Genomic DNA, 72,089 nt, shown 5'->3' with positions numbered 1-72,089 from the left:
GATGCATTATCATTATCAGAATGGAAACTTGCAAAGGTTTCTTGATCACTATATTAATATTAGTTAAAACTACACACATCTCTAAGGGGCTTGGATAAATTGCTTCTGCACGTACTGTACTGAACTTAAATCAGAACACTACTGACCCTCTGCTAGTATAAGTGGACGTAAGTGCAAGATATCTGGTTCTAGACCAAGTCGAGAAGTAGAGCCCAAAGCAAAAAGTCACCCTCCTTAGTAATAATAATGTAATATATATATATATATATTAGGGGTGTGCACCGGCCACTTTTCGTGTTTTGTGTTTTGGTTTTGGATCTGGATCTTTCTTCGTGTTTTGGATCTGGATTGGTTTTGCCAAAACCACCCTTCCGTGTTTTGGGTTCTGGGTTTTGTGTTTTGGATCTGTATTTTTTTTTAAAAAAGCATAAAAACAGCTAAAATCACAGAATTTGTAGGTTTTTCTGCTCCTATGCTATTATTAACCTCAATAACCTTAATTTCCACTCATTTCCAGTCTATTCTGAACACCTCACACCTCACAATAGTGTTTTTATGTCCAAAACGTTGCACCGAGGTAGCTGGATGACTATGCTAAGCGACACGAGTGGGCGGCACAAACACGTGACCCATCTAGGCGTGAAACTGCAGTGGCAGACAGGATGGCAGTTTGAAAAACTAGGCCCCAAACTGTACATAATGCAAAGAAAAAAAAGAGGTGCAAGATGGAATTGTCCTTGGGCCCTCCCACCCACCCTTATGTTGTATAAACAGGACATGCACACTTTAACAAACCAATCATTTCAGCGCCAGGGTCTGCCACACAACTGTGGCTGAAATGATTGGTTCGTTTGGGCCCCCACAAAACAAGCTGGCAATTAATGTGTCCCTGCACAAACTGGCTCTATGGAGGCAAGATGTCATCCTCATCCTCCTCATCCACCGATTCCTCACCCTCTTCAGTGTGTACATCCTCATCCTCACAAAGTATTAACTCGTCCCCACTTGAATCCACCACCACAGGTCCCTCTGTACCTTCTGGAGGCTGGTCTCCCTGGAAGAGCTGATAATTCATTTTGATGAACATCATCTTCTCCACATTCTGTGGAAGCAACCTCCTACGCCTTTCGCTGACAAGGTTCCCGGCTGCACTAAACACTCTTTCGGAGTACACACTGGAGGGGGGGCAACTCAGGTAAAATAGAGCCAGTTTGTACAGGGGCCTCCAAATTGCCTCTTTTTCCTGCCAGTACAGGTATGGACTGTCTGCCATGCCTACTTGGATGCTGTCACCGATGTAATCCTCCACCATTCTGTCAATGGTGACAGTATCATATGCAGTGACAGTAGACATGTCAGAAATTGTTGCCAGGTCCTTCAGTCCGGACCAGATGTCCAAACTTGGTCCTGCCTGTCCTGCATCACCGCCAGCGGGTTGCTTAGGATACCTAAGTTTTTTCCTGGCAGCCCCAGTTGCAGGAGAAAATGAAGAAGGAGCTGTTGACGTGTCACGTTCCGCTTCAGCTGACAGTGTGTTCACCAGCAGGTCTTTGCACCTCTGCAGGCTTGTGTCGGCCGGAAAGAGAGACACCACATAGGCTTTAAACCTAGGATCGAGCACGGTGGCCAAAATGTAGTGGTCTGATTTCAACAGATTGACCACCCTGGAATCCTGGCAAAGCGAATGAAGGGCTTCATCCACAAGTCCCACATGCCGAGCGGAATCGCTCCGTCTTAGCTCCTCCTTCACTTTCTCCAGCTGCTTCTGCAAAAGCCTGATGAGGGGAATGACCTGACTCAAGCTGGCAGTGTCTGAACTGACTTCACGTGTGGCAAGTTCGAAGGGCTGGAGAACCTTGCACAACACGGAAATCATTCTCCACTGCGCTTGAGTCAGGTGCATACCCCCTCCTTTGCCTATGTCATAGGTGGATGTATAGGCTTGTATGGCCTTTTGCTGCTCCTCCATCCTCTGAAGCATATAGAGGGTTGAGTTCCACCGTGTCACAACCTCTTGCTTCAGGTGATGGCGGGGCAGGTTCAAGAGTGTTTGCTGGCGCTCCAGTCTTCGGCACGCAGTCGCTGAATGGCGAAAGTGGCCAGAAATTTTTCGGGCCACCCAAAGCGTCTCCTGCACGCCCCTGTCGCTTTTCAGAAAATTCTGCACCACCAAGTTTATTGTGTGAGCAAAACATGGGACGTGCTGGAATTTGCCCAGATGTAATGCCCGCACAATATTGGTGGCGTTGTCAGATATCACAAATCCCCAGGAGAGTCTAAGTGGGGTAAGCCACTGGGCGATGATTTCCCTCAGTTTCTCTAAGAGGTTGTCGGCGGTGTGCCTCTTACTGAAACCGGTGATACACAGCGTAGCCTGCCTTGTAACGAGCTGGCGTTTCTGAGATGCTGCTACTGGTGACGCTGCTGCTGTTGCTGCGTAAGGTGATACATCTACCCAGTGGGCTGTCACAGTCATATAGTCCTTAGTCTGCCCTGTTCCACTTGTCCACATGTCCGTGGTTAAGTGGACATTGTGTACAACGGCATTTTTCAGGACACTGAGGACACTTTTTCTGACGTTTCTGTACAGTCTCGGTATCGCCTGCCTAGTGAAGTGGAATCTAGACGGTATTTGGAACCGGGGACACACTACCTCCATCAATTGTCTAAATCCCACTGCACTAATGGCGGATACCGGACGCACGTCTAACACCAACATAGCAGTCAAGGCCTCAGTTATACGTTTTGCTTCAGGATGACTGCTGTCGTACTTCATCCTCCTCGCTAAGGACTGTTGGAGGGTCAATTGTTTAGTAAAAGTAGTGGTGTTCCTACTTCCTCTCTGGGATGATGAACGACTCCCAGCAGCAGCAACAGCAGCAGCGGCAGCAGTAGGCGTAGCAATGCAGGATCCTCCAGAGGAATCCCGGATAGGAGAGTCAGTCATGCCAGTGACATGGCCTGCAGGACTACTTCCGATCCTGACTAAGGAGGAAATTGACGAGGAGGGAGTTGACGGTGTGGTTTGCAGGCGCTTGGATACAACAGGACAACGGGATTTAGGTGTCCCTGGACTGCTTACGGTCTTAGCCAAAGTTTCTGAACTTGACAGTAACTTTTTATGAACGCGCTGCAGGTGCCGTATAAGGGAGGATGTTCCTAGGTGGTTGACGTCCCTACCCCTACTTATTTCACCTTTACATATGGTACATATGGCAAGACAGTTGTTGTCCGGATTTGGATAGAAATATTGCCAGACCAAAGAGGTGGAATGTTTGGTCTTCTGCCCAGGCATGACCGTGATGGGCTTTTTCATCCCACGGACAACAACTGTCTCCCCCGGAGCCTGATTTAAACAAACCACATCACCATCAGAATCCTCCTCGCCAACTTCCTCCTCAGCGCCAGCTACACCAGTATCCTCATCCTGTTGTACTTCAACAGTGACATCTTCAATTTGCATATCAGCAAGTGGACTGTGGGTGCTCCTTTCAGCACTTGCAGGGGGCATGCAAATGGTGGAAAGAGCCACCTCTTCCCGTCCAGTGCTGGGAAGGTCAGGCATCGCAACCACCACCACACTTGGACTCTCCTTGGGGATTTGTGATATCTTCTTAGAAAGCACAGTTCTTCGCTGTGCTTTTGCCAGCTTAACTCTTTTGATTTTTTTAGTGGGAGGAGGGCTTCCATCGTCATGTGAAGCTGAACCACTAGTCATGAACATACTAGGGATCGACCTTAGCCGTTCCTTGCCACTCCGTGTCGTAAATGGCATATTGGCAAGTTTACGTTTCTCTTCAGCTGATTTAAATGTCTTTTTCAAGGTCATTTTCCTGAACTTTGCCATTTGGGATTGTATGTGCCCTCTACTATGACATTGGGCATCGGCCTTGGCAGACGACGTTGATGGCATGTTATCGTCTATGTCATGACTAGTGGCAGCAGCTTCAGCACTAGGAGGAAGTGGTTCTTGATCTTTCTCTATTTTATTTTTATCGGAGAAAGTTTGGTCCTCCATTTATGTTATATCGATTTGATATATACGTGCGGCTAAACACAGAAAATAATTTTTTTCTTGGTTTGGACTGGAGTGTACTTTGTGGGTTACAGCACCCTTTAACGGTCAAGCCAGCCGGCCCTTTACTTATGACACAGGCGCACTCTTGGCACTACTTTGTTGATGCACGTGCGGCTACTGCGCACACAATTCACAAACACAGAAAATAATTTTTTTTTGGTTTGGCCTGGAGTGTACTTTCGGGGGTTACAGCACCCTTTAACGGTCAAGCCAGCCGGCCCTTTACTTATGACACAGGCGCACGCTTGGCACTACTTTGTTGATGCACGTGCGGCTACTGCGCACACAATTCACAAACACAGAAAATAATTTTTTTTTTGGTTTGGACTGGAGTGTACTTGGGGGTTACAGCACCCTTTAACGGTCAAGCCAGCCGGCCCTTTACTTATGACACAGGCGCACGCTTGGCACTACTTTGTTGATGCACGTGCGACTACTGCGCACACAATTCACAAACACAGAAAATAATATTTTTTTTGGTTTGGACTGGAGTGTACTTTCGGGGGTTACAGCACCCTTAACGGTCAAGCCAGCCGGCCCTTTACTTATGACACAGGCGCACGCTTGGCACTACTTTGTTGATGCACGTGCGGCTACTGCGCACACAATTCACAAACACAGAAAATAATTTTTTTTTGGTTTGGACTGGAGTGTACTTTCGGGGGTTACAGCACCCTTAACGGTCAAGCCAGCCGGCCCTTTACTTATGACACAGGCGCACGCTTGGCACTACTTTGTTGATGCACGTGCGGCTACTGCGCACACAATTCACAAACACAGAAAATAATTTTTTTTTTGGTTTGGACTGGAGTGTACTTTCGGGGGTTACAGCACCCTTAACGGTCAAGCCAGCCGGCCCTTTACTTATGACACAGGCGCACTCTTGGCACTACTTTGTTGATGCACGTGCGGCTACTGCGCACACAATTCACAAACACAGAAAATAATTTTTTTTTGGTTAGGACTGGAGTGTACTTTCGGGGGTTACAGCACCCTTTAACGGTCAAGCCAGCCGGCCCTTTACTTATGACACAGGCGCACGCTTGGCACTACTTTGTTGATGCACGTGCGGCTACTGCGCACACAATTCACAAACACAGAAAATAATTTTTTTTTTGGTTTGGACTGGAGTGTACTTTCGGGGGTTACAGCACCCTTAACGGTCAAGCCAGCCGGCCCTTTACTTATGACACAGGCGCACGCTTGGCACTACTTTGTTGATGCACGTGCGGCTACTGCGCACACAATTCACAAACACAGAAAATAATTTTTTTTTTGGTTTGGACTGGAGTGTACTTGGGGGTTACAGCACCCTTTAACGGTCAAGCCAGCCGGCCCTTTACTTATGACACAGGCGCACGCTTGGCACTACTTTGTTGATGCACGTGCGACTACTGCGCACACAATTCACAAACACAGAAAATAATATTTTTTTTGGTTTGGACTGGAGTGTACTTTCGGGGGTTACAGCACCCTTAACGGTCAAGCCAGCCGGCCCTTTACTTATGACACAGGCGCACGCTTGGCACTACTTTGTTGATGCACGTGCGGCTACTGCGCACACAATTCACAAACACAGAAAATAATTTTTTTTTGGTTTGGACTGGAGTGTACTTTCGGGGGTTACAGCACCCTTAACGGTCAAGCCAGCCGGCCCTTTACTTATGACACAGGCGCACGCTTGGCACTACTTTGTTGATGCACGTGCGGCTACTGCGCACACAATTCACAAACACAGAAAATAATTTTTTTTTTGGTTTGGACTGGAGTGTACTTTCGGGGGTTACAGCACCCTTAACGGTCAAGCCAGCCGGCCCTTTACTTATGACACAGGCGCACTCTTGGCACTACTTTGTTGATGCACGTGCGGCTACTGCGCACACAATTCACAAACACAGAAAATAATTTTTTTTTGGTTAGGACTGGAGTGTACTTTCGGGGGTTACAGCACCCTTTAACGGTCAAGCCAGCCGGCCCTTTACTTATGACACAGGCGCACGCTTGGCACTACTTTGTTGATGCACGTGCGGCTACTGCGCACACAATTCACAAACACAGAAAATAATTTTTTTTTTGGTTTGGACTGGAGTGTACTTTCGGGGGTTACAGCACCCTTAACGGTCAAGCCAGCCGGCCCTTTACTTATGACACAGGCGCACGCTTGGCACTACTTTGTTGATGCACGTGCGGCTACTGCGTACACAATTCACAAACACAGAAAATAATTTTTTTTTTGGTTTGGACTGGAGTGTACTTGGGGGTTACAGCACCCTTTAACGGTCAAGCCAGCCGGCCCTTTACTTATGACACAGGCGCACGCTTGGCACTACTTTGTTGATGCACGTGCGACTACTGCGCACACAATTCACAAACACAGAAAATAATATTTTTTTTGGTTTGGACTGGAGTGTACTTTCGGGGGTTACAGCACCCTTAACGGTCAAGCCAGCCGGCCCTTTACTTATGACACAGGCGCACGCTTGGCACTACTTTGTTGATGCACGTGCGGCTACTGCGCACACAATTCACAAACACAGAAAATAATTTTTTTTTTGGTTTGGACTGGAGTGTACTTTCGGGGGTTACAGCACCCTTAACGGTCAAGCCAGCCGGCCCTTTACTTATGACACAGGCGCACGCTTGGCACTACTTTGTTGATGCACGTGCGACTACTGCGCACACAATTCACAAACACAGAAAATAATATTTTTTTTGGTTTGGACTGGAGTGTACTTTCGGGGGTTACAGCTCCCTTAACGGTCAAGCCAGCCGGCCCTTTACTTATGACACAGGCGCACGCTTGGCACTACTTTGTTGATGCACGTGCGGCTACTGCGCACACAATTCACAAACACAGAAAATAATTTTTTTTTTGGTTTGGACTGGAGTGTACTTTCGGGGGTTACAGCACCCTTAACGGTCAAGCCAGCCGGCCCTTTACTTATGACACAGGTGCACGCTTGGCACTACTTTGTTGATGCACGTGCGGCTACTGCGCACACAATTCACAAACACAGAAAATAATTTTTTTTTTGGTTTGGACTGGAGTGTACTTTCGGGGGTTACAGCACCCTTAACGGTCAAGCCAGCCGGCCCTTTACTTATGACACAGGCGCACGCTTGGCACTACTTTGTTGATGCACGTGCGGCTACTGCGCACACAATTCACAAACACAGAAAATATATTATTTTTTTAGCACTTGGGGGGAGCACCCCTGATGGACAGAGCACCCCCTGGACAACACTACAGCACTCCTTTAGGACTGGGACACTGCACAGGACTTTGGAGTGGACACAGCCCCTATGGAGAACTGACTGCACAACACAGTCCAGCCAGCCCCTATGGACTTTGAAGTAGTGGACACAGCCCCTATTAACAACAGCAGCACAGCACAACACAGCCAGCCCCTATGGACTTTGAAGTAGTGGACAACAGCAGCACTACACTACACTACACTACACAGCCCTAACTCCCACCCTCCCTCTTCACTGTCCACAGCCGAGTGAGAAAATGGCGCCGACGTGTGTACCTTATATAGGATCCAAAACCCGCGAGACTCGGAAGGCGGGAAGATGACGTTTTGCCTCGATTTCAGATCCGAGTCAGGCGGGAAAAGTCGAGCCTGACTCGGATCGGACTCGGATCGGGGGGGCTCGGGGGGGTTCGGATTTCAGAAATCCGAACCCGCTCACCCCTAATATATATATATATATATATTATATATAATTATAAGGGCACAGTCAAGGCTGAATCAATAAAAACTGAATTCCCATAGAGAATTCCTGAGGGGGTCATGGTGTTTAAGGGGCTACACCTCAAAAGCTATTGGAGGTACTGAGCTGAATTTTGGCATGGACGGGTAGACCTGTTGATCGGTGCTGCATGCCAAATTTCAGGGGAAAAAATTAATAATGAGGATTGGGGAGTTCCAACTGTCAGTTTTTTCTGCCAATCTCAATTAGGGCTGCTTTTCTGCTATAGTCTATGGGGGATATTTGGGAAGGTAGCTCTTGTTCCAGAGTAGGTGCTTTTGGGGTTCAGGTATTTGAGAAAGTTACCGTTTTTAAACTATTACCTCACAAATGCCCCATTATACAGATTGGGAGCTTCAACTTGTTGCGCAACCTCAGTAGGTGCCTCCAGCAGTGGGGTGTACTCACTGTGGCTTCACTTGGGTGCACAAAGATGGCTGTCCAATGTGGGTGGTAGTGGGACTCGAAGGAAGGAAGCGGGCATTAGCGATGGCTGGGACCAGCATAAGTAGCGGGAGTTAGCAGTGGCAGGGACTCGTGGGAGGTAGCGGGTGTTAGCTTTGGCTGGGACCCGGGGGAGGTAGCGGGTGTAAGCTGCAGCTGCAGGACCCAGCGGCGATGCGGGCGTCAGTGCTGTGTTGGCGGCAGGCCTGGATTCGAGAGGATCCAGACACTGCCAACCATTCTGCACAGTTTAGCAGCGGTGCCCGTTTAAAACATGGTGCCTCAGCGCCTTTTTTGAAATTCACACAAGAACTATCATGCACGATCTAATGATTTACATATTCATAGATCATGGGCGTTAGCAGACAGATGCAGGCTCGGATCAGGGAGATCCATGATGCCTGCCTCTGTTTGTAAATAAATAAACACAGATGCATGGACGGGATCAGTGAGATCTGTCTGTGCTTCTGTGTTTAAAAAAAAAGAAAACCTATGTAACAATAGCAAAAAAAAGGCCATCCAAAAGAACAACCAGTCCAGGGCTTTGGAGACCCAGTACTGGCTGTGCTAAATACAAGGGACAAATGACGTAGGGGTCCCCTGTATTAAGCACAACCAGCACCAAGCTATTCAGAGCCAGTCTTCGTTGCCAAAATACAGGGGACAAATGATGTAGTTAACGCAACAAACACTGGGCTCTGAGCTGGTCCTGGCTCTTGAAATACAGGGGAAAAATTAGTAGGGTTCCCCTATATTTACCAGAACCAGCACTGGACCATTTCTAGCAGGGGTGTAATGCCATAGCCAGGGGAGCCCTTTCACTGTGTCCCTCAGCCAAAACATTACCCCTGACTGCTAGTCAGCCCATGCTGGGGATCCCTGGGGACCCCCCCAATAAAGGGGTCCCCCTCTCCAGGGCACCCCAGGCCTAGGCTGATAGCCCGGGGCTATCCCCGGCACCCCCGGCCAGTGGAAGCCAGGTTGATAGTGTAGTGTGGTGCATTTAAAAGAGTTAAAAATATTGTCTTTTGCTGTGGAACTACAGGTCCCAGCAAGCCTCCCCCACATGCTGGTACTTGGAGAACACAAGTACCAGGAAGCGGGGAATTACCGTCCCACTGGTACTTTTAGTTCCACAGCAACAGAAATGTTAAAATAAAAGACACACTGTTGAAAATAAAACTTTATTAAAACATACATGCATACACACTATCTCACATACTCACCTATGTATCCCTGAAGCCCATCGTGTCCAATTCTCCAAGTAGAATCCATAGGGTACCTGTAAAAAAAAAATCAATTCTCACCTCCTCCTATGCGTGGATCATGTACTCTTCGTTCCATTCAGGTATCCAGGGTCTTGGCAAAACAAAAAAAACATAAACACGCGGACCACCGAACTTAGGGCCCAATTGACACCCGCTTGCTAGGAAGCGTTCGCACGCAGCCAGATGATTTTTGCATTCTGCGCATGCGTACACATCGCAGTGCGCCATACCTGCCGACATTCAGCTCCCTCCTTCCGGGAGGGAGCTGAATGCCTGCATCGTGTGGGGGGCGTGTCCGGGCTATGATGCCGTTTTGGGGGCGGGCCCGGGGCGTGACCGCACGATCGCATCATCGTGGCCCCGCCCCCTCTTCACAATGCTGGAAAAAAGGCATTGTGAAGCAGGGGGCGGAGCCACGATGACGCGATTCAGCGCGAATCGCGTAATCGGGCCCCCCGGCAGCGGGGGTTTTTGCTAGTAGTCTGGGGGGGTAGGCAGCAGCCGGGAGGCTTGCCTGCCTTTCGGGGGGGTCGGGAGCGGCACCTGATATTCGGGAGGCTCCCGACCAAATCGGGAGGGTAGGCAAGCCTGCAGTGCACGTGCATAATCGGGAAGTGTATGCTTGCTGTGCATAGACTAGCCTGCATAATGAGTGACAGGAGAAGCCATTTGTGGGTGGTAACAGGGGCTGGCCATTAAAAACGGGGGAGTGGAGGTGCAAACGCAGGCGTGCCTGAGCATCTTAACTGTGTTTCAGAGATGTGTATAATTATTACGGAGCGTCATAATACACGTCACTTGGTTGAATTTTACACTGAAGTGCTCGCAGTGCTTGTGGTAGGGTATGGTCAACCACAAGTGCTGCATATACATCCAATGGTACTCAATGGTATCGATGGTTCTATACACTTCCTGGAGATGACATGCAAAGTGGGCGTCTTTAGACTGGCTGGTGGGCATCTGCATACACAAAGCGATCGCATGCCTAGACATAGTGGGTGGGCTAATGCCTTGCCATGCGATTGCCTGCCTTTCTGAATTTGCATACGCATCAAGCGAGCAAATGCATCAAGTGAGCGGGTCTGAATCAGGTCCTTAGTACTGTCCTCTAAGGAGGCAGGATTTCAGAGGCGGGATTTCACTATAGAAAGTTCTCATTGGTTGAGAAAGGCAAGCCTTCCACCTCTCAGTCAATGAACAGGTCCCACCATTGACTTCAAATATGGCTGCTGCAAGCCAATTATGGCTCGCAATGTAATCACCTCGCCCCCCTCAGCTGGCTTATATAAGCCAGTGTGAGGCAGTGGCATGGCAGTCCGTCAGGCAGGAGGGAGCATGCAAGAGCTCCTGAAGAAAGATGCCTCGAAGTCCTAGTGGGTGGAGGCCATGTAAAAGAGCACTAAGTGGAGAGGACAGCCTAAGCCCTTGGGTGGTGACAGCCATGCAAAAGAGCTAATTGGCTGCCACCCCCCAGGTGAAGACACCAGAAGCCCTGGTGGGTTGGCCCCTTCGAGGTGAAGATGACAGTCCTGGGGTGGTGGCGGACTGTAAAAGAGCTTAAAGACCGCCGCCCCCCAGGTGAAGGTACAGCCAAATAATTATTTTAAAAAATCAGTGTAGTGTGTTTATGTTAATATTTATTTGGCAGGTGCACTACAGGTACTAGCGGGTCCTTGATGCCCGCTTGCTGGTACTTGTAGTTCTCCCAAGTAGCAGCATGCAGGGGAGGCTTGCTGAGACCTATAGTTTACCTGCAAAAGACAATGGACCTCATTCAGGCCCGCTCGATAGTGCAGTGCACTCGCAAGCGGCCTGATGGGTTGCAAATGCGCACGCTTTGTTCTGCGCGTGCGCGAACTACTCTGTGCAATTGCAGCCTGCTCGCTCAGCAAGACAGCCCAGTGAAATGAGTGGCAGGAGAGGCCGTTTGTGGGTGGTAACAGGGGCAGGACACTAATAACAGGGGTGTGGAGGTGTGAAAGCAGGCATGCCTCAGTGTTTCAACACTGTTTTTAAGGCATGTATAATTAACAGACAGTGTCATAGTACACGTCACATGCCTGTTTTTTACACTGAATTGTTGCAGGGTAAGGCAACCACAAGCGCTGCGATCACTACCGATGGTGCTCAATGTACCAATGTTTTAATACACTTCCTGGAGATGACGTGCGCTAGTGGGCGTCTCAACATACGCTAATGGGTGTCTGCATACACATAGCGATTGCTCGCACAGCCAAAGTGGGTATGCTTATGCCTTGGTGAGTGATCGCTTCCCATGCCATCACTTTGACAAATTTGCATACGCTGAATGCAAGTGATCGCATCTAGCGAGCAGGTCTGAATGAGGTCCAATATTTCAACTGTTTGTAGTACACAATCAACTTGGCACCCACCATCCAGGGGGGCCGGTGGATAGCCCCAGGCTATCAGTCTAGGCCTGGGGTGCCCTGGAGAGGGGGACCTCTTTATTGGCCTCACTAGCAGTCAAGGGTAATGCTCTGGCTGGAGGACCCAGTGAAAGGGCTCCCCTGGCTGTGGCATTACCCCCCTGCTAGAAAGGGTCCGGTGCTGGTTCTGATAAATGCAGGGGAACCATACTAATTATTTTCCCCTGTGTTTCCAGGGGTATATTGATTATTATCTAATAACCTATCTTAAGGATACAGGGCATTTCTTGAATGATCTGAGGTTGTTTTGCATTGTACCACCAGATTGCCTATTGGGCACTCTCAATGATTCTTCCTTTTATACTGTGAATCCCCATGAGGGGGATTCAGGCAGTAAGAGAGGCACTTTCAACTGGCCCCTATCATGGACCCCCAATTGAGTCCTGATAACACTACTGCATGCAGTATTGGAATTAAATTATTTCATGTATCAAGGTGATTGGTTCATCCAATTGGCAGGGACCGCTATGGGTTCAAACCTGGTGACATCTTATTCCAAAATATTAATGCACCAGTATGAACAGAGAGCCTGATTCAGAGCCGGACACTCTGACAGAGCGCTCGCTCTGAATCAGTGCCGGCCTTCTGTTTCTTTAGTGCGGCCTCCTGGCCGCTCGCATAGCTGTGGGTGACCACCCACAGCTATAGCGAGTGGCCAGGAAGATGGTCGCGATGGTCAAGATCATCACGACCATCGGGCTTGGCGATGAGACCCTTGTGGTAGGGTCTCATTGCCACAAGCCCTAGAGTGCTTTCGGCTCAAACAGAGCCGAAAACACTCCCACTGACGTCACTTGAGAGGTCAGTGGGGCCGGCCCCAGATGGTAGGCGTTCCCATGTATATATGGATATATCTTTTTAATTGAGAGCATATGTCACTTTATTCTATATCTATGACATGCACTTGGGTGTTGAGAGGCATTCCCTATATACACTAATTGACTGCTGTGTCCCCGTTGTCATAACAAAGAGGGCTGGCTTGCATCCCAGAGAGGATCTAAATGGAATGCAAGATGATGTAACTGCTGGCACTAGAGGGCTTGTTGAAGCTCTAGTGCCGGGAGTATGTGAGAATCGGGATGATGCTGCAATGTGGGGCGGAGCCACGGCTGGGTGTTCCACGTTGCATCAGCGTGAGTTCCGGGATGTGTGGCAGCCACAACTGTCCGGTGGGGCTGGATGCTCAGGGAACCTGAAGGTGCACACATTGTCAGGTAAGATGTTCATAAACATGGTTAGAATGGTGGGACCGGTTGCTCACGATTTTGCATTCCACAGTGGTAGAACTCACGCCAGTGGATGGAAAATGTAACTATATGATCTGAACATCTGGGCATGTCCTGTATGTTATTATAAACTAAGGCTTTCATTATTAGCATATATCTAGGTGGCTCATAATAAGAAATATGTATCTATAGGCCTGATTCAACACACTATTGTACATTTGCTCTATTTCCTGGGATGCCTCTGATATTTATAGGCCCTGTTGGGCAGGTGGTGGGGCTGGTTTCTTCCACGTTCTGGTCTCTGGTGTTTGGGTCTTGACAAAAGGCTGGGTATGGGCCGAAACGTTGACACCTACATTTTTTTATTGTGATGTGAGCAAATAAAAATACTCATTTGCCTGCATTAAGAAGACTGGTGAGTCCTCTCTCATTGTTCTGAATATATTATGGCTGACTATGGATGCCTGAGACTACGCATCCCAGAAATTGTGATAAACAAAGTTTGTGAGTGCCACTTGAATTCTTGATTTATATTTATTTGTGTGTGTGTATGTATATATATATATATATATATATATATATAAAAACAAGACAATCAGTGCACTTCAATAAAATGAATACCAAGTGCCCTTGAGACAAGAGAAATGTTCTGTTTCAAACAAATGATTGCATAATAGTCACTTAGAATTCCTCCTATATAGTGGAATAAAGCAAAGATCCCAAAGATGATATGGATCGGCGTCTTCCCCAAAAAGCCCGAATCCTGCCGGGTGTAAACACTAAAAGTAAAACAGAGACAGTTCCCAATAACCTATTAATCGTACCAGAAAGGGCGGAGGCTCCTGATGAAGTCCGATTGACAAAACTGGTAGGGGCGTGGTTTGGCATTTGAGATTATGGTCGGAAGCAAGCTCCTGGAGAGCCGCTTGGAGACGTCCAGGTCAGCGGCCGGTGATTGTCTTGTTCCTTCGTTAAATTCTGTATAGACTTGCGGTGGTGTAAGACCTCCCTTTCTGGTACGCTTAATTGGATATTGGGAAGATTGCAATAAAAACGGTTATACTTTTAAAGCACTATGTGGCGCCCCCTGTCTCTGTTTTACTTTTAATATATATATATATATATATATATATATATATATTGTTACAAGTCGCCGTCACAACTTGCTACCTTTCAGCACTTCGATGATTATTCCTTCTACATCACGTGTTACTGGAACACAGAATGATCTTCCGTTACCTTGATTGGTTCTTCAACTGTTAAATATCCGGCGGCATCTTCATGGCCTTGCCAGCTATAGCATCTCAGTACATGCTCTTCCTGTTCCTGTTTCTGGACTCTGTTCTTGCATCTCTCTAAGCAGAACCTCGATCATCAGGCTGCACCATTTAGTCTGGCTCGCATAGCCGTCCCACGGCTAACCAAGTTGCACCTCGATCATCAGGCTGCACCATTTCCTCCGGCTTTCATAGCCAAACCATGGCTAACCAAGCCACACCTCAGTCATCAGGCCACACAATTTCCTCCGCCTCCCATAGCCGCACCACGGATAACCAAGCCACACCTCAGTAATCAGGCCGCACCATTTGCTCTGGCAAGCATAGCCGCACCGTGGCTAACCAAGCCGCACTTCGGTCATCAGGCCGCACCATTTCCTCCGGCTCTCATAGCTGCACCATGGCTAACCAAACCACACCTCGGTCATCAGGCCACACCAATTCCTCCGGATCTCATAGTCGCACCTCAGGCTATACCAGCCACATTAATTCTACCAGCTAATTGCTGCATCAATTCAACAGGCTATACCAGCCACATCAATTCTACCAGCTACTTGCTGTATCAATTCAACAGGCCTTACCAGCCATTTCAATTCTTCCAGCTATAATCTGCATCAATTCCACAGACTATACCAGCTGCATTTTTTCTCCTGCGGCAATTGCCACATCTGTACCGCATGTGTACCACCAGTGCCACATTAGCCGCATCTTTACCACCAGTGCTTCATTAGCTGCATCTGTACTACCAGTGTTTCATTAGCCGCATCTATACCACCAGTGCTACATTTACCGCATCTATACCACCAGTGCTGCAGTAGCCGGATCTCAGCTATCTGCTTTTGGGTCCCCTTTTTTTATCATCTTCTATTCTGGGTGGTCTGTGTAAACCCCAACTACTCCGAGTTTAAATCCAGGCAGCCGCCTAAGTATCAGGGCATGTTCCTAGTTCTAAGGGATCAACGGGTGGCTGTTAGTGGCAGAAGATCTCGTATTTTGATTTTTGGGGTCTTACGCATGGTATCCTGGGAAATCCATAACATTATGGCCGGCCAATACAGCAGTGACATGAATAGAGCCTTACAAAATCCAGCTCAGGTTCTGGCAGGCCAGATTCAAATACTTACTCAGAAGGTGCAGGAACTGTCACGAGTACTAAGCGGAATCAACACTGAGTTGCAATAGAGCCAAGGATTATGCAAAGATGGTGGTTTGGGTACCACTTGCGGAAAGATAACTGATGCAGCCTCTGGGCTGTGTGGCAGTCTTGAGGACTGGTGGCAGATGCAGCCTCTGGGCTGTGTAGCAGCCTTGAGGGCTGGTGGAAGATGCAGCCATTGGGCTGTTTAGCAGCCTTTAGGGTTGTTAGCAGATGCAGCCTCTGGGCTGTGTAGCAGCTTTGAGGGCTGGTAGAGGATGCAGCCAATGGACTGTGTGGCAGCCTTGAGGGCTGGAAACAGATACAGTCTCTTGGCAGTATAGCAGCCTTGGAGGCTGGTGGAAGATGCAGCCACTGGGCTGTGTAGCAGCCTTGAGGGCTCGTGGAAGATGCAACCATTGGGCTGTTTAGCAGCCTTTAGGGTTGTTAGCAGATGCAGACTCTGGGCTGTGTAGCAGCCTTGAGGGCTGGTAGAGGATGCAGCCAATGGACTGTGTGGCAACCTTGAGGGCTGGAAACAGATACAGTCTCTGGGCAGTATAGCAGCCTTGGAGGCTGGTGGAAGATGCAGCCACTGGGCTGTGTAGCAGCCTTGAGGGCTGGAAGCAGATACAGTCTCTGGGTAATATAGCAGCCTTGAAGGCTGGTGGAAGATGCGGCCACTGGGCTATGTTGCAGCCTCGAGTGCTGGAAGCAGATACATTCTGTGGGTTTATAGCAGCCTTGAAGGCTGGTGGAAGATGCAGCCACTAGGGTGTGTAGCAGATGATGCAGAATTGCATTGGCAAAGATGCAGGGGTGCGACTTGTGCTGCCGGGATGACACAAGCGGCATGAGACACTTAGATGAGGCCTGTGCTGCCGAGTTGACACAAGCGGCAGGAGACACTTAGATGTGGCCTGTGCCGCTGAGTAGACACAAACGGTGGATGTTGCTGGGGTGCGACTTGTGCCTCTGAGATGATTCAAGCAACGGATGACGCTGGAGTGTGACTTGTGCCACCAAGATGACACAAGCGGCAGGGATACTGGAGACATGTATAGTGAGGTTCAGGACACTCGACCAACATGATGTAAACACCAGAACCAGAAACACATGGAACGCTATCACCGGCATCTGATCAATGCATCAGCAGGGCAGAAAAAGGTGGAAGCACAAATCTCGTTCCAGCAGGGATGATGTACCGCCTAAAGGGAGGACTTCATGAGCTGACAGCATGGTGTCTCTGTCTCCCAGAAACCAGCCTGAGAGAACCGCCATCCAACAGGATTGGTCTGCTGCTTGTGACAGGAGGGTGGAAGATGTTCATTCCACTTCAGCCCAAAGAAGTGTCAAGAAACCTAAAATGCATCTCCCAGACCAATTCTCAGGTGATAGCAGGGAATTTCCCAATTTTGTAAGCTCTATTTTAAAGTACGTCCCATTTCCTCTGAAACCAGGCACAACGTGTTGGCCTAGTCATTTCGCTCCTTCAAGGAGATCCACAGACCTGGGCTTTTTGACTACCCTCCACTCATAGTGCTCTTCTTTCCGTGGTGGCTTTTTTCAAGGCATTAGGTCTCCTGTATGATGACTTTGATAAGACCACAATGGCAGAGGCTAAACTATGTTCTCTTAAACAAGGACTGAGGGCAGCAAAAGATTACTGCATAGAGTTTTGTAGGTGGGCAGTGGATGGAATGACCCTGCTCTTCATAGCCAGTTCCGCTAAGGTCTATCTGAGCTTATTAAATACATTTTGGTTGAATACCCTGTTTCAGAGTCTCTGGATGACTTTATGGTGCATTAGTCATCCGCATCAACCATTGTCTTCGTGAACGCAGATGTGAGAGGAATCTGCCAACTAGAACTCCTAGGGGTCCTTCCTGGGGTCCTCCTCCTGATTCAGAAGAACCGATGCAGATAGAAGCCTTTCATCTGCCTCCTGAGGAAAAGTGCAGGAGGTGCTGCTTAGGTCTTTGCTTGTACTGCGGTGACAAAAGTCATTCAGTAAACATTACTGCCCAAACAAACCAGTAAAAGGGAAGGTCTAAATGTTCAGGGGAAATTACCTTTAGGCCTCGCACCGGTTTCCCCCAAAAATTCTGTTTTGGTTCCTGCTATTCTTCTGATATCCGGGAAAAATGTATTACAACTGCATTCCTCGACAGCGGTGCAGCTGGTAGTTTCATGGACCATTCCTTTTTTGAGACTCTGGGTATCCCTGCTGAGCATTTGGATCACTCTATTTCCATTTGTGGTTTAGATGGCCAAACTTTCCTTGATGGTGTTGTAGCTTTCCGGACACCATCCATCTGTCTATCCATGGGATTGTTATATTCCAAAGAAATTCCCTTTCTTCTTATACAATGTCCTCTGGCACCCATCGTCCTGGGTTTTCCCTGGCTCAGAGACCACAATCCTGTTATTGATTGGAAAACCGGTGAAATTACCAAGTAGAGTTCCAGATGTTATTCCCACTGTCTCGCAGTACCTGTTCAGCTGTTGCAACCTTCTGTGTCTAATCTTTCCTCTGAGATTCCTCTTCAGTACCATGATTTTTCTGACGTGCTCTCCAAACTAAAGGCCCACATCTTCCTCCTCATCGACCGTATGATTGTACTTTCAACTTAGTCCCTGGTGCTAAGTTGCCAAAAGGACACTTATATACCTTGTTGGTTCCAAAGAATAAGGCTATGGAGGACTACATCAAAGACGCACTGACACTGACCAAAGGATTCATCCGCCCATCCAAGTCTCCTGCTGGAGCAGGATTCCTTTTTGATGGGGAAAGGTGAAACGCCAAAGCCTCAGATTTTGATCTGTTAACCTTATACCCAGAGTATGTACCATATAGAGCCACTTCGGCCCCCAAATTAGGCAGTGATGTCAAGGGAGAGGAGAGGGTCAAAAGTACATCATCTGCAAACAGAGACAATTTATATTCCATGTTGAGGACAGAGATACCCTTGATATCAGGATTATTCTGTATCTTATTTCCCAGGGGTTCAATGCATAATGCATAAAGTAAAGGGGAAAGGGGACAGCCCTGCCTTTTACCATTACATATCTTAAGTGTTGGTGACAAAAGTCCATTGGTCAACACAATTGCAGTCGGGTTAAAATATAACAATTGGACTGTCTGTAAAAAAATCCCCACAAAAGCCATATGCCTGTAAAGTCTGAAACATAAAGGGCCAGGACAGCCGATCGAAGGCCTTCTCTGTGTCTAGTGATAACAGGAATGAAGGTGTTCTGAATCTATTAATATGGGAGATCAAATTAACCTTACGCCGTGTATTATCCAAGGGCTATCTAGAGGGCACAAAGCCTACCTGATCTGTATTGACGAGCTGTTGGATGGTACAGATTTAGGCCCTGATTCAGAGGTGCTCGCTATTTGTGAGCGCTCGCTCTGAATCAGGGCAGGCCGGGTTTTTTTTTCACTAGCCTCCAGGCCACTCGCTAAGCTGTGGGTGACCACCCACAGCTTTAACAGGTGGCCTGGCAATGGTCGCAATTATCGTGACCATCAGGCTTGCGACAAGACCCTTGTGGTAGGGTCTCGTCCACCTCAAGCCCCAGTGAACTTCCTGCTCTAATAGAGCAGGAGCAATCGGTATGAAATACCGCCAGCCTCATGGCCGGCGGTTCGATTCCCGGCAGCGGCAGCCTGACAGATGAACAGATCCTGGCAGCGGCAGCCCGACAGCGCTGGAAATCCCGATCGTCCTCAGGTAAGTAATAACTAACCTAACCTAACCCCCCTAACCCTAACTCTCCTTAGGGTTGCCTAACCCTAACCTTCCCCCCAAGTGCCTATCCCTAATTCCCCCTGTAAGTGCCTAACCCCCCTTCCCTGCTGCCTAAACCTAAGTCCCCCACTGGGGTGCCTAACCCTAAGTCCCCCCGGGGGTGCATAACCCTAACCCTCCCTCCCCCTAGCCTAACCCTATCCCCCCTGGGTGCGCTAAACCTAACCCTCCCCCCCACGCGGCTGTCCGCTCGCAGCACCCGCCATCCCTTCGATCGGGATGGTGGACACCTGTCTCCCGTCGTCGGGAAAATGACAGGCATCTGGATATAGACGCCTGTCATTTAACCCACGCCGGGATAAAGCAGTTGGGAAGCCGGCTGTCGGGATCACGTCAGCCGGTTTCCCGATTGCATCCTGAGCAGGAAGTTCACTTCTGACATCACTGGTGATGTCAGTAGGGCCGCCAACAAATGGCAGGCATTCCTTCAGGAACGCCTCTGTTTGTCCAGCCACCCCCCTGCATGCCTACAAAATGGGGAGAGCTGTCAATCACAATCGACAGCCGCCTCGTCTTGTAGTTTGTCCCGCAGCGAGTGAAAATTCACTAGCTACGGGGCTCGTGCATGCGCACTGCCCTGCCATCGACCCGCTTGCGAGCGCTATGCACTCGCGAGCAGGTCTGAATCAGGCCCCTAGTCTATTGGCCATTATCTTTGCAAATAATTTAGGATCCACATTTATCACTGAAATCGTCCGATCATTAGCACAAGTGGTGTCCTTTTGCAGTTTGTGGATTACAATAACAACCGATTTAAGAGTGTCAATATGAAAATGTCGCCCCTGTAAAACCTCATTAAAAAGGGCAACCAAATGAGGTGATAAAACACCTGAGAAAGATTTATAATAAGAAGCAGGGAGGCCATCTGGGCCCGGGGCCTTAGATGGCTTCTGGGACTTTAAAGCAGCATCAAGTTCCTCAACTGTGATCGGGGAGTTAAGTGCAGATATAGAGGAACTGTTCAGTTTGGGGAGATTACAAGAATCTAAGTAGGTCTGAATGTCAAGTGAATGTGGTGCAGAAATAGAACCATTTTCTTGGAGATTATTCAGAGATTTGTAAATGGAATAAAAAGACTTATTAATAACCATTGGGTCGTAGCTGAGAGTACCCTTTTTATTCCTAAGAGATGTAATGGTTTGGGATGCCTGTTTGGCTCTCAGATGAGTAGCTACCAAAGTGTCAGATTTATTCCCTTTTTTGTAAAATCTCAGATTTTTCTGTTCGTTCTGCTAAGAAGGACTGGAGTTCCCCTCTAACACCCTGGACATGTGAGTATAAGGAAGAGGAGTGAGGTGATTTATGAACACGCTCGAGCTGCTCTAATTTAGCAGTAAGTTCGACAATCTTTTCAGAGTTTTTAATCACTGCACCCCTAACTACTGCCTTATGTGCCTCCCAAACTGTGGGTAGTCAAACATCTGGTGTAATATTCAATTTAAAATAGTCCTCAATCTGATCCCGAAGATATTCCTTAAATTTAGGAATACGGAGGAGTGCTTCATTTAGTCTCCATGAGGGACGGCCACTAGGCTGATGTAAGGGGTCAAACTGTATCAACACAATAGTGATCTGACCATACATTAGAGATGAGATCTACTTCAGTCAGGACCTTCAATACCCCGCTACATGCGGGAATATGACCCATGAGGAAGTGAATAGAATGTGTAATCCCATGATGATGGATTGTGTGTCCGCCTGGTATCAAATAGACCAGCCTCGGCCATATGTTTACGTAAGGCTCTAGATGGGTGACGCTGAGAAAAATGTGACTTGGGCCTGACCTGTCTAAGTCAGAAGATATAATAGTATTAAAGTCACCCCCGAGAACCACTATATCTCGATGCAGCTTTTGCAAATCATAAAAAAGTGAACGAAAAAATCTGTCCTGACCTGTGTTAGGGGCATATAAATTAACTAAAGTCACAATTTGATGGCCAATTTGACCTACAAGGATGATATATCGCCCTTCAGTATCACTTTTAATAAAGAGAGTCTGAAAGGGAACCAAGGAGCGAATCAGTATATCTACCCTATGTTTTTTACTAAAGTGGGAAGAATACTCAGCGATAGGGAACCTACGAGAGGTCAATGAAGGGTGAGAACCTTTCTTAAAATGAGTCTCCTGCAAAAAAATGAAGTCCCCTTGGAGAGTTCCGATCGTTTTAAATAAAAGTAATCACTTGTTTGGGGTGTTAAGGCCCTTTACATTGAGCGAAAGTGCAGTTAGAGGCATAATGAAACAATTTACCAAAGGTCAGTATGAAAATGCAAGTAATACAATTAAAACACTGCTGCCTGGTATCAGTGAAGGGAAACGGGGGAAAAGAAAAGGGGGAGAGGAAAAATAGGGATTTCAAGGAACACAGGGCCTGATTCAGAGCCGGACGCTATTTGCAGACGGTCGTTCTGAAAAAGGGGCCGGATATTTAAATTAAACGCTCGCTCTTTGCAGCCTGTTGACACCTCTATGTCTGAACGAGAGAACGAAACATGCGCTCGCTATTTTGAAAAAAACGCCCCCTGGCCGCTCGCATCATACGTCATCTCCGCTATTTATTAGATTAATTGAGTACATCGAACGGCGTATGAACTGCTCGCTATTCTTGTGGTAGCATTTTCCTACCGCAATCATGTGAGCAGTTCAGACTAAAAGACAACCAAGTGACGTGGTCGATGACACTGCTTTGTTAATTATGCACACCCTTAAAACACCCGTTTTGACCGTTTGGCACGCCTGCGTTCGGATCTCCACTCCCCATTTTCAAGCACCTTCCCCTGTTACCACCCACAAACGCCTCATCCTGTCACTCATATTAGCAGGCATTCGCTATTTTGCGAGCACACGATTTCCGACTGCAATGACTGGTTCGCGCATGCGTATTGCAAGCCATACGCATGCGCAGATGTGTGAACATCGCTCGGAGCGAACGAGCGCCCGCTTACGAGCGGCTCTGAATCAGGCCCTCAATTATTGAGCCCGTAGAGAGAAATAGAAAAGGTAAACATCTGTCTCAAGGAGAGAAATAGATCTGGTGGGCTCAAAAATTGGGGAGAGCAACCAACAAAACTTCAATGGTAAAAATTTAAGTGAAAGTAGAGGATTACAGTCTCTCACTGGTTCCAACGAGTAAAGGGGTACATAGAAAAGGACGGTCTATGTACTGACCACCCGGAAATAGTAAAACAATTATAACCAATATAACAAATTACTGTACCTGCTCTAAATAACATGCATATACAGTACAAAATAAAGACAAATATGGAAAATAATAAAAAGATATACATACAGAACAAAAAGGACTGTGGAGTCCAAATCAACACCATCAACCCAAGCCTTCAAAAAATATAAAAGAAGCCAAATGTAGGCTTCAAAGATACCTATATAATATTATAATGACCGGGCCATGGCAAAGGTCCCGGAGGACACAACTCAATAATAAAAAGGAGGGCAACAATGACACCGAAATAACAGTAGGATACAGTATGCATACCTGCCCAAAGTTCAGGTAGGAGAAGCGTTCCGGTTTCGGGAGTGATGATGTACATCAGCAACAGAAAGCTTCAATCTATGTAGCAGTCCTCTACCCTCCTCAGTGTCCCCCACTGACACAGAACGATCTCCAACTTCCACGATCAGATGGAAGGGGAAGCCCCACTTATATTTATAACCATTATCACGTAGAGTCTTGGTGACCTCCCGAAGGTCACGGTGCTTAAGAATACTAGAAGGTGCCATGTCCTGACAGATCTGCAGGTGACTATTTAAAAAAAAAATACAAGTAGAATTTCTGCTAGCATTAACAATCAAATCTTCAGTTGTAAAGGATAAAAATTTCAAGACAACATCCCTGGGCGGGTCACCATATTTAGGTTTGGGGCGTAGGGTTCTGTGGGCCCATTCAATGAGCAGGGATTGTTCTCTAAGGGTGGGGACCAGCATCATAAAAAGTCTCTGCAAATAAGGTAACAATTGGTGGAGAGAAACAGATTCTGGGACATTACAGATCCTTAGGCTATTCCTCCGCTCTCTATTCTCCAATTCTTCATTCTTGTCACGAAGGAAAGCAAGTTCTTTATACAGAAATTCAGTGTCTTGATACACCTCCCGAAGGCCTCTTGTATTGGATTCTAATGTAGTCTCCACTTCGGTAATGCGACAATTAAGTGTAGCAATCTCATGTTTAAGCTCAGCAGATGTTGGAAGGTTGCAGTAAGAGATTTATTAAGGTCAGTAATCATAGCATGAATGTCACTTTTAGTAGCAAAAGCATGGCTAGGAGAAAGTTCAGGACAATGCAAACCTGCCGGGGAGGTTGGAGGTGATTCTGATGACTGGTGGGAATCTGGGCGAGAAAGATGTTGCTGATGCCCTGTTGGGTACTTTTTCTGGCTCCTCTAGCTGAGGATTTATGCATCATAGAAAAGTAAACGTAACCTACTACAGTGTAGGTATAGTGAGATATATTCTGGGTGGGCAGGAGACTAAGAAAAAATTAAAACATTGGCCCTGATTCAGAGCCGGACGCAAGTGGCCATTCACACGTTCGGCGTACGTGCCGAAAAATGTAAATTCAAGCGCTCGCTCGTAATTTCGTCTGCAGCTAATCTTCCGCCCCATAGTCTCCCAACCCCTCCTCTAGCTAACGAGCGAGCCAAATTGCGACCATACATCTCCAATTTTGCATGCAGGGAACGCTCGCACAAGTACAAACCGGAAGTGGGCCTGTCAGATTTCGATTACCTGCTCGTTCATTCTGCATACCTACTTCAATCGTATCATGCCAATCAATATATCAATTAGCTTAATTGCTCTTCACATGTTTGCAATTCGTTTTTTTTTCATTTTCAATAAACTTTACTCTTGTCCGTGTTTGTTTTTTCACGCAGAATACGTACGGTTTAAACAATGGTTTCCTTTATCCAAAATACATGTTTTTGGCAATTTTCCTATTGTTTTCCGTGTTTTGTCTGACGCATATTTTACTTGTTTCTTTTTTTTATTTAAATTAGCTAACGCATGTCACTGCATTAAGCCTATCATAACTCACATTAGATTTTTTAGCCTGTCGAACACATGACTCATACACTAACCAATAGAATTGTTCCTGTTAATTTTCCAAATACATTAGCCAATCAAAATTATTATCTGGTCTTTATTAAAACTGTTTTTTCAAAAATCCACTATTGCCATCATGGGAGCCTCTGCGTTCACCAGGCGGGAGCTTCTTGTACTTACGGAGGTTATGGACCGGCGGATAACCAGCCAGCCTCCCCCCATCAGCAATAGAGAGAAGCGTTCCGCCTATGCGGAGGTTCGCCGCCGCCTGCGCTCCTTCGGCTCACGCCGACAGATCGGCCAGCTGGAGCGCAGGTGGTCGGATCTGCAACGCCGCACGCCACGCTTGCTGGCATGTTTTAGACAGCGTATAGCTGAAAGTAAGTCTATTTTTTTTTGGTTTCCTTTTTTTTTGCGGCCCTATCTGCGTGTGCATGTTTTCATTCTTGGCCTGTTTGTTTATTTACTACATATCTGCGTGTGCATGTTTTCATTCTTGCCCTGTTTGTTTTTTTTAGTCCATATCTGCGTGTGCATGTTTTCATTCTTGGCCTGTTTGTTTATTTAGTACATATCTGCGTGTGCATGTTTTCATTCTTGCCCTGTTTGTTTTTTTAGTCCATATCTGCGTGTGCATGTTTTCCGTTTTTTTTTGTTTTTATTTTTAATAATATTTTTGGATGTTTTCAAGGTAAAAAATTAAACAAAACTTAAATTGTTATCCATAATTTAGGGGCAGAGCGCAGACTACGCCGTCATCGCCAGCGACAACATCGGCCTCGTCCCCTATCCCCAACTCCCAGCCAATCCTCCTCTCCCCAACCTACCCCTAATTCACCCTCCAACCCAGCCTGGCCAGACCCGGACGCCCCTCCCTCTAGGATAATTTCCATCCCTCAAAATTCCCCCTCCCCACAACCCCCCTCTCTCTTTTCTTCACCCTCCCCTCCAACCACCCCTCTCTTTTACACCCCCTCACCACCTTCAGAAATAACCCCTCCTACATCAGACCTGCATTGGCCTAACTCCGATGAGGACGATGGTGGGGCTACAGGTCCAGGCGTTATTGTCAACGGTATGTTTCCCTTTTAAACTTTTTTTTTTTTTTAAGGTTTTTTGGTGGATGTTATCCTTTGCCTGTGCATTTTTCAAATTTTAGTTATTTATAATGTTTGTTATCTATATCTTGGTTTAAAAATGTCTATGATGTTTTCCCCTTACACATATCACACATGTCCAAACACTCATACTTGTATCTCTTGTTTACGGTACCAACAAATGTAATTTTTGTGCGTACTTCTCCATTTTTACATTTTTTAGTTTTATGAGTCTTTTTTGGAAATTTACTTTGGCCAAGAATTTAGGATTTGAATTGTAATGTTTGTCCAAATTGTCACTTTTTTGTAAAGTCGAATTTCCTTTTGAAGTTGTTTGTCAAACAAAATTAAGGTTTCATTTTATTAAGCACCTCAATTTTTTAACCCACAGAGGACCAGAGGCGGCTGACCGAGGCAGCAGCTTGTGTGCAGAGGCTGAGGGGCCATGTTATAGGCATGCTGGTGGTCCTTGATCAGATGGCGGGGATCCTGCGCCACTAATTTTTTGCTTGGCCCAAAACTTTGACATGTTTAAAAAAAATAAAAAAAAAAGTTTTGTTTAAAGTCTCATTCCTTTTCTGTAAATATTGTATTGTTTAACCTTACATAAGTCGACTATTGCAGCAAGTTTTTTAAAGTAATGTAACTTAGATTGTAGAAATTATGAATTATGTAAGCTGGCACATTCACCACCTAACAATACCAATAGGTTTGTAGAATTAGCAGCATTTGTTTTTTTTTTTTGGGGGGGGTAAGGTAAATATTAAATGAAACCTGCTTAGGCCGAGATTAGAAAACATACTGATTCACCATAATACCTTTGGGTGTTTGTATTTAGCCACTAAGCATGGTAAAATACTGGAAATTTGTAATCATTACAGGATTAGCCCTTAAGCAAGTTTTCCTTTTTTGAACCAGGTTACACTTGCAAGTAATTTAGAAAGGAAATGTTTGTTTAAACGTAACAAAACATTTTTTAATCACAAATAAGAAACACAAAGTGATTTTTCACAATCAATACACACAGTGAAAACACACTCAAAAAATCAGCCTACACCCAAAAATAAAAATAAAAAAACAATCAAGAACTGTTTGACGAAGTAGCATGCCAACATGATTCCACAAATGAGTCGACGACAAATTTGGTCCAGAAGTTAAATCCAATGTGTCCACATGAAGTAAATTTTTAGGATCAGGTAGTAGTCATCGTTTTTCCAAAAAATATTATGGAATAAAACACAAAAAGATAAAAAAAAATGTTAAAATTTTTAATTACATTATTACATGTCTACATTGTGTCATCTAACTTCATTTGGGACAATAATTACCTAAAAAATCTGGCCACCACATCATCGCGTATGGCCCCCCCACATACTGACCTCCGACCAACCTCGGGGGGGCCATCCTCAGGCAAGGCATCCTCTGGCTGCATTGGGACGCCACTCCTTATGGTGATGTTGTGAAATATCCCACATAGGACCACAATTTTCGAAACCATATCCGGCAAATACATGAGCTCGCCACCAGAGCAGTGGAGGCATCTGAATCAGCCTTTTAAAAGGCCGATACAGCGCTCCACCACTTGCCTGGTGGCTGTAAGTGTGGATTTATACTCACTTTGTGGGCCTGGTGTGGGAGCCAAATAAGGAGTGAGCAGCCAGGGCGTGCAAGGGTAGCCACTGTCTCCTGTGAAAAAGAAGTTACAAAATCAGGATCACTGTGTATCAAGCTTTGCATTGGTATCTAAAAAAGGTCTCCACTTACCCAGAAGCCACGCATCACCAGCTTGTAGGTTGTTTAATTTATGCCAAATCCCTGATTGCTGGATGACGAATGAGTCATGTGCACTCCCGGGTAATTTTGCATTCAGGGACAGGATCTGGAGGGAGGCATCACATACCACCATTACATTCAGTGAGTGATAGTGTTTTCGGTTTTCGGTGAGTACCATCCACAACCCCTATGATGTGTGGGAAGCCAGCTATTTGGTAAAAATTGGTCTTTGCCACACTAAGGGAAGCCATATCCAAAGGCATTTTAATAAAATGATGGAGGTGCTTGAAAAGGGCCTCCATCACTGCCCTCAGGATCCTTGAAAAGGAGGATTGGGAGATTCCCGCAACTATTCCCACCGTGGTTTGAAAGGATCCTGAGGCACAGAAATGTAACACCGCCATTAATTGCGTAAGTGGTGGTATTGCTGTAGGACTGTCAATTTGCCACTCAAGATCACTCTCTATTAATGAGAGAGTGTCTATGATGATTTGGGGCGGAAGACGGTAGCGCCTTAACACCTCATCATCTGGCATTCCAAAAAGGGTGACACGTGTTCTATATATCTGGGGCCTTGCACGCCTACGATGCCTACGCCTGGGACGAGATTGAAGTTGGTCGGCTTCCGGCAGCATGGCCAAAATAATACGACCAACATCAACCTGAAATGGTAGGTAATGTAGTTAAGGTATGTTACCAAAAAAATTGAAAAAAAAATACTTATCTTTTCGTTAAAATCCAAAGATGCTTATATGCCGGGGTATTGTCATGATTTCAAAAATCTACATTTCAAAATCAAAAAATTAGTTTAGAATTTGGGGTGCTCAATTTGTAATTTGATTTTAGAAAATGGGCTAAAATATAGGGGGGAGCACACATTTCAAACAATTGAAAACCTACATTGAGAGGACTTCCACAATTTGAGCAAACCCCCCCCCCCCCCAAAATTTGAACGCTAAATGGTTCGCATTTTTACAAGGGGGAAGATGCCAACAAAAGTGCGCTAAATGGTTCGCATTTTTTCAAGGGGGAAGAAGCCAACAAAAGTGCGCTAAATGGTTCGCATTTTTACAAGGGGGAAGAAGCCAACAAAAGTGAGCTAAATGGTTCACTTTTTTACAAGGGGGAAGAAGCCAACAAAAGTGCGCTAAATGGTTTGCATTTTTACAAGGGGGAAGAAGCCAACAAAAGTGCGCTAAATGGTTCGCATTTTTACAAGGGGGAAGAAGCCAACAAAAGGGCGCTAAATGGTTCGCATTTTTACAAGGGGGAAGAAGCCAACAAAAGTGCGCTAAATGGTTCGCATTTTTACAAGGGGGAAGAAGCCAACAAAAGTGCGCTAAATGGTTCGCATTTTTAACATCCCCAAAAACCCCCCAAAAACCTTACTGAGTCCTAAATATGCAAAGAACAATACATGAACATTTTAAAAACAAGTTAAAAACAAAACTTACCAATATACGATAAATAAGTCACAGTCCAAAAACGTCGTTGGGACCCAGCCAAAAAAAACCTACAACAAAAAAAAAAATATTATTTTTTGAAAAAAAACATCTATTTTGTAGATCCATAATTTAAACAAGGATGACGGGAAAAAACTTACACCAAAAATAAACCACAAATAAAATAACCACACCAAAAAATGCAAACGGAAAGTTTGTAAAAAAATAAGCCTCGAACACACTCCAAAAATCCGCCTCCAAACACTACTCCCTCCAACAATACACTCCGAACCACGCAACCTCCAACAAACAACACCCGCCACCTCGACTCGAGTCGCCAAAAGCCAATAGTGTTTCGTTTCCCGGTCAAATTAAGGACGGATCATAGGAACGCACAATCAATGATGCGTTCGAATAATAAGGACGCATGTATAAATACATCACGGAAAAACACAAACGGTCTGGTGTAGTTCAAGTTTTAACAAGCAAAATGGCTACAGACCAGTCAAACAATGTCCAAGAGGCGGCCGGTAAGTATTTCTCTCATTTCTATTCATGGATTATTTAGAACCAGAATAGAGTGAAAAATTGACATCTAAATTGCCAAACATTTAATGTAAATAGGTGTTGAGGATGACATGGAAGAGGCTGCTGGGCCCAGTATTCCGGCCAAAGCTGGCAAAAAGAAAAGGCAGCCACAATTCACAAGAAAGGAGATGGAGGTTTTGATTCAGAAGTGTGTGGACATCCTGCCACAGGCAGACAGGAATATGGGTGTAAGCCAGAAGTGGAGAATGTGGGAGGAGATAGCCAGTGCTGTCAATAGGGTGGGTGATTTTGTCCGTCTAGCCCGGGATGTCAAACGCAGGTAAGTTAAACCCAAAAAAAAAAAAAAGTGGATACAGGGCCAAATAATGCAGGAATAATGCCAACTTTTTCACCCACAGATGGCAAGACTTCAAATATCGGCTGAAGCAAAAACTGGCTAACAGGGCTAGGCATGCAAGGGGGATAGGTGGGGGTCCCACCCCTGTGTCATTGGAGCTTACTGATTTGGAAGAGCTGGCACAGGGGTGTGTGCAGGCTGTGGAGGTGTTTGGCGTGTCCAACATGGATACGGATATGCCAGACTTTGCGGCTCCTCATGTTGTCCCAGGTAAATGTTGTGATGTAACCAACTCTGAAATGTTTTTGAGACAATATGTAGATTCTAATGTGACTCTTTTCTCTTTTTTCTCACAGAGACACAGGCGGATGAGTCTGCTCCAGAGGGGAGCCTTGGCCACAGAATTTCTGCTGGCTCTGCAGGGGAGGAACCAGTACATCCGGCTGAGGACCCTGCAGAAGCCAGTCCAGGGCAATCCCCCTTGCAGGCAGTGGCACTCCTCACAGACCTCAATTTTAAATTGGATTACCATACGGAGATTCTGCAGAGGATGGACGCCAGTCTGCTACGGGTGGCTGAGGCCCTGGAGCAAAATGCTGCAGCCAACGTGACCATTGGTCAGGCTCTGGCTGAAAATACCAGGGCCAACATCAGAATACCCAATGCCCTGGAGCAGCTCGTTCGCCAGCACATGGTGGAGCCGACCTCCCTTCCTGCCGGAATATCAGGATCCTCCACCTCTGGCCCAACAACAGCCATTCCTACAAATGTGCCTAGCCCTGTGCCTAGTCCAGAGGCCACAACATCTGCCTCTGGACAGGCCAGCCAGAGGACATCCCGGACCCCGGCTGGTGCCCACCCTACCCCAGCCAGACGGGGAAAAAAATGATGACAGCACTGGCTACTTTTCCCACACTCCTTCTGTGCTTGCCCCATATTCCTTTAGGGCCAAAACTTCCCTCTCCTTTCTTGTGAATTGTTTTTAATGTGTTTTTTTAAGTTTGCCAACACTGGCAATATTTTTGACATAATTCTTTCCGTTATTATTGGCTAACACTGACCAAAAACTGTATTTGCCAAATGCACCTGAAATCTTTAAAAATGTGTGTAGGAAATAAAAAAAATGACAAATGTTCTCCATTGTATTGTGACATTATTTGAAAAATGGTTCAGAGTTAATCCTGGCCCACAAGCCAAAAACGAAATAAAAAACAAACAAACAAAGGGTTAAAAAAAAAAGGTTTCTTTAAGGAACACTTTGAAAATAAAAAAAGGATGCAAATTCGCCAGCCAAAAGCAAAATGGTAAAATACACACAAACATGATGACATTATTGTTACAATAGCACAAACTAGGGGTGAGCGGGTTCGGATTTCTGAAATCCGAACCCCCCCCGAGCCCCCCCGATCCGAGTCAGATCCGAGTCAGGCTCGACTTTTCCCGCCTGACTCGGATCTGAAATCGAGGCAAAACGTCATCATCCCGCCTTCCGGGTCTCGCGGGTTTTGGATCCTATATAAGGTACCCGCGTCGGTGCCATTTTCTCACTCGGCTGTGGACAGTGAAGAGGGAGGGTGGGAGTTAGGGCTGGCTGGGCTGTGTAGTGTAGTGTAGTGCAGAGTAGTGTTGTGCTGTGCTGCGCTGTGCTGCTGTTGTCCACTACTTCAAAGTCCATAGGGGCTGGCTGTGTTGTGCTGTGCTGCTGTTGTTAATAGGGGCTGTGTCCACTACTTCAAAGTCCATAGGGGCTGGCTGGACTGTGTTGTGCAGTCAGTTCTCCATAGGGGCTGTGTCCACTCCAAAGTCCTGTGCAGTGTCCCAGTCCTAAAGGGATGCTGTAGTGTTGTCCAGGGGGTGCTCTGTCCATCAGGGATGCTCCCCCCAAGTGCTAAAAAAATAATATTTTTTGTGTGTTTGTGAATTGTGTGTGCAGTAGCCGCACGTGCATCAACAAAGTAGTGCCAAGCGTGCGCCTGTGTCATAAGTAAAGGGCCGGCTGGCTTGACCGTTAAAGGGTGCTGTAACCCCCAAAGTACACTCCAGTCCAAACCAAAAAAAAAATTATTTTCTGTGTTTGTGAATTGTGTGCGCAGTAGCCGCACGTGCATCAACAAAGTAGTGCCAAGCGTGCGCCTGTGTCACAAGTAAAGGGCCGGCTGGCTTGACCGTTAAAGGGTGCTGTAACCCCCAAAGTACACTCCAGTCCAAACCAAAAAAAATTTATTTTTCTGTGTTTGTGAATTGTGTGCGCAGTAGCCGCACGTGCATCAACAAAGTAATGCCAAGTGTGCGCCTGTGTTATAAGTAAAGGGCCGGCTGGCTTGACCGTTAATGGGTGCTGTAACCCCCAAAGTACACTCCAGTCCAAACCAAAAAAAAAATTATTTTCTGTGTTTGTGAATTGTGTGCGCAGTAGCCGCACGTGCATCAACAAAGTAGTGCCAAGCGTGCGCCTGTGTCATAAGTAAAGGGCCAGCTGGCTTGACCGTTAAAGGGTGCTGTAACCCCCAAAGTACACTCCAAACCAAATAACAAAATATTTTTTCTGTGTTTGTGAATTGTGTGCGCAGTAGCCGCACGTGCATCAACAAAGTAATGCCAAGCGTGCGCCTGTGTTATAAGTAAAGGGCCGGCTGGCTTGACCGTTAATGGGTGCTGTAACCCCCAAAGTACACTCCAGTCCAAACCAAAAAAAAAATTATTTTCTGTGTTTGTGAATTGTGTGGGCAGTAGCCGCACGTGCATCAACAAAGTAGTGCCAAGCGTGCGCCTGTGTCATAAGTAAAGGGCCAGCTGGCTTGACCGTTAAAGGGTGCTGTAACCCCCAAAGTACACTCCAAACCAAATAACAAAATATTTTTTCCTGTGTTTGTGAATTGTGTGCGCAGTAGCCGCACGTGCATCAACAAAGTAGTGCCAAGCGTGCGCCTGTGTCATAAGTAAAGGGCCGGCTGGCTTGACCGTTAAAGGGTGCTGTAACCCCCAAAGTACACTCCAGTCCAAACCAAAAAAAATAAATTTTTCTGTGTTTGTGAATTGTGTGCGCAGTAGCCGCACGTGCATCAACAAAGTAATGCCAAGCGAGCGCCTGTGTTATAAGTAAAGGGCCGGCTGGCTTGACCGTTAATGGGTGCTGTAACCCCCAAAGTACACTCCAGTCCAAACCAAAAAAAAAATAATTTTCTGTTTGTGAATTGTGTGCGCAGTAGCCGCACGTGCATCAACAAAGTAGTGCCAAGCGTGCGCCTGTGTCATAAGTAAAGGGCCAGCTGGCTTGACCGTTAAAGGGTGCTGTAACCCCCAAAGTACACTCCAAACCAAATAACAAAATATTTTTTCTGTGTTTGTGAATCGTGTGCGCAGTAGCCGCACGTGCATCAACAAAGTAGTGCCAAGCGTGCGCCTGTGTCATAAGTAAAGGGCCGGCTGGCTTGACCGTTAAAGGGTGCTGTAACCCCCAAAGTACACTCCAAACCCCAAAAAAAAATATTTTCTGTGTTTGTGAATTGTGTGCGCAGTAGCCGCACGTGCATCAACAAAGTAGTGCCAAGCGTGCGCCTGTGTCATAAGTAAAGGGCCAGCTGGCTTGACAATTAAAGGGTGCTGTAACCCCCAAAGTACACTCCAAACCAAATAAAAAATTAATTTCTGTGTTTGTGAATTGTGTGCGCAGTAGCCGCACGTGCATCACCAAAGGAGCAGCGCCAAGCGTGCGCCTGTGTCCCATAAGTAAAGAGCCAGCTGGCTCATTTCTTAAAGGGTTGTGTAACCCACAAAGTGCACTACTCTCCAGCAAAAATAAAAAAATATTTTCTGTGTTTGTGTGCGCCTTAGCCACACGTATATATCAAATCGATATAACATAAATGGAGGACCAAACTTTCTCCGATAAAAATAAAATAGAGAAAGATCAAGAACCACTTCCTCTTAATGCTGAAGCTGCTGCCACTAGTCATGACATAGACGATAACATGCCATCAACGTCGTCTGCCAAGGCCGATGCCCAATGTCATAGTAGAAGCCACATACAATCCCAAATGACAAAGGGCCTGATTCAGAGCCGTTCGCTATTTGCGGTCGTTCGTTCAAAAACAAGGGGTGGCTATTCAAATGATCCGTTCGCAAATTGCAGTCTGTTCACACCTCTAAGTCTGAACGAGCGAGCAAAACATACGCTCGTTTATTTGTTAAAAACGCCCCCTGGCCGCTCGCACCATACGTCATGTCCGCTATTTATTAGATTAATCGAGTACATCGACCAGCGTTTGAACTGCTCGCTATTCTTGTGGTTGGTTTTTGCTACCACAATCTTGCGAGCAGTTCTGGCTATAAAATAACCCAGTGACGCGGTCAATGACCCTGCTGTATTAATTATGCACACCCATAAAACGCCCGTTTTGACCTTTAAGCACGCCTGCGTTCGGATCTCCACTCCCCATTTTCTAGCACCTTCCCCTGTTACCACCCACATACGCCTCATTCTGTCACTCAAAATAGCAGGCATTCGCTATATTGCGAGCACATGAATTTCGGCCGCACTGACTGGTTCGCGCATGCGTATAACGATCCGTACGCATGCGCAGATGTGCGAACATCGCTCGGAACGAGCGTACTGCCGCTAGCGAGTGGCTCTGAATGAGGGGCAAAGTTCAGGAAAATGACCTTAAAAAAAACATTTAAATCATCTGAAGAGAAACGTAAACTTGCCAATATGCCATTTATGACACGGAGTGGCAAGGAACGGCTAAGGTCTTTCCCTATGTTCATGACTAGCGGTTCAGCTTCACGTGACGATGGAAGCCCTCCTCCCACTAAAAAAATCAAACGAGTTAAGCTGGCAAAAGCACAGAGAAGAACTGTGCGTTCTAAGAAGATATCACAAATCCCCAAGGAGAGTCCAAGTGTGGTGGCGGTTGCGATGCCTGACCTTCCCAGCACTGGACGGGAAGAGGTGGCTCTTTCCACCATTTGCACGCCCCCTGCAAGTGCTGAAAGGAGCACCCACAGTCCACTTGCTGATATGCAAATTGAAGATGTCACTGTTGAAGTACAACAGGATGAGGATACTGGTGTAGCTGGCGCTGAGGAGGAAGTTGGCGAGGAGGATTCTGATGGTGATGTGGTTTGTTTAAATCAGGCTCCGGGGGAGACAGTTGTTGTCCGTGGGATGAAAAAGCCCATCACGGTCATGCCTGGGCAGAAGACCAAACATTCCACCTCTTTGGTCTGGCAATATTTCTATCCAAATCCGGACAACAACTGTCTTGCCGTATGTACCTTATGTAAAGGTGGAATAAGTAGGGGTAGGGACGTTAACCACCTAGGAACATCCTCCCTTATACGGCACCTGCAGCGCGTTCATAATAAGTTACTGTCAAGTTCAGAAACTTTGGCTAAGACCGTAAGCAGTCCAGGGACACCTAAATCCCGTTGTCCTGTTGTATCCAAGCACCTGCAAACCACACCGTCAACTCCTTCCTCGTCAATTTCCTCCTTAGTCAGGATCAGAAGTAGTCCTGCAGGCCATGTCACTGGCATGACTGACTCTCCTATCCGGGATTCCTCCGGAGGATCCTGCATTGCTACGCCTCCTGCTGCCGCTGCTGCTGTTGCTGCTGCTGGGAGTCGTTCATCATTCCAGAGAGGAAGTAGGAACACCACTACTTTTACTAAACAATTGACCCTCCAACAGTCCTTAGCGAGGAGGATGAAGTACGACAGCAGTCATCCTGAAGCAAAACGTATAACTGAGGCCTTGACTGCTATGTTGGTGTTAGACGTGTGTCCGGTATCCGCCATTAGTGCAGTGGGATTTAGACAATTGATGGAGGTAGTGTGTCCCCGGTTCCAAATCCCATCTAGATTCCACTTCACTAGGCAGGCGATACCGAGACTGTACAGAAACGTCAGAAAAAGTGTCCTCAGTGTTCTGAAAAATGCCGTTGTACCCAATGTCCACTTAACCACAGACACGTGGACAAGTGGAACAGGGCAGACTAAGGACAATATTACTGTGACAGCCCACTGGGTAGATGTATCACCTTACGCAGCAACAGCAGCAGCGTCACCAGTCGCAGCATCTCAGAAACGCCAGCTCGTTCCAAGGCAGGCTACGCTGTGTATCACCGGTTTCAGTAAGAGGCACACCGCCGACAACCTCTTAGAGAAACTGAGGGAAATCATCGCCCAGTGGCTTACCCCACTTAGACTCTCCTGGGGATTTGTGATATCTGACAACGCCACCAATATTGTGCGGGCATTACATCTGGGCAAATTCCAGCATGTCCCATGTTTTGCTCACACAATAAACTTGGTGATGCAGAATTTTCTGAAAAGCGACAGGGGCGTGCAGGAGACGATTTGGGTGACCCAAAAAATTTCTGGCCACTTTCGCCATTCAGCGACTGCGTGCCGAAGACTGGAGCGCCAGCAAACACTCTTGAACCTGCCCCGCCATCACCTGAAGCAAGAGGTTGTGACGCGGTGGAACTCAACCCTCTATATGCTTCAGAGGATGGAGGAGCAGCAAAAGGCCATTCAAGCCTATACATCCACCTATGACATAGGCAAAGGAGGGGGTATGCACCTGACTCAAGCGCAGTGGAGAATGATTTCCGTGTTGTGCAAGGTTCTCCAGCCCTTCGAACTTGCCACACGTGAAGTCAGTTCAGACACTGCCAGCTTGATTCAGGTCATTCCCCTCATCAGGCTTTTGCAGAAGCAGCTGGAGAAAGTGAAGGAGGAGCTAAGACGGAGCGATTCCGCTCGGCATGTGGGACTTGTGGATGAAGCCCTTCATTCGCTTTGCCAGGATTCCAGGGTGGTCAATCTGTTGAAATCAGACCACTACATTTTGGCCACCGTGCTCGATCCTAGGTTTAAAGCCTATGTGGTGTCTCTCTTTCCGGCCGACACAAGCCTGCAGAGGTGCAAAGACCTGCTGGTGAACACACTGTCAGCTGAAGTGGAACTTGACACGTCAACAGCTCCTTCTTCATTTTCTCTCGCAACTGGGGCTGCCAGGAAAAAACTTAGGTATCCTAAGCAACCCGCTGGCGGTGATGCAGGGCAGGCAGGACCAAGTTTGGACATCTGGTCCGGACTGAAGGACCTGGCAACAATTTCTGACATGTCTACTGTCACTGCATATGATACTGTCACCATTGACAGAATGGTGGAGGATTACATCGGTGACAGCATCCAAGTAGGCATGTCAGACAGTCCATACCTGTACTGGCAGGAAAAAGAGGCAATTTGGAGGCCCCTGTACAAACTGGCTCTATTTTACCTGAGTTGCCCCCCCTCCAGTGTGTACTCCGAAAGAGTGTTTAGTGCAGCCGGGAACCTTGTCAGCGAAAGGCGTAGGAGGTTGCTTCCACAGAATGTGGAGAAGATGATGTTCATCAAAATGAATTATCAGCTCTTCCAGGGAGACCAGCCTCCAGAACGTACAGAGGGACCTGTGGTGGTGGATTCAAGTGGGGACGAGTTAATACTTTGTGAGGATGAGGATGTACACACTGAAGAGGGTGAGGAATCGGTGGATGAGGAGGATGAGGATGACATTTTGCCTCCGTAGAGCCAGTTTGTGCAGGGACAGATTAATTGCCAGCTTGTTTTGTGGGGGCCCAAACGAACCAATCATTTCAGCCACAGTTGTGTGGCAGACCCTGGCGCTGAAATGATTGGTTTGTTAAAGTGTGCATGTCCTGTTTATACAACATAAGGGTGGGTGGGAGGGCCCAAGGACAATTCCATCTTGCACCTCTTTTTTTCTTTGCATTATGTACAGTTTGGGGCCTAGTTTTTCAAACTGCCATCCTGTCTGCCACTGCAGTATCACTCCTAGATGGGTCACGTGTTTGTGCCGCCCACTCGTGTCGCTTAGCATAGTCATCCAGCTACCTCGGTGCAACCTTTTGGACATAAAAACACTATTGTGAGGTGTGAGGTGTTCAGAATAGACTGGAAATGAGTGGAAATTAAGGTTATTGAGGTTAATAATAGCATAGGAGCAGAAAAACCTACAAATTCTGTGATTTTTGCTGTTTTTATGCTTTTTTTAAAAAAAATACAGATCCAAAACACAAAACCCAGAACCCAAAACACGGAAGGGTGGTTTTGGCAAAACCAATCCAGATCCAAAACACGAAGAAAGATCCAGATCCAAAACCAAAACACAAAACACGAAAAGTGGCCGGTGCACACCCCTACACAAAACCAAAGAAAAAAAAAAGAACATTAATAAAAATGTACGCTAATTGATTGTGTAATCCTGAAATTAGCAGCTGAGATTTTCACCTGCGTACGGTTTTGTGCTAACCAAAAAAACTCTTTTCAAAACACATTACAAGCTGGTTTGCAATTCAAAGTTGATTGTTTTTCTGACAAGCCGTGATAAATCGATGAAACATCGAGGAGGCCCGGACCGGAGGACAAGCCCATCACCATTGTGGTCGAGTAATCCACACCCCAAGCTGTGCGAGCATGTTGAACGGAAAGAGGATCAGCCAGTGACGTATGACTTGGTACGAACACATTTGACGTTCGCATGAGCTAAGTTATGTACGCCCCAAAAACGCCTCGCCTGCGTTTTCCCATCTCCACCCCCGTCAACGCCCAAAAAGGGCCTGTTCTGTCAATCACATTTCACATGTCACTTCCTGTTCGCAATTTGACGAACAAGTCAAAAAAAGCTCGCAATCTGTCGTACGCACATGCGCAGTGTAACACCGGCGCATGCGTGGTTTCACAACATCGGAACACAATGAGCGTACTGATGCTAACGAACGGCTCTGAATGAGGGCCATTGTCTGGTGTGCAGTCTCACTGAAAAACTATCAGGTGCATGTGAAATCCCGAGACCACAAGATGGCAGTATTACATCAAAAGACTTAAAGAGCAGGAGCTTAAAAAATATTTAACCCTGTTATATCAATGGCATAGGTGTGTCACCACAATGATCTCCAAAACCAATAAATATATAAGTGTCGATCACCCACTGTAACTAAGGCGGAGGTTAACAAGGGTTAGTAGCAGTTTACTCAGACAACAACCTATTAGAGGGCAGCAGTAAAGCAGTGTACCTAGCATCCAATCAGTGCTTAGGGGGTCATTCAGACCAGCTCATGCGTGGCAGTACGCTCGTAAGCGGGTCAATGTTCCCCCACTGCGCATGCTCACGACGTAGCGAGCTCCGTCGTGCAAATGCGTGAGACCCGGCGAGCGACGGGCTCTCCATCGCTCCGGGTCTCGCACCAAAGGGGGCGTGCTGTCGATGTTGAATGACAGCACACCCCCTTTGGTGGGCGTGCCTGCCAGACGGAGGCGTTCCCATGGGAACGCCTACCGTCTGAAGCTGGCCCCACTGACATCATTAGTGATGTCAGTGGGAGTGATTTTGGCTCTGATAGAGCCAAAATCACTCCAGGGCTTGTGGCAACAAGACCCTACCGCAGGGTCTCGTCGCAAGCCCGATGGTCGCAATGGTCAAGACCATCGTGACCATCATCATGGACGCTCGCATAAGCTGAGGGTGGTAACCCACATCTATGCGAGCGTCCAAGAGGCCGCTCCATTTTCAGGGAGGAGGGCACTGATTCAGAGCGAGCGCTCTGGTCAGAGCATTCAGCTCTGAATCAGGCCCTTAGTCCAGATAACAGCAGACAGGGTCAGCCAGGAAGGGAAGTCCAGGTTAAGAGTGCCAAAACAGTTCTGCACTTATGGGCCTGAAGGAGAAAGGTCCCCCTTGGAAGTGCAGCCTCAATGCACCACCAGAGAAGGCCGCTGTGCAGGGGATCTGGAGCGGCAATTCAGCAGCAGCCACAGAGAAGCGTTGTTGGGAGGGAGCCGCAGCAGTACAGCAACCCAGCGGGGAATCTCAGGTGCGGGCACCAGTGGGAGCCGCGGACAGCAGGTAAGGTACTTGCTCGGCAGCCATGTAAAATACAGAGACTGCGGAATTCCATTGCGTAGTAGGGTAGGAGATGCCGCGGTGAGACTGCAGACTGCCAGAGCCGTCCCAGGGCAGAGCAATAAGCTGGGAGCTGGGGGTCGGCCAGACAGGTACGAGGAGACCACCCAGAAACAGCACCGCCGTGTGCATGGACAGTTGACCAGCCCATATATTGCCAGGGGGACCACAGGAGCCGGGTAAAAAACACTTTTTTAAATGGTAGTGAGGCCAGGGTGAACTCGAGACATGTCCATTCAAAATGTCTGCTAGGCAATGCCCCCAGAAGCCGTGCAAATTTAAGGTTGGAGATTGAGTTTGGCTGACTATGAAGAACATCAAACTGCAACAACCCACACAGAAATTGGGCCCTCGGTTCATTGGCCCCTTCCAAATTATTGCTCGAGTTAATCCTGTCGCTTTCCGACTTAAATTGCCTAAGTCCTTATGCATCAACAACACCTTCCATTGTTCCTTGTTGAAACCGGTTTTCTTCTCCTCAAGATTCAAGTCCAGGCGTCCGCTTAGACCTTCTCCAATCGTGGTTCAAGGACAACAGGAATTCGTGATGGAGAAGATTTTAGATTCTAGGTTCTCTCGAGGACAATTGCAATACCTGATCCATTGAAAGGGGTATGGTCTGGAGGAAAGCTCTTGGGTTCCGGAGAAGTCTTTACATGCTCCAAGATTGAAGAAGTTGTTTTTTGAAGACTTCCCCAATAAACCAGGTTCTAAGGGTTCCTTAAACCCTCATCAAGGGGGGTACTGTTACAAGACGCCGACACGACTTGCTACCTTTCAGCACTTCGATGATTACTCCTTCTACTTCTGCCTGCCGTACGAGTACTGCACCATCTTTTGCTAGGTGATCTGGTCGCTGGATGACATCACGTGTTACTGGAACACAGAATAATCTTCCATTACCTTGATTGGTCCTTCATTAGTTAAATATCCGGCGGCATCTTCACGGCCTTACTAGCTGTAGTGTCTCAGTACGTGCCCTTCTGGTTCCTGTCTCTGGAGTCTGTTCCTTCATCTCTCTAAGCCGAACCTCGATTATCAGGCTGCACTATTTCCTCCTGCTCACATAGCCGCCCCACAGCTAACTAAGCCGCACCTCAGTCATCAGGCCGCACCTTTTCCTCCGGCTTTCATAGCCATACCCAGGTCCGGATTAGCAATGGGGCGGATGGAGCTGCAGCTCCAAGCCCACTAATGAAAATAGGCCCACACCAGCTGCTGTGCAGTGCTGCTGTAAACAGGTAAAAAAATGTCCTGCTACAGTGGCCTGGCAAGGGCCTTCCGAGGCAGCAGCAGCCCGTCCCCCGAATTGCCTCAGGCTGCTATATGCTCCCCTCCTCTTCTGGCCGCAGGTCGCTACCCGACCTCCCCCGTGTCTTGGCCGTGGTCCGCTACCCCCCTCCCTCCCCCCCCTCTTCCGGCCAAGGCGGATCAAAAGCGAGTAGTGATCATGTTATATTATGGTAGCAGCAATGGGCGGCTTCTCTAGCTGTCCTTGCCCTGCATACACAGTGACGCCAAGGTTCCCGCGCCGTGTGAAGTCGCCCCCCTGACAGCGCTCAAGCAGCTGTTCTAAGTTCCCGGCCCAGCACACAGCACTGAACTTAGCGATCACAGACTGCTGCTGTGTGATAATAATTGATGATCTGCAGGGTAGGCTGTGGGACTGATACGAGCTTAATTTTATATATATATATATATATATATATATATACATATATATATTCTATTTATAATATATACACATATGTATATTATATATATATCTATATGTTCAACTATATATGTGTGTGTGTGTTTGTAGATATATATATATATATATGATGTTAAATATCTTGGAGAAGTGCCTGGTTTTCCTGGGCAGTGACTGGGGGGCTGTTAATGTGCACAAAGGACCTGATTCAGACCCGGTCACTAAGGCGCGATCGCTCGCTGCCGGGCGATTATTGCTTAGTTCACATGCGTACAATTCACAGTGCACATGTGCAAGCCTGTCTCAGCGATGGGGAATCGTGTGCTCGTAGCACACAGACTGTCCACTAGTTTGAGTGACAGTACCGTTTGTGGGTGGTAACAGGGGAAGGTGCTTGGAAATGGAGGAGTGGTGTTGCGGACGCAAGCGTGTCAGGCCGACAAAACGCTGTTTAATGGGCGTGCATAATTAGCAAAGTAGCATCATTGTACACGTCACCTGCATGTATTTCAGTCAACACTGATTGCAGTGCTTGCGGCGGGGAAAGGCAACCTCAAGGGCTGCGAGCAGCTCCGATGGCTCTCGATGTTATCAATTAATCAAACAAATCCAGGAGACGACATGTGTGTTGCGAGGGGAAAGGGGGCGTCTTTATACACTAGCGAGCCACACAGTGCGAGTTTCATTTAAATATCCGGCCCCTTTTTGCCAGCGAGCGGCCGCATCTTGCGAGCAGGTCTGAATGAGCTCCAAAGTGCTCCGTCTCATGGGCGTATTATGAGAGTTTGGCTGAAGTATTTCCGTACACGGACGCAATGTCAGTCACATAGTAGGCAATACTCCTGTGTAATGGAAAATCTGATTCAAGTTTTGGTGGTGCGACAGATAATGGCGTCTGATGACTGTGGGGCTTATTCAGAGATGGACGCTAATTTACAATTGTAAAGCGCAACGGAATATGCTGCGCTATATAAGAAACTGTTAATAAATAAATAATAATGCGATCACAGCTGCAATATATACTAATGGTTCCAAAGATCACCCGAGCATAGGGACGCCCACTGCTGCTTTCTTGCCTGCGTACAACATCGCTTTGCTGCGTAAATATCGGTAACCGACGCACATTGAGCAGCCATCTTGCCCTTGCGGAAGGTCTGACCAGCCACAGACTTGGCAGTTCTCCTGACACGCAGAGGGTCTCATGCTGTATATGAGATGGCATGTGTTAAACATACTTGTGAAGACAAAGTGTGATACAGTGAAAACAAAAGCAAGTTATTCCTGTATATTGTATGACAAGAATTATGGGAAATAAAAAGAAATGTTTTAAAGGAAGAAGGCCTGCTACAAAGGTCCAGTTTAAGGCTGGAGATTTGCAAATCCAGGACTGGAGTGTATAGTCTGAATGTGAAGAAAGTTGATTATATGGAAGGGATTTAAAGCTGTTTGAAATCCTCTGTGGTGAATCCTTTCAAATTGATTGGGTAAACAGTGCTATTACATTGAAAGAGACATTTACAAAATCAGAATAAAGATGTCAGTGTGTGTGGTCAGTGTATGGTGCAAGGTCCGTCCAGAGAGGACTATGTCAGCATGTGAAAAGTTGACTCTCTGTGTGAAGTTTGGCGTGAAACACTTATGCGCTATTGCGACCAGATAAGCGACTTGGAGGACAAGTCTACGAAAGAGCAGCTTTTGCATGCGCAAATTGAAAAGATGTTACAGAGTGAGTTGTCGTCTTTGAAAATGGCATTTGAGCAGGAAGAAATAAAAAAACGTGAAATTCTTAAAGAGACAGACCTCAAGTTGGCAGCTACCGGTATGTCTGAACGCCTTGAGGAAGCTGAACTTTTCAAGAAGAATTGAAAGAAGGTGTCCAGAAACATCGAAGTGATGCGGAGTGCACGCAAGTGAAATTGGCAGGTCTGGCTCTGCTGTTGAGGGAGAAAGACTCTTTGATTGTGTCCACACAAGTAAAGCTTAAGACTTGTGAATTGGAGAAGAGTTCTTTGGCTTTAGAGTGTTGTGAAGTGAAAGAGAAGCATCTCCAGATGCTGCAGACTCTCGCTCACTGGGAAACTGACCGTGAAGGAAAAGAGATGGAGATGGTCCGTCTTAAAGTCAGCTGTAAGGAGCAAGTACAAACTCTCCAATCCAATTTAGCTGCAGCTAGAGCAGTTTCAGAATGTCTGACGGAAAGAAATGTTTTCCTGGAGGAAAGTCTGCATAAAGCCGCCAAGCAAAGTGAATATTTAGAGAGAGAGCTTAACCTTGCCCATGGCAGGGCTTGGAAGTTGCAAGAACAGAGTGAGAACCTGGTGAAGTGTTTACTAAGTACACAGAACCAATTGCAAAGATTCCAAGTGGAGATGAGTACCAAGGAACTGGAGTTGCAGATTGAATTGGACGTGGCAGAGTCTGAAATAATTGTACAAAAGTTGAGACTTGCTGAACATGAAGTCGTAGAGTGCAGTCTGCGGCAATCAGAGAACAAGTTGGAAAGCGCCATGGTGAAAATTGCCCAGCTGGAAAAGCAGCTGTCTACGGCTCAAATAAAGTTCCACATAGTAGTGGGAAAATCAGAAGAGGAAAAGAAGTTAAATTACATTCTGAAGTTGGATTCTGGACTTAAAATGGCGGCCGATGCCTTTGCTGAACCCAGTGTGGCAGAAGTACATAACCACAAGCAGCAATTGGTTCAAGTTGATCCTGAAAAGGCTGGCGCGCAGAGTGATATGCTACCTGTGCCGAGTGTCTTGTGTGATGAGCAACGGACAAATAATGAATTGCGGGAACTAAGTAAGATGTTCCAGAATTATGTCTTTCAGCAGCAATGGGACCATAGAGGTGTCCTCATTAACAATACCAGAGTACAAGAAGGGACAGAAATATCGAAGTTGGGAAATTCCCTAAAGGTCCATCTTGAAAAAGTGGATGATATTCCTTGCAGTGACTTTCAGCTTGCAGTGATAGCTGAGGGTATGAAGTCCTCAAAAAGGGGCACAGGTCCAGATTGCAAAACTGTGTACAAAGTTGATAATAAGGAATTGACGTATACATGACCTGTGAAGCAAAGGTACAGGATGTACAGAAGTCTATGGAGATAGTGATGGCTTTCAAAGGATGAGACTCTCTTGTTGCCAAGTGTTCTCTGTGGTGAGAAGGTGACTCAATCACACAGTTTTGCAGGGCAGAGCAGAACCTTGGAGAAAGTTAATTCTGGGAGACTCATAAAAAATCATACTCATGTATGTGAAACAGTGCCTTCATGCAAGCAGGATGTAATTTGCAGTGCTGCTGGATTTGTCTATGAGGAAGTGGAGGGGTCTCACATGATACAGCTTGAAGCAAGTAGTCCAGCTAAAGTGAATTGGAAAATAAAGACCTCTGTGGAGAGTGAACTTCAACCTGTGTTGGTGGAACATGTTGAAATTGTTCATTATATTTTCAAGGCTCAAAAATTGGGAGCACAAGAAAATCCAAGAGATCTATGCCTTAATGAAGTGGCAGATAGCCATCAAAGCCGTGAGATAAATTATGTGGATCAATGGAGTAAATATTCAAGTATCTTACGTGGACACGGGAGTCCGGAATCTGAGGTTAACTGTGCCAGTACGTTGTCGGTTGACATAAAGCCAAGGTCCAGAAGTTGTGATGCTGGTGACTTTCAGGATAATGTTAGAGCCCCTTCTTCCAAGGGGCCATTGGTGAAATATGCCAGTAGCCAATACAGGGCTTTAAGGCTGAAGGCTAAAGATGGGCCTTTAATAGGTTTAAGTGGAAAGAGTAAAGATGAAGTATGTCACTTTGGAAAAAGTTACTTCAAGTTCTTAATGCCTGTTGCAGTACCCAAGGGTGAGCCTCAAGTACTGCATAAAGAAATCAAGTGCCACCAGTGGTACCATAAAGTTAGGAAAAAAGTAAGGAGAAAAATTACCTTTGGAACTTGGAGGATGCAACCCCCGGAGATCGCAAGAGTCTGTAGGACCATGGATGCAGTGGATTTCCCTCAGGAGGAGAGTGAAGAGGGACTTCACAATGAGAATGCATCATCCCATGTAGCTGAACTCAGGGGTTTCAAGCTGGGGAGGGGGATATGTGGCAGTATCACCAGAGGTGGCACTGGTGAGCAGCAGATTCTGTGTGGGGTAGGGGAGATCCACCCACACAGACTAGAAAAGCATTGTGGGAAGATGCCTAATGGCTGCCTTGTGGATAGAGCTCAGGTGTGGGTTGATGTGAAGGTGGACCAGTCAGACTGCTGTTGGAAACAGTCCATGAGGGTTTGTGGTGGCAGAGAGCCCAGTGAAGCTGAGCGAGCCATTGGGGGCAAGGAGGCCGGTGTCTGGACCTTGCAGGAGGCAAACTCTCGAACTGAGTGACATTGAGGCAGCTAAGCTGCAGGCTGAGGAAGCCAGGGCCTCTGTATACCTGGAGGATACAGGGAAGGCACAGAGACTGTGTTTGTACAGCTGAGGAAACTATACCAGGCCAGGAGGCCAGGTCCAGTTCTGCATGTGGCAGAAGGACCACCATATCAGAGACTATGTTGGCAGACTAGCTGCTCCCTTATAGAGAGGGTTGAAGAAGTGAGCTAGTGCCCTAAACAAGGGCTAGGTTTGTTTGTTATTTTCTGTTTCCTGATTTATTATGCTGGAAGTAAAGCATCACCTCATTTATTTTCATCTGAAAGCTGTGTGTGGACCCTCATTAAGCACCTAAACACTGCACCCCTTTACCCTCTGCTGAGCTAATTAACCTCAAGATATCACTATATATATATATATACAGTCAGGTCCATAAATATTGGGACATTGACAGAATTTTCAGATTTTGGCCTCTATTCACCACCACACTGGTTTTGAAATGAAACAAACAAGATGTGCTTTAACTGCAGACTTTCAGATTTCATTTGAGGGTAATTACATCCAAATCTGGTGAACGGTGTAGGAATTACAACAGTTTCAATATGTGCCTCCTACTTTTTAAGGGGCCAAAAGTATTGGGACTATCAACTCAAAAGCTATTTCATGGACAGGTGTGGGCTATTCCCTCATTATTTCATTATCAATTAAGCAGGTAAAAGGTCTGGAGTTGATTCTAGGTGTGACATTTGCATTTGGAATCAGTTGCTGTCAACTCTCAATATGAGATCCAAAGAGCTGTCACTTTCAGTGAAGCAAGCCATCATTAGGCTGAAAAATCAAAACAAACCCATCAGAGAGATAGCAAAAACATTAGGTGTGACCAAATCAACTGTTTGGAACATTTTTAAAAAGAAAGAATGCACCGGAGAGCTCAGCAACACCAAAAGACCCGGAAGACCATGGAAAACAACTTTGGTGGATGACAAAAGAATTATTTCCCTGGTGAAGAAAAACCCCTTCACAACAGTTGGCCAAATCAAGAACACTCTCCAGGAGGTAGATGTATATGTGTCAAAGTCAACAATCAAGAGAAGACTTCACAAGAGTGAATATAGAGGGTTCACCACAAGATGCAAACCATTGCTGAGCTACAAAAACAGGAAGACCAGATTAGAGTTTGCCAAACAACATCTAACAAAGCCATTACAGTTCTGGAATAACATCCTATTGACAGATGAGACAAAGGTCAACTTGTACCAGAGTGATGGGAAGAGAAGAGAAGGAAAGGAACTGCTCATGATCCAAAACATACCACCTCATCAGTGAAGCATGGTGGTGGTAGTGTCATGGCGTGGGCATGTATGGCTGTCAATGGAACTGGTTCCCTTGTATTTATAGATTATGGGCCTGATTCAGACCCACTCGCGAGCGGCTGTCCGCTCGCAAGTGGGTCGATGTTATGCACTGAGCATGCGCACGACGGAGGGAGCTCCGTCGTGTGCATGCGCCAGACGCGACGAGCGAAGGAAAGTCCTTCGCTCGTTGTGTCCGATCAAAGGGGGCGTGCCGGGGGCGTGCCTCCCTGACGGGGGCGTTCCCACGGGAACGCCTCCCGTCAGAAGCCGCCCCACTGACATCACTAGTGATGTCAGTGGGAGTGATTTTGGCTCTGATAGAGCCAAAATCACTCCGGAGCTTGCGGTTGAAAACCTCAACCGCAGGCTCCGGCTCGCAATTTCGATGGTCGCGATGGTCTCGACCATCGCGGCCATCACAAAGCACGCTCGTATAGCCTGTGGGTGGTGACCCACAGCTATACGAGCGTCCAGGAGGACGCTCCATGAAAATGGAGCCCGGCCCTCATTCAGAGCGTGCGCTCTGCTCAGAGCGTACGGCTCTGAATGAGGGCCTATGTGACTGCTGACAAAAGCAGCAAAATGAATTCTGAAGTGTCTCAGGCAATATTATATGCTCATATTCAGTCAAATGCTTCAGAACTCATTGGACAGCGCTTCACAGTGCAGATGGACAATGACCCGAAGCATACTGCAAAAGCAACCAAAGTTTTTTAAGGCTAAAAAGTGGAATGTTATGCGATGGCCAAGTCAATCCCCTGACCTGAATCCGATTGAGCATGCATTTCACTTGATGAAGACAAAACTGAAGGGAAAATGCCGCAAGAACAAGCAGGAACTGAAGACATTTGCAGTAGAGGCCTGGCAGAGCATCACCAGGGATGAAACCCAGCGTCTGGTGATGTCTATGTGTTCCAGACTTCAGGCTGTAATTGCCTGCAAAGGATTTACAACAAAGTATTAAAAAGTGAAAGTTAGATTTAGGATTGTTTAGTTTGTCCCATTACTTTTGGCCCCTTAAAAAGTGGGAGGCACATATAGAAAACGTTGTAATTCCTACACCGTTCACCTGATTTTGATGTAATTACCCTCAAATTAAATCTGAAAGTCTGCAGTTAAATCACATCTTGTATGTTTCATTTCAAAGCCATTGTGGTGGTGAATAGAGGACAAAATATGAAAATTCTGTCAATGTCCCAATATTTATGGACCTGACTGTATATATATATATATATATATATATATATATATATACACACACATACTGTTTTTTGTGTGTAAAGAAATTGAACCTCTCTACACAGAGAGTGTCTCACTGTTCACTGTTCATGTATGATCCAGAAAATGCCTGTGTGTAGAATGTAACTAATATCATCAGCATACAATAGAGGTTAACCAGACACATGTTCCCTCCAGCCTACTGCCCCCTGTGTTTCTTCAGCCTCCTGTCTTTCCAGCCAACCATCTTAGGCTGTGTCACTGCAGCCTCTGTCTTTCCAGGCTCCTACGCAATGTCATTCCAGCCTCCTGCTCCCTGTCACTCCAGCCTCTTGCACTATCACTCCAGCCACCTGCCCCTGTCACTCCAGCCTCTTGATTTTCGAGCCTTCTGCCCCAGTTCTCCAGCCTCCTCTCTTTCCACTTTTCCACTTTTTCTTGTTGCCTGGCACTCCATCCTCCTTTTGTCTGTCACTCCAGCTGTCACAAGCGGATCAGGTATCTGGTGGAGGTATATACTAAGAATGGAGCGTGGATACACACAACATGTAACTGGGTAGTCAGAGAGGATCACTGTCTCTCAGAATGTAGAAGCAAGGCTCCCTCTAGGGGTGGTTGCAGGAAGTAGCACTGCTGGTCCAGAGGGTGATTAGGAGGCTGGAACCTGGAACAGTGGATATATGAAACACAGCAGAGACAGGATACTGGCAAGGAGCTCAGAGAACTAGCACCCAGCTAGGCTGGGAATATTGTTGCACTGGCAATGAAAGGACTGCAATTCAGCCCTTAAATACCTGGAGGAAGTGCAGGATTGGCTGCTAGGACTCCCAGAATGCTCTGCCTGGATTGGTCGAGAAGGGTCACCTGACCAAATCCAAGATGGCGGCGCCCATGTCATGCTGCAGCACTGCCAAAGTGTGCTATGCTCACAACAGGAACCAGGACACTATGCCTCCAGACCCCTGTAGCATGCAGCACAGACCTCCATATGCCCGTGCCCCCACCAGAGAGACCCCACCAGAGTGTTTGGACAGGTTGTGCTGCTGACCCTGACCCCTCACAGCCCTGGTCATGACAGTACCCCCTCCTTTATGAGTGACCTCTGGGCACCTCTTGGGTTTTCAGAATGAAATTTGTTCACTAGACAAGATGTATTGACATCCTCACTCTTCACCCAAGATCTCTCTTCTGGTCCATAACCCTTCCAGTACTCTAAGTACTTCTAAGAGATATTGGAGTTGACCATAACGGACTCGTGAATCCAGAATTTGTTTTATCTCAAACTCCTCCCCTCTTTCGGTGTGGACTTTGGGAGGTGACGGTAGAATTTGAAGGAATCGATTGATGACCAAAGGCTTGAGCAAGGAGATATGGAAGGAGTTTGGGATTTTGAGATAAGTGGGTAGTTTTAATTTGTAGGCTACCGGATTGATTATCTCTGTAATGGCAAAAGGACCGATGAAGCGAGGGGAAAACTTCATTGAGGGTACCCAAAGTTGTAGCTTACTAGTGAAAAGCCAAACTTGGTCCCCTACTTCCATGCTGGGAACGAAACTTCTTTTCCTGTCAGCCCCTAATTTGTAATGATTGGATGTCTTCTTGAGAGAAGAGTGGATTTGAGACCAGATTCCGGAGACTTGTAATGAGGAACTCACTGCTGGAACATCAAAAACTGGAAGTCTCTGGAATCCAGGAACCCTGGGATGATGGCCATAGACCACGAGAAATGGGGTTTGTCCCGTAGAGGAATGATAGGAGTTGTTATGTGCAAACTCTGCCCAGGGTAAGGAATCTGCCCAATTATCCTGGGAAGAGGATATATAAATTCTTAGGAATGTCGCTAGGTCTTGGTTTACTCTCTCTGTGCACCCGTTGGTCTGGGGGTGATAGGCCATGGAGAACTTTAGCTTGACCTGTAGAACTAAACACAAGGACCTCCATAATCTGGCCACGAACTGGACCCCTCAGTCAGAAACAATTTCAGTTGGTAGCCCATGCAGACGAAATATGTGAGAAATAAAAAGTTGAGCCAGTTCAGGAGCAGAAGGCAGCTTCTTGAGTGGTACTGTATATAGTGTACCATTTTAGAAAAGTGGTCGATCACTACCCAGATGGTAGCATATCCATTAGAGACAGGCAGATTGGTTACGAAATCCATGGATAAATGAGTCCAGGGACAAGTCAGTATGGGCAGAGGTTGAAGCTTTCCTGCAGGAGCTTGGCGGGAGGTCATGTGCTGTGTGCATTGTGTACAAGAGCAAATTAATTCAGAGATTTCACTTTTCATGGCAGGCCACCAATAGGACCTTTGGAGAAATTCTAAGGTTTTGCGAACCCCTGTGTGGCCAGAAAAGCGATGATCTGTAAAAACTGTGATGGGATGCTTGGCACCTTCAAGCAAATATCGCCACCCCTACAAGGCGAGTTTGACTGCCAGAAGTTCCTGTTCTCCTATGGGATAATTCCTTTCTGCCGGTAGGAATTTTTTTGAGAAATATCCACAAGGATGGATTCGATTTATCCTCAAATTTCTGAGACAGTACAGCTCCAATTGCCTCGGAAGAAGCATCCACCTACAAAAAGATAGGATTTTCAGTATCAGGTTGCCTCAGGATGGGAGCAGAGATAAAGGCTTGTTTAAGCAACTGGAACGCTGACTCAGCCTCTGGGAGGCATTGAGAGAGTAGCGCTCCTTTCCGAGTCAGAGCGGATATAGGTGCCACTAGGGTAGAGAAACCTTTAAAGAATCATCTGTAGTAATTGGCGAACCCTAGGAATCTCTGGACAGCTTTTAGGGAAGCAGGATGGGACCAATCCAGAATAGCTTGCACCTTCTTAGGATCCATTTCCAACCCAGATCCGGAGATTATGTATCCCAAAAAAGAAATGGAAGGAACCTCAAGAAACGCATTTTTCAGTCTTGCAAAACAGGTGGTTCTTCCTAAGACGAGACAAGACTTCTTTTACGTGCATCCAATGCGCCTCTAGAGAGGGAGAAAAAACGAAGATGTCATCGAGGTACATCTCAACTGAAGAATAGAGCAAGTCCCTGAAAATCTCATTGATGAACCATTGGAAGACCGCTGGAGCATTGCATAAGCCAAAGGGCATCACTAGATATTCAAAGTGTCCATCTCGAGTGTTAAAGCGGTCTTCCATTCATCTCCAGGGCATATTCGGATGAGGTTGTAAGCTCCTCTTAAATCCAGTTTTGTAAAAACAGTAGATCCCTTGACCCTATTAAATAATTCAGTGATGAGAGGCAAAGGGTAACGATTCTTCACTGTAATATCGCTCAGTCCGTGATAGTCAATATAAGGATGGAGGCTTCCGTCCTTCTTGGACACAAAGAAGCCTGCACCAGCTGGAGAGGTGGAAGGTATGATGAAGCCTTTTTGCAGATCTCTTGAATGTATTCAGACATGGCCTTGGCTTCTGGCAGGGATAATGGGTAGGTGCGGACACGTGGTGGGATCTTGCCCGGTAACAACTCAATGGGGCAATCCCAGTTTCGATGTGGCACTAAGCAGTCCGCCCCGGCTTTACAAAGAACATCATGAAAAGAATGATACGGACATGGAAGCTGTGAATACTCGGATATCTGTATCTTTTTTACAGGTTTGATACAAGGCAAGCAAGACTCATAACACGTCTTCCCCCAAGCCAGAATCTGCATGGAGTTCCAATAAATCTTGGGATTGTGTTTATTCAACCAGGGATAGCCTAGAATAATCCCATGAGAGGCCTTGGGGATGACTAAAAATTGGATAGACTCGGTATGAAGAACCCCCACCCGGACTCTTACTGGCTGCGTTAATGTGGTTACAGTACCATTAAGGATACGGCTTCCATCTACTGTGGATAAGGTGATGTGGCAATCAAGTGCTGTGATGGGGATTGAGAACTCCTGGACAAGTTCAGAGGTGATAAAGCTCTCCACTGCTCCTGCATCATGGAGAGAGAGTACTGGTTTAGAATTTTGTTCAAATTCCATCAAGAGAAGCAAAGTCAACTCTTTTTTAGACTGAGACAGAAACATAACTCCTAACCTGGTGTCCCCAATGCCAGTTAGGAGTGGGAGTTTCCCAGACTAAGAGGGCAGGATGCCACCAGATGACCCGTCCCTTCGCAATACAGGCACAAATTATCATGGCGACGTCTTTGCCACTCCTCGGATAGACGAGCTCTATTGGTTTGCATGGGCTCTTCAATGGATGATTCAGGTACAGGAGCATTAGGAAGAGTGACCGGGGACTTCTCAACTTGGGGTTCTCGGTATCTGAGGTCTACCTTATTGCAGAGAGAGATTACCCCGTTTAGCGAAGTTGGAAGATCCCTTGTAGCAAGATCGTTCTTTAGTTGGTCTGAGAGTCCACTCCAGAATGCTGCAATCAAGGCTTCCTTGTTCCACTTCAGCTCTGAAGCCAGCATCTGGAACTGGACTACATACTGACTCACAGGGCGGTTGCATTGGTGTAGTCGCAGAATCTCAGCGGCAGCTGAAGTCATTCTTCCGGGCTCATTGAAGATTCTCCTACAGGAGGCCAGAAATTATGGATAATTGTCCAGCAATGGATCAGATCAGTGGTGATACCCAATCCAGGGTGGGTCCAGAAAGAATGGACACTATGTAGGCCATTTTAGATCAAGGGAAAGGAAAATTTGCTGGCTGGAGCGTGAAATGTACATCGCACTGGGTGAGAAAACCTCTGCATGACTTAGGGTTCCGGTCGAATTTATTGAGTGTCGGCAGATGCAGGTGTGATGGAGTGGCTGGAGCAGGGATGACTGGTGCGGCCTGCGGATTTGAGGCATTAGGCAAGTTCACAGTAACTAGAGAAGCCTGAAGGTTTTCCTGGCGGAGAGACATCTCCAGAATAAACTGGGCCAACTGTTGTTGCGTCGCTTCCAATCTCTCCAGGCAGTTGCTAATGCCTTGTAGAAGGTCTGTTCTGGGATCCTGACCACCGGCCCGAATTCATGTGGCCAGTGCAAACTGTCACAAGTGGATCGGGTACTTGCAGGAATGAACCCGGGTGAATCCAGGAGAGGTTATGAGGGCAGACGTTTGCTGGTCTGAGAGGAGCATTGCTCATGTATGACCCACTAGCGGAGGAGTGATACTGGTGGAGTTGTATACTCAGAATGGAGCGTGGATACACACAACAGGTAACTGGGTAGTCAGAGAGGATCACCGTCTCTCAGAATGTAGAAGCAAGGCTCCCTCTAGGGGTGGTAGCAGGGAGTAGCACTGCTGGTCCACAGGGTGGCTAGGTGGCTGGAACCTGGAACAGTGGATATATGAAACACAGCAGAGACAGGAAAATTGCAAGGAGCTCAGAGAACTAGCACCCAGCTAGGCTGGCAATAATGTTACACTGGCAATGAAAGGACTGCAATTCAGCCCTTAAATACCCAGAGGAAGTGCAGGATTGGTTGCTAGGACTCCCGGAATGCTCTGCCTGGATTGGTCGAGAAGGGTCACCTGTCCAAATCCAAGATGGTGGCATCCATATCGTGCTGCAGCACTGCCAGAGTGTGCTATGATCTCAGCAGGAACCAGGACACTATGCCTCCAGACCCCTGTAACATGCAGCGCAGACCTCCATATGCCCACGCCCCCACCAGAGGGACCCCGCCAGAATGTTCGGACAGGTAAGTGCCACTGACCCTGACCCCTCACAGCCCTGGCCATGACACCAGCCTCCTAACCCCTGTCACTCCAGCATCCTGCTGCCTGTCACTCAATTATCCTGCCCCCTGTCATTCCCCAGGCTCCTGTCACTCGTCACTCCAGACTCCTGCCACCTGTCACTCCAGCCTCCTGCCCCTTGTGACTCTAGTCTCCTAGTGCCTGGCATCTGTTGGCTGTCAGTAAAAGAGAAAAATAGATGGCAGTAAGAGCGGTGGTGGCGGCACTGGTGGGGTGACTGCAGTGGAGTCTACAAGGTGCAGCACCCCAGACAATAGCCTTGAGCCAACCCCTTGAGCCACTCCTGGTGTGATTATAGACTCAAAAATATCAACACAAATTGTGCACCTGCTAATTTTACAACTCATTTTTTTTGTATCTTGCCAAATGGACTTTTATCCAGCTCTGAAGAAGTCCAATTTGTGCTTTATGCCTTTTTTAACCAGTACTCCAGAGGACTTGAGGGGACTGCGGAGTGGAGACAAAGATGATTGGAGGAACATGAGAGGATGGCATGCATCAGATAAGTTAATGTGTGCATGTGTATTTGTGTTTTCACATGTGTATTTGCAGGGATATTAAACTAAACATAGAGACTGGGGTGGGAAAGGGGACAATTGGCCTAGCTGTAGTACAGCATGTGTATTTTAAAATTCATGGGACACTGTCAGTACATGACATGTGGATAGACTTTCAAGTAACATATTAAGATAAAGGTCTGATGAGAAGAGTAAACCTGAGGCATACACTTTATGGTACCAAACTGAGTGCTTGCAGAGACATAACGAGTACATTGACAAGATGTCCATTATCTACAGTAAGCAATTGATATCTGAAGGAGTTTAGCTGGTTGGCAAGGAGATTGTAATGTGATGCTGCAAAATCTGACACCAGAATTTGATGTCTTAGTGGCTTTGGAATCCTGTGTGAACAAGCTATCAATGGAGATCATGAGGGCTAAGCTGCTGTAGTTTCAAGAACACATACTGGTTGAGACAAATGCTGATAGTTATGCTTTACTCACAAAGCATACTAAGCCCAAAAGACCTAAGTACAAGTATTTCATATGTCACAAAGTGGGACATAAAGCCTCTGAATGCAGATTGGAGGATTCAAGTGGTGCACAAAAGAACCATGAAAAAAAGAAATAAGTGGCTTGAAATGTCAGACATTCGTAGGAAGGATTTCTGGTACATATACTCAGGAGCCACAAGGCATTTCAGCTGCAATCAAGAATAGTTTAAATCATTTAGCATGTGTGACCCTATATCAGTCAGAGGGATCAGTGACAAACTCTTCACAGCCACGAAAGTCAAGATAATCACACTATACCTGAGAATTAAATGTGAAACCATTGTATTAGACATCCAGGATGTACCAGATTTGGGGACCAATCTTATCACCATAAGTGTCCAAGGAGACAAGGGTTCAAGGTCCAGTTTGAAGAGGGCAAGTGTGTTGTGCAGAATGAAAGAGGGACTTTAATAAAAACTGCAATCTGTTGCCAGCAACTATACGCCCTAGACTCGTAAGAGTGTTATGCGATGACTGACTCTAATTGAAGCCAGTCTATGGATCTGTGGCATAGGTGACTAGGCTACCTGGGGTATGATAATGTCAAGAAACTCCTTGATGGGATAGTGACAGGATTATCCATGAGCAATCTAGAGAGACTAGCATGTGAGAGCTGTATAGAGGGTAAGCAAACTGTGTTGAAATCTTTCTGTGATTCTGACTGGGAATCTGATGAGGATGATCCTCATTCACATATGGGATACCTGTTTGAACTAGCAGGCACAGCCTTCAGCTGGGCAAGGCGAAAGTAACCCACTGTTGTCATCTCCACCACTGAGGCAGAATATATAGCACCTACAGAAACTGTTAAGGAAACCGTATGGTTAAATAAACTTTGTGCAAGTTAAGACTTCTCAGCCAATATCAGCATTGAGTGTAACAATAAAGGTGCAACTGACTTGTCCTATATACCAAGCTCCATGGACAGTCCAAGCGCATTGCTATTAGACATCACTTTATCTGTGAATTAGTGGAGAAAAATTCTATCAGCATAACCTACATAGTAAGTGAAGGTGATGCCGCTGATATGCCAGCTAAGGGACTGAAGTCAAAATAGCAAAATGTGTTCCTGCGAAAGTGAGGACTGGAATAAATGAAGAATGTTTAAATGTTTCACTGTTTGTTGTTTATTGCATAACCCCAAATGTATTTGGTTATAGGTGGACTTTGCTGACAAATTCTGAAGTAAAGTAGAATATTTTTATGGAACCAAAGACAGCCCTGAGCGAGTTGGTGATGTTGAATATGAGTAAGCTCTTGTGCTGTCTCATCCTGTACAATGTGTCGAAGTCAGATAATTGGATATGATCGCTTGCAATTATTATCTGACGATGTAGTCGTCTATGGTCTGATGACGAATTGCTTGGACGCTGCTCTGTCAGTGTAATTCCGATGCGCACAAATATATGTTTATATTACTACAAGGTTTAGTTGGAAGACATGTTTTGATGTGTATGTCTGTGAGTGTTTTGAGAGACTCCTCATGCTAATACAATATGCCTGTGACAAATAATTGAAAATGTAACGCAGTCTGGGTGCAGGGTTGGGAGTTGCAATTGTGTGCCTTTTTGTTCGGCGCTGTTTTGGTTCATAGCAACTGACTATACTATACTCTAGTTAAGTGGAGAAAAGCCTGTTGCAAGCTACCAGACAGGGTAGCAATGGCAAACAGCTGGGGTCTCCCCCTGCTTAGAAATAAACCTTTATTCACAACTTAGAATTTGGTTCAGGCAGTGTCTAAATATTAAAACATGTCATAAATGGATAATATATATATTAATCCATCACAAATACACTGAATTACATAACACACACACACATAGACTTACATGCATACACATACGCACGCACCTTTGAAGTGCGCACGAACCCACACATACGCACAACGCAAACTAGCGAAACAACACAATATTCTCACACTTGCACATACAATAACTTTTATAAAAAGGTTCCTTCACATTAAATGTGATATTAGAGGTTTTATTAACAAATAATTATGTTGTGAAATGTATGTATATGATATTTAAGGTATAGAAGCTAGTAGACATGTCATGTTTGGTACCATTCTAAACCCCTATTTATTTGCAGATCTTCAGTTCTATCGGCAAGGAGATCGCAGTAGGCGTTCGCAAGATATGAATTATAGGTTAGAATGTATCTCTGTATGTAGTGTTTTTTATTAGTTCTTCAGAGGGAAACCTACACAAAGAAGCAGTTGGAAAGCTGATCCATAGCTCTGATGACACCATATGAACTAACCAATGAACGGAGTGACCTGAAGAAAGAACCAATGAGCATCTGTTATTCCGTGCCTTTGTTGTCTCTGAAACCTGTACCGAATATATGCTTGTGAGCTGGGGCAGTAGTCAGTCATTTCCTCCATATCCTTGGGTGACGGTGAACGCAGATTCAGGATTGAAATGCTGCATACTGGGCCAGTGCGCAAGCGTATTTATTGGTTTGTACATTTTGTATTTACTTGCTTTTTATGCTAATTGTTTTAGATCTAAGCGTGTAACTTTCTTTTTATTGCAATATAACTTTTTGTGTGTTGGAACCACAATTGGATTGGAAAGCAATTATTTCTTACTTGTAGTGCTAGATTTAGGGGTATTCATAGATGGGGCTCGCAGCTAATATCACACCACAGCAATTCGCACGATAGCGAATGGACCTCGATTCCACACCAAAGGGTGAAAGGCACCATAAGCAGGCAAGAACGCACTGTGTTCGAAACCCTGCAACCATTCAGTGGTGTGGAATCGATGTCCTTTAGTGTGTGATTTTAAGGGGCGCTGACTAAGAACCGGGGACAGGAGAGAAAGGTTTGTCTCTTTTATTTTCTGTTAACGCTTTGTGTGTTAGTCGCATTATTGTGTATGCGACTAGTCGCACAATAGCGTCATTTTTCTTTCACGCTTTTGTGTATGAGTTGCATTATTGTGTATGCGACTGGTCGCACAATAGCGTACAGGTGTATCCGGTAATACTGCTGTGGGTTTAAACAGTCATTTTGATAAATAGTCTTGTTATGTGCATAGCGTGGTTAACTGGTTGACCCCTTTAAATTGTAATTGCCAAGGTTAAGTAAAAGTTTTTCTGCGCAGAAAACAAAAGGTGTATGATAGTGAACGTATATTTGTGATGAGAATAGGGGTACTATTCTGTGTCTTGACAGAATAGGGGTACTGTGTGTTCCCTAGAGCTAGGAGTACTGTGTGTTTCCTAGGGTACACATAGCAGGTGTACTGCAGAAAGGGGTACTGTGTGTTCCTTACTACTAGGGGTACTGTGTGTTACCTAGTGGTAAAATCGTCTCTCAGTGTGATCACAAAATTCATTGATCAGTTAGGTTCTTTGGGCATTGCAATTGAACCACATGGCTGGCGCAGACCGTGATTGTGAACTGAGTTGTGGTGGAGGAAATCAATGCTAGCAGTGGAAAGTACTCGAATAGGGATTTGTTTTTATTTATTTATTTATTTTTTTTTGTTAGGAGTACTGTGTGTTCCCTATCCAGAAGCCAGGATATTGTATAGGCAGCATTCTGCTACTTGTTGTGTAGGTTGACTGTAACTATTAGCGAGTTGGTTGTACACAACAGGTGAGTGGATGCAACCTGTGAATTTGTCCACCGGTCCACATACTAGCGAAAAGTGCTCAGCGTTTTCCCAGATGGGTGCCAGGCTGACTCTGGGTATGGTGGATGATGTGCTGCTTTTGGAAGGGCCGACAGGATCGGCACAGCATATAATGCATACAAAGTATGGTACACATGCAATTGCATACTGTCATGTATGGGTTAAGAGATGACCAAAGGTATGTTTGTAGCCTTTCACTAAAATTGGCAGTTTCGATTTTGAGGTGCTAAATAATTTAAGAGATAGAATATGTGTAGTCAAATCCCTGAAGACACGTGTAAAATACAATGACTGTTTAAAATTGTGGCAGCACAAGGGAAACATGTGGCCGAGTGGTGCGAACGCATGCGTGCGGAACGTTAAACAGCGTTGCGCACACTATGCAAGGGAGCGCGTAGGCGACTCAAAACTGCGCTGTGTGCGCGCCTTATGGGAGCGCGCATACCACAAGGTAGCACTTCCAATAGCAAAGGGGATAGCGCATGTGCACCACCACCGCCCTATGCGGTGGCCGGTGTTGGTACAGCCAATAATAAAATTTATAAAAATGTTACAAGTAATATTTTTTTTTCCCTGTGTTAAGGCACTTAAAAATATGTACTGAAGAAGAAAAATGAACCCACTGTAAAATCAGCCATGACTGAAATTGGTGATATTAATGTAAAAAGTAATGGTTTAAAGAAAAAATGTGTGTTGTTAAGCAAAATAATTTATCATTGCTCTAAAAGAGCAATTATTAACATTTTAGATACTCATGATTTTCTAATGTACTGTATTAATCCGTATGCATTTCAGGAAAGTAAGATGTCTTTGTTTATAGTAAATATTGGGATTGGGAATTCAATTCAGAATAGTTACTATATGCTAATAAAAACATGATTTTTTTTCCCTTGAAACTTCAAGGAAGTCTAGACAGTAGATTCTTTTGTTGTGTTTATAAGAGATTTACTTTGATCTAGTATTAACAAAAATTGGGTTTCTAAATTGCAATAGAATGTTAACTTAAGTTATAAGGTGGCAGTCTCAATAAGAATATCACTCCAGCTCTAGTACTTGAATTCTGATAGTACTAATTATAAACTTACTTATTTTTGAAGAAATGGTAATCAAAGGTATCTTGTATTAACCCTGTCTGTGCTGCCTATATCATATAGGCCACCCGGCAGCATATCTGCAGTGAAAATTGGGCATTAAAGTCACACATGTACAATGCTTGTTTTAAAGTACTAGGGGAATTCATAAGTAATGGCAGCCAACACAGATATGACTAATTTTTATATATTTGAAGCAAATGAATGTAGCTGGAAATTCATATTTTTAGTAATGATAAAATTATTTTTACATATTAGAATGTGATATATATTGCAGAATTGTTCCAGTGTTGTGTGTTCTGATAATATCACAAACATTACAATTGACAAATTTTATGATATTTGGTAGAATAATCATGATTTACACAGGAGCTGGATACACATGATCTTGGTTTTCTGTGTAGAGTTTGCATGTACTTCTGAAAAATCCTTGCAATACAGCAGTTTATAAATTTATGTTAGGTTAGGAAATTCGGTTCAGAGTAAGCTATGGCATATGATGTTTTATATTGTATTATCTGTGTATTAGATCGCATGTCAACCACACATTACCTTGCAGTTATAACTGAGTATGATTTGAATGCTGAAATATGCATAGTACATTGTTTAAGAGGATCAGGTTACTGGATGTGTCTTGTAAAGGAAATAAGGGCAGGTTTGGCCCTGTGGAAGCTGACAGGGTTAACTCATAGGAAGTTTTGATTGCTATACGTATACACATATAGTGCATCAAGGACGATCCGGTGTCGGGGTCTGTAAGTGGTACAGGATAAAAGAATACTGTATGGAAGGTTAGCAATGTTCAAAGAGATATAAGTTGCTTAAGAATATCTGAGATGTAGCGGTGAAGTGATTGTTGTTGTTATGTAAGATATTCTGTTGTTTTAACCCTAAATCTTGTTTCCTACAGAGACATGCCTTTGATAGTTGACTGCACGGGTAATGCATTTAGCGACGTTGTAGGAATGGAGCATTGGGGGACCACTGGAGGTTTTTTTTTTGTACCCCTATGGCCCAGTCTGGCCCTGTATAGTGGTCATAACTCAGATACATATGGATTTCTGTAAATAGAATAAGTAACTCATCAAGGGAGGTATTTGTGTTTAGCCAATTCATTCAATCCTGTAACAGTTATATAGGTAACACTGATGTGAAGCTTAGAATCAGGTGATGTATAGCTAAGCAGGGTGTGATTAATTGGATCATATGGCAGGTTTGCAATGAGTCCTGTAATAATCGTTCTATATATACTGATAAACAGAATATGGTTGAAAAAAAGACTGAACCGCAGGTCAATGAAGTCTGTAGGAAAAAGGTAAAAATGGATCATTTCATAAGATACCACAGATGTTGGGATGTTTAAATAATTGTTTTCCTGTAGGTAAACAGGTCATGTGGTAAGTATAGATGACTGCAGGAAATATGATTTGTAAATAGCAATATACGTAATATTATAGATAGTGGGAAACCATGTAATATGCGTAATGTTGGACATAAGATATTCCTTAGAAGTAGAGATATCATATGAAAGCAGAGGTAAGGAAATCTAGGTTTGTCATTTCTGCAGTAGATAAGGAGACATCTTTACGTTTTCTGATTACAGGTGATAATGGATTTAACTTTTATGCTTATAACAATGTTTATGGTATATGCCAGTGGTTCTGAAACTCGGTCCTCAGGACCCCACACAGGTCACATTTTCCAGGTCACCCAGCAGGAGCACAGGTGTATTCATTACTCACTGACACATTTTAAAAAAGATCCACAGGTGGAGCTAATTATTTCACTTGCGATTCTGTGAGGAGACCTGCAAAACATGCACTGTTTGGGGTCCTGAGGACCGAGTTTAAGAACTTGTGGTATATGCCATTGTTCTCAAGACTGTACAGGTAAAAGTATAATAATGTATATCAGAGAGAAGGGGATTCTAAAATTGAATAGTGGTGATAAGTAAGTACTGCAACCTTTGACCAAATTCATAGGAATTGGAAGATGGATGTACAAGGTTTGGTTTGTAGGATATTGGAAAAATAAATAACTAAACATAAGGTGTATATCTTATGAAGTAATGTATGTGTTAAATGACACCGAAGCTGTTATAAGTGGTAACAGTTCATGCGGAATGGTTTTAGAGATCTCCAGTGATTGTTGGTAGCAGATACAAACATGATATATTTGTGTATGTATAACCCTGTGAAACCTAGTTAAATTATGATGTACGTATTATGGATAACTAAAGGGTGGAGGTTTCATCCACCAGAACAGGAGGATTGTCATAGATCATAAAAATATGCATATGATCGTACTGTTTTGAAAGTGTTATAGTGACAACTCACTGGAATGTAAGTTATTCTCAAAAACACCTGTTGTAATTTTGCTGTTTTATCTCTTGTGACCAGTAGTGACACTCACATGTCCTAGGAGGAGTAGTAGTGGAAGGGAAAATATACATCCACTTCCCAGCAGAGGTGGTAAGGCCTGCAATTACTAGGGGTTTTCAATGAGAAAAATGCATTTAAGATTGTTCCAAAATTGGTCTTATATTTGAACAGGTTTCACAGGATAATTTTCTGTTATTGCTAAATGAACTGGGTATATCTGTTAACAGTTTGTATGTTTGGAATAGATAAGAATTAGTTACATATTGACATACATGTATGATGTATACTAACATTTCTTTCTAGTTCCCCGGAACATCGGAATACAGGTCAAGGTGTATTTAGAATTTCCTACATTAGGGATATTTGGACATTTTCATAAAAAGTGAGAAAGGAAAAGGCATTGTAGGATCTTGACTGCCACCTAGTAGAGAAATCAAGGTAAAGTTTGAGTCTGTAAACACTCGTCAATGTCAATAAGTTGTGTTTTTTGGAAACTCCAATATGGAGCCGAAAAAAATTCTAAATTGTCACATTGGGGGGGGGGGAACTACTAACGCTTGAAGAATTTGTTTTTCATCCATGTAGGCAAATCAAGTCAACAGCAGGATATCTGAAGACTGCAGAAGGATTGGGTGGAAGACATCATATTGGATAGGAAAGATGGAGACATTCTAGAGGACTGATGTCTCAAATTTCCTATTCTAGATGCTGACAAAGCCCAGCTGCAGACAGATGATATTCCTGGTAGATGACGGAGATAACCGGATGAGACACAGATTGAAATAATAGGGATCCTCCAGAAGCGTGCCCATACCCCATTGGGCGAAGACAACATAATAAGAACCATCATAAGTTGGTTTTTTTTTTAGAACTATGAAAATTATATTGTTATGATTCTCACCAAATTGAATTCTCTCTTTATGATCAACCCACATTAACACATACTCTAATATAGTGAAGGATTGCATTACAACCCCGACATTGAATATGCCTACAGATAATAATATGTGAACAGGCAAAGTCATGTATGGTGATAGTTATTGTAAATGTTCCTTTAAACATTCTAGATAATGTAGTCTCATTTCCCCAGACTTCCTTTATAGGTTCGATGAGATCCCACATCCTACCCATGGTCCCGTATAGATCCGCTGAGTGCGTATAAGGGTTGCTCTACCCTCTTGAAACGCATTATTATTGGTTCAATGACCGACCCATGTCATACCATTTAGAACATTGAATAATAAATTAGTATGCATGATTGGAAAGGTTAGGTTCAGAATATGATAGTTTTATGTTTACTATCAAAGGGTGGGCTGTCGAAGTCAGATAATTGGATATGATCGCTTGCAATTGTTATTTGACAATTTAGTCATCTATGGTCTGATCACGAATTGCTTGGATGCTGCTCTGTGTCAGCGGAATTCTGATGCGCACAAATATATGTTTATATTACTACAAGGTTTATTTGGAAGATAGGTTTTGATGTGTATGTCTGTGAGTGTGTTGAGAGACTCTGCATGCTAAAACAATATGCCTGTGACAAATAATTAAAAATGTAACGCAGTCTGGGTGCAGGGTTGGGAGTCGTTGTCGGGGGCGTGCAGATCGTAGGCAATTGTGTGCCATCTTGTTCGGTGCTGTTTTGGTTCATAGCAACTGACACCTATACTCTAATTAAGTGGAGAAAAGCCTGTTGCAAGCTACCAGACAGGGTGGCAACAGCAAATAGTTGGGGTCTTCCCCTGCTTAGAAATAAACCTATTTACAACTTAGAATTTGGTTCAGGCAATGTCTAAATATTAAAACATGTCAGAAATGGATAATATATATATTAATCCATCACAAATTACATAACATACACATCACACTGAATTACATAACATACACACATATACTTACATGCATACACATTGGCACGCACCTTCTGAAGTGCGCATGATCCCACACATACGTGCAAAGCAAACTAGCGAAAATACACAATATTCTCACACTTACACATACAATAACTTATAAAAAGGTTCCTTCACATTAAACGTGATATTAGAGGTTTTATTAGCGAATAATTATATTGTGAAATGAATGTATATGATATTTAAGGTATAGAAGCTAGTAGACATGTCATGTTTGGTACCATTCTAAACCCCTGTTTATTTGCAGATCTTCGGTTCTATCGGCAAGGAGATCGCAGTAGGCGTTCGCAAGATATGAATTATAGGTTAGAATGTATCTCTGTATGTAGTGTTTTTTATTAGTTCTTCAGAGGGAAACCTACACAAAGAAGCAGTTGGAAAGCTGATCCATAGCTCTGATGACACCATATGAACTAACCAGTGAATGCAGTGACCTAAAGCAAGAACCAATGAGCATCTGTTATTCAGTGCCTTTGTTGTCTCTGAAACCTGTACCGAATATATGCTTGTGAGCTGAGGCAGTAGTCAGTCATTTCCTCCATATCCTTGGGTGACGGTGAACGCAGATTCAGGATTGAAATGCTGCATACTGGGCCAGTGCGCAAGTGTATTTCTTGGTTTGTACCTTTGTATTTACTTGCTTTTTGCTCTAATTGTGTTAGATCTAAGCGTGTAACTTTCTTTTTATTGCAATATAACTTTTTGTGCGTTGGAACCACAATTGGATTGGAAAGCAATTATTTCTTACTTGTAGCACTAAATAGTGACATTTTGGGTATATAGATTTAGGGGTATTCATAAATGACACACAGGAGGGATGATGTCACTGCTGTACTAGTGAGCATCCAAACTCTGCACATGCCTCATATCTGAGATCTGTTGTTATCGCTGCCACCGCTATTACCTGATTACTGCTGTTAACCCTGTGCCTACTGCTATTACTGCTGCCACTGCTGTTAACTCTGTACACCGCTTTTACCAAATAAACCATCCAGATTGATTAAGGACATCTGTGTGGACTAACATCTAATTCAAATTCTGCTGACACCTATTGCAACCAAACATATTCTACTAATAGGTTATTACCAATAGAAACAACTGGGCTTGGGAAGCCTATTTTTTCATGTTTGTTCAACATCATGTTAAAAGCTGGCTACTTCACTGATTTAATGATGTCAGACATTATTGTATGAGACAGACACAGCATCGAATCAAAAAATACAACCATCAGTTGTTGTGATTCCAGCATCGTCCATCTGAGTAAACTGAAGCTTGCTCAGACTGACCGTCTACTGCCCGCTTGCGAGGCCAGGAAATATGAATACTGACTCAGACCCTGGCATCGGCACACCCAGAAAACTGGGGCGACACGCCCATTTCCGAAAATTGATCTGCCACCCCCTCCCCAACCCAAACAGCCGCAGCATGTCAATCATGCTATGGCTTGAGGGCACTGCATGTGATAACGTATATCTCGTTCTGCATATCTGCAGAACGGGGCTTGCGCAGGTGCTCCACCATTGGAGATGTATGTACTGTAAACCATCAGGTTGACTTACAACTCTTAATCAGGCCTAGAGGCAGTAGTGTTATTGCCAGTGGTAACCCTTTGGTGTATAGGGCAAAACCAAATCATCCCAATACAGTAGCTGGTCAGAACTCACTGACCATAAATCAGCACCATGTTATAAAACTGCCATCTGTCCTTAACAATTTGCATGCCAACATCTGACTGCTGCCTCCAGTATTATCAGTTTGGACCACCCACTTATTTATTTACAACTTTCAATTTTATAACAAAATATTGCATTTTACAGCCTCATTGCTGTTATGTTGGAATTTTCTTTATTTCATGGTTAATATTTCTACATATTAATGTTTAGTGTGTAACGCAGAAAAAATCCCATTGCAAGTAATGGCAGGTACACGATCTCTGCCACCTAGATTACCAGAAACCAGATTATTTTATTCTGTGAGATCCCACCATGAGTAGATTGAGAATTTAGAGTGGCCCTGGAATAATTGTGAAAGTGGTTTCACATAGGTGGGACTAAATTAACTGTAGGCGGAACCAATACAAAGTAAGTAGGGTTAACAGATTGTTACCCCTACCCACATTATTGGTAGGCAAGACCACTGCAACCACAGTGGTTGGTGGAGATACAGCCAAGGCAGGCACAGCTGACACACAAGTCAGCAAAACATTGTGTATAGTGACCAGACATGTGCCTCTCCCTGCACAGTGGATGGCATACGCTTGTGCCCATCTTCCATCACCACTACAGCAGTAGAGGCATATCTATAATGGGTGTGGGGCCTACACCCATATAATTTAAAAGTCACCTGTCCATGGTCCCGCTTCGGGTCTCAGCGCTGCACAGTACACCGGAAAATGGCAGCCGCGGCCATTTTTCTGGCATTCTGAGCATGCGCAGTAGACTCTGGGCACACTCTAGGCCCCAGAGTCTACTGCTTCTGTGGTGGCTGGCCAGCTGTGTCTGTCATCTGCCGGCTGCCGGGAAGAGAGGAGGGGCCCTGCATGGAGAATGCACATGGGCCCCCTCCTCTCTTAAGACACCCCTGCACTGCTTGTTGACACCATTGGAGGGGGTACCAAAATAGCAGAGCAGCTTTGCTATTTTGGTGCCACCCTCGCAGATGGTGCCACCCCATGTGGCCCACACCCCCCCTAGTGATGCCACTGTATGGGTTTGAATGCAGCTGCTTCATTCTGATTTGCTGCCTGTAATGGAATGGAAAAGCAATGCCTACAACACAAAAAAAGTCATATAATGATCCTGATTTACAGTTGACCACAAATGATGATTAAAACAAATGAAGCTATAGATTACACAAAAGATATCACCAAATACAGTCCCTCGGTGCTAATGCAATTGGTTTCCTCCAAGGTACCCAAATTGTGGGTGTCAGTCAGTATGATCACTCAAACAGAACAAAAAAATTCTCATAGCATAATACAGTAATCATAGGTCATATTATCCTATTGTACATTTGCAAATGGCTCCCCTACCAGATGTAGTGGTCTACAGTTAATGTAGACAAACGGGCATGTACATGAACAAATTCTTTCGAAACAATGTCCCTTCTCTTATTTCTCCATTTCATACATCCATCTGGTATATAAAAAATAATTTTCAGAGAAAGAGAGCTTCCATAGTGTAATATTTCATTTATTAACAATTGGACATAACAATAAAAATATAAAAAAGAAGGGATTGCCTCTCACCAGACGTCTATGTCTACCAGTTGTAAATAGTAGACAAAACCAGCAATAAAGGAAGATCCTCCTGGCATCCCAGGTGTATTCCCAATTTCTCTGGTGAAGTTCCACAAGTCCCTTCAAGTCAGTCTCTCCAGGCCAATGCGTTTCGATACTTTTGATGTGTATCTTTATTAAGGCATATCAGGAGACTGTCAGGAGCAGGTTTAAATACCCCCTACTACATTTAACAGAATATTCCTAATACCAGACATAGATCTACTATCCACTAAAAATACCCTAAATACAATTCAGCATCCAATCCATATCAAGTAATGTCGCCTTTTTCCTATTCCCTAGTTTTCCACTCCACAGATGATGTAACTTTCCTTATTACTTTAGAGTGGTGCGGCTCCTCACGATCGCGCACTTCCGGCGCTACTGGAAGTGGGTAGTTGGGCACCCCATGATGACAGCTTCCTCAAGCTGTGATGTTTATGTGTGTCCACGCCTGACTTCCAGGGAATTGTAGTTTATCTGTCCATTAAGTGATGGAAAACATTCCCGGCTACACTTGTGGTGGCCACATTGTTGTGGACTTTTATTAATTCTTCTTAATAAACATATTAAAAATGATAAAAGTGGTATCTAAAATATAATAAAATCACAGAATTAACACCATATACTGTATATACACAACACTACATAAAAACTCTCATAAAAACCACTTTACTTCGAAGTCTTTATTAAGACCCGATGGAATAAGAGTTTTAAAATTCTAAATAAATTGCAATTCTTGACGTGCTAATTTACTGGTAGTATCTTTAATTCTGGCTCCCGGGATAACTTTTTTAAACCATAAAAATTCTTAATATATCTGATATCACATTGATGCATCTCTTTGAAATGAGACGAAAGTGCATGTGTTTCTAGCCCTTTTTTAATGTTCCAAAGGTGTTCGGTGATCCTGATTTTTAAGGGTCTACTTGTTCTGTCTATATAGAATTTCTCACACGCACATTCAATACCATAAATCACATCTTGAGAATGGCATGTGATGAATTCCTTGATATGATGGACTTTTTTTTATTAATATCAACAACTGTTTTGTTGTTACCAAAATTATTTGGGATGTTTCTACATCCCATACATATCCCACATTTAAAAAACCTTCTTACAATGCAATGTTGGTTTTAGGAGTGGGTGGACAGAAACTTTTCACTAATTTAGACTTCAAATTAGGAGCTCTTCCAAAAATACAGACAGGGTTTGGGGGTATCTCCTCTCCTATCACAGGATCTTTTTTTGACAGATGCCAATGTCGTTTCAGTATTTTTTGAACTTGTTGATATTGGGCTGTATAATCCATAATAAAGGCCCATTTCACATTATTCAAATCTTTCTTATTTTTTTTTATTTGTGTATTATTCATTAGACTTTCCTATTTATATTTGTCACTTGGTCTAAAGAGATTTTTACTTTATCTTTGTCGTACCCACATTTCACAAACCTTTTACTCATATCTTCTGCTTACGTTATGAAAACCTTTTTGTCCGAACAATTTATTTTAAGACATTTAAATTGTCCCATTGGAATAGTGTTAAGCCAATTTATATGATGGCAACTATCACAATTTATATATGCTTTTGAATCTGTGGGTTTAATAACATTTTTTAGTTTATATTTGATTGTTTTCAATATAGTCAAATCTAAAAAATCCACCGTAAAATCATTTATATTAAAAGTTAACACTATATTCTGGTCATTGTCATTGAGAAAAGTGCAAAAATGGTTTAAAATTTCACGATCACCTTTCCATATAAATAAAATATCATCAATGTATCTGTGCCAGGACACTAGGTTCGAACCAAATGGATTATTCCATATGCACTCATTTTCCCAATGACCCATGAAGATATTGGCATAACTAGGTGCAAATCTAGTGCCCATGGCAGCACCCATTTTTTGGATAAAAAATTAATCTTTAAAAATAAAATAATTATTAAAAAGTATAAAACCAATCCCTTCTATTAAAAATTATTGTAAGTCTTGTTTAAGGGAGGATATTGTTAAGGCTTTTTGAATAGCCTCCATCCTTTGTTGGTGATCAATAATTGTATACAATGCAGTGACATCTGCCATCACTAAAAAATGATCACCATCCCATGTAGTACTTTCCAAGATTTTCAGTACATCTCTAGTGTCTCTTAAATGTGAGTGGTTGGCTAAAACCAGGGGCTGCAGATACAAATCTATCATCTCTGAAAGTGGTGCCATGAGTAGTTTGTTTTTTTATTTTGCCAAGCCTAGGATAGAGGACTTACAGTACATGAGCAATAATATGGAGAAAGATGTTTCTGTGGGTTTTTTTAAATTTCTTTTAATTTTTTTTATTAACTGATGTCAGTGTTTTTTCCCCCCTCCTTGGTGCATTGCAGGTCCCAGCATGTCATGCATGCCACATCAGACTGTCAGTTGTGGTTCTTCAAGTGCCAGCATTCCCTTGTGGCCATGAGTATACTGGAGCTTGTAGTACTGCAAGTGCCAACATGCCCAAAAATGTAAAGGTACCTGGGACCTCTAGTGCGCCAGGGATCAATTTAAATTAATTTTTACAAACCACTTACCACCCAGGGGTGTACACGATATAGCCCTAATGCTGTCAGCATATGACTAATTTTCTATGGCCATTGTTTGGATTTTATTTGCAGGCCTAGGGGGAGATGTATCAATCCTTGAAGAGAAATAAAGTGGAGAGGGATAAAGTACCAACCAATCAGCTTCTACAGTAACTGTGAATTTTCAATTACAGCCAGTAAGGCAGTTAGAAGCTTAATGGATGGCACTTTATCTGTCTCCACTTGTTATCTGTCCAAGGTTTGATACACCTTTCCCCCCACAAGTTTCTAGGGAATACAGCCTTATGCTGACTGTCCTAAGGCTTTGTGTCACTATGGCTAAGGGACCCCATGCTGCAGGTCTCCCTTCTATAGTACCACCAGTTCTGACTGACTAAGTACTTGCAATTTCTTGAGGACCCCACACTGATCACCCCACTAGCCTTAGTGCTGGTTGTACTTTTAGGAGGGCATTCTTTTTTTTCATGATTTATTTATTTTAACAGGTAAAAGCAAGGTCTGTGCTTGTGATCATCATTATTAAGGGAGTGGGGAGTCAGTCCCAATAGCTACATCTCCTAACAGGAGTATCATCATTAAGGGAGTGGGGAGGCAGTCCCAATAGATACATCTCCTAACAGGAGTAATCACAGCTTCTTTGTTCTCTGTGACTTGCACCTTTTTTTTTTACTGCAGAGTTGGAATGGGGGAGGATACTGTAGGTGCGTGCTTTTATCTGTTAATATAATGTGCCTTCATGTATCTCAAAACAGAAAGCCTTAAGATTGTTGCCAGAGAAAACAGAACTGCTATTCTAGGTACTACAACGGAAGTACCTGGTACATGGACAATTTGTAAAAAAAAAATTACAATTTATAACATAATAAAATAAGGCAACAGAAAGCAATATACAATAAAATGAAATAGAATAATATCATGTCAACACTGCAATAAAGAGACAACTATAATGTTCTACAGAGAGGGGTTGGGTATAATAGATCGACAATAAAAAGTTTGACACTCAATAGGCCAACAGGGACAAAAGGCTGACAGTTACAAAAAGTCAACACACAAAAGATAAGAACAAAGGAAAAATAAAGTAGCGCTGAGATGGATGATAATACACAGCATTCAATAAAAAAATTACAAATTTAATAATAAAAAAGCAAATGCATAAAATAATATATAAGCAAGCATGGGCCTCACCCTTCTTACTGTCTGTGCAAATTATGCTTGTTTCTATAAACACTTCCGGACACTGAATAAACACCAATCAAATAGCAATTGACGCCACTCTCATATGAGAAAGCAGGGGGACTGTCCAGTATAGTTACCAAGTCATTCAATGATAGAGGAATGTTACTATTAGCATAGAGTCCATTTGCAGCATTTGGAGTCCTCAGGATATACGGTGTGTGTGTCCAATGGAAAACAGATGGAAAAAAGTCTCAGGTCGACGTGAGTAGGTTCTTACGGTAAGTAGGCTCAGGCTTTTGCAGAAAAAATAGTGACAATTTTATAAGTTACTTGTGGGTAAGGCTGGGTCACCTGTGACCCAGCCTTACCCACAAGTGACTTATAAAATTGTCGCTATTTTTTGGTTCTGTCGACCAACTGGAACCCGTAGAGAGAGCTGTTATACATACCAAGGAAGGGTAACAATCAAGCAGTGTGATGGTTATTATTATTATTAATAGTATATGAATGCAGGATAACTTTAATTAGATATAAGCGAACTTGCAATAACATGTGAATAAAGTTTCCTGGCTGCTTCTCAGACATGTGACGTTCCAATAAGACAATCCTAGCAATCGGCTTCTGCTTTGCAATTCTGCGCTGTATTTGTAATATACTCTGTTGTGGAATGAAAAGATTTATGACCATGACTGTCAATTCACTGTGCTCTATTATGGGTTCAGGGTAGGACCCAGAGCACGTTACACCAAATTCCACCCAAGGAACATGCCTAATTTCACAGCCAAATGCTGAACAAGGCATGTTTTTTGGAGATTCATTTATAAAAAAAATTTTGCTCCTCTCTAATTTTTCAAAAATAGTTAAGCAAAGAACTTCAAAGAGGAGATTATTTTATTTTACTAAAGGTTTTTGTCTTCTTAGTAAAGGAGATGGGTTAGGAGGCCCCAAACTTCTACCCA

Source organism: Taudactylus pleione, unplaced genomic scaffold, assembly GCF_031769625.1.
Source record: "Taudactylus pleione unplaced genomic scaffold, aTauple2 ptg000085l, whole genome shotgun sequence".
Classification (NCBI taxonomy): Eukaryota; Metazoa; Chordata; class Amphibia; order Anura; family Myobatrachidae; genus Taudactylus; species Taudactylus pleione.
Note: the sequence above shows the minus strand (reverse complement) of the source record.